Source organism: Vigna angularis, chromosome 7 (genome assembly GCF_016808095.1).
Source record: "Vigna angularis cultivar LongXiaoDou No.4 chromosome 7, ASM1680809v1, whole genome shotgun sequence".
Classification (NCBI taxonomy): domain Eukaryota; kingdom Viridiplantae; phylum Streptophyta; class Magnoliopsida; order Fabales; family Fabaceae; genus Vigna; species Vigna angularis.
The window spans coordinates 2,417,367-2,489,455 of record NC_068976.1 but is presented as its reverse complement, the minus strand read 5'-3'; the positions used below and the strand labels follow the sequence as shown (position 1 = coordinate 2,489,455).

At 33.8% G+C, this 72,089-nt stretch overlaps 3 protein-coding genes across 4 annotated transcripts; 2 read left to right on the top strand and 1 right to left on the bottom strand.

Annotated features, from left to right (window-relative positions):
• The first annotated feature begins 16,034 nt into the window (after window positions 1-16,034).
• LOC108336179 (bet1-like protein At4g14600) lies at window positions 16,035-20,120 on the top strand. Its single transcript, XM_017572513.2, has 4 exons — window positions 16,035-16,324; window positions 16,400-16,517; window positions 18,680-18,736; window positions 19,661-20,120. Exons 1-4 carry the CDS (start codon window positions 16,263-16,265, stop codon window positions 19,820-19,822), a joined length of 399 nt encoding a protein of 132 aa, XP_017428002.1. The 5' UTR covers window positions 16,035-16,262; the 3' UTR covers window positions 19,823-20,120.
• Window positions 20,121-23,154: 3,034 nt separating this feature from the next.
• LOC108336381 (serine/threonine-protein kinase PEPKR2) lies at window positions 23,155-26,798 on the bottom strand. Of its 2 annotated transcripts, XM_017572814.2 has the most exons (4): window positions 26,703-26,798; window positions 25,821-26,564; window positions 24,300-24,596; window positions 23,155-23,799 (listed from the first exon to the last, which is right to left on the bottom strand). In XM_017572814.2, the coding sequence occupies exons 2-4, from the start codon at window positions 26,515-26,517 to the stop codon at window positions 23,447-23,449; spliced, it is 1,347 nt and encodes a 448-aa protein (XP_017428303.1). In that variant the 5' UTR covers window positions 26,518-26,564; window positions 26,703-26,798; the 3' UTR covers window positions 23,155-23,446. The 2 variants fall into 2 exon arrangements, with proteins under 2 accessions (XP_017428303.1, XP_052736869.1); XM_052880909.1 differs by lacking the exon at window positions 26,703-26,798 and having other exon boundaries at window positions 25,821-26,696.
• Window positions 26,799-38,450: 11,652 nt separating this feature from the next.
• On the top strand, window positions 38,451-45,993 carry LOC108336191 (phosphoribosylaminoimidazole-succinocarboxamide synthase, chloroplastic). The gene is made up of 12 exons (XM_017572532.2): window positions 38,451-38,950; window positions 39,034-39,135; window positions 39,949-40,078; window positions 40,864-40,956; window positions 41,032-41,120; window positions 41,590-41,670; window positions 44,190-44,279; window positions 44,377-44,466; window positions 44,712-44,762; window positions 44,844-44,890; window positions 45,556-45,613; window positions 45,688-45,993. The coding sequence occupies exons 1-12, from the start codon at window positions 38,633-38,635 to the stop codon at window positions 45,745-45,747; spliced, it is 1,209 nt and encodes a 402-aa protein (XP_017428021.1). The 5' UTR covers window positions 38,451-38,632; the 3' UTR covers window positions 45,748-45,993.
• Window positions 45,994-72,089: the final 26,096 nt, after the last annotated feature.

The following is a 72,089-nucleotide window of genomic DNA, read 5'->3' as shown; positions in this document are numbered from 1 at the left end:
ATTAATAAAAAATAATATTATCACCAAATTTAATGTTAAAATTACATTATTTTCTCTCTCAATAATAAGTAAATTATAATTACATAAATTTTAAAATAGTGTATTACTTAAAGTATTTTAGTCATGAAGAATAAGAGTAACAAAAATGGTGAAATACATTAGGGTTATTGATTCCTAATCTGACGTAAGGAATAAAAAATGAAGTAATGGGTGATGTGATGCTGACCTATATTTAAACAAAAAGAAAATGATTGATTCCTAATCTTCTGGCGTGTACATGGTATCATGCGTGAATCTTATTGCTGTCTTTTCTTATTATCAGATAAACTCATTTTTACATTTAATAAAGAAAAATATTCATGAAGATTAAAAAGTTGCATTAACATATAATATATAGTTAGAAAGAAAAAAAAATTGTTATAGAATGTAATAAGAAAAAAGATATCACAGTACTATATTTTCGAACCAATTACATTTAATTTTGTTTTATAATTTTTTTGTAAAGAACTAAATAATCTATTTTTTTATATTTTGTTTAAATTATATTACAATTTAGAATAATATTTATTAATATAATTGATAAAAATTTCATTATTTTATTATGTTATTTTTAATTAAAAATAAAATATTTTTTTGGAAAATTTAATTAAGTGAACAACTTATAATCTATAATAATATTTTTCTTTAAAACTAGTGTTAACTATTATTTAAATATATTTACAATAATAGTAATAAAAATATGTTTTAAGTCACAAAATTAGAATTCATTAATTTATATATTTTTGTTTTCAAACTTTAAAAAAATGTATATAGCATTTTAACTCAATAATATTAATTTTTTTCTTTGTTAAATTGTATTTTAGATTGTATTTGAATTATTTATATTGTTTGACACTTTAAGTTCAAATGACAACATAAAACATCTTTTTAATACTTAATAAAAAAATTATTTTTGTTAGATTAAAATGATATTCATTTTTAAAGTTCGAGAACCAAAATGCATCAAACATTAAAACAGATAAACATTTCAATTTCGCGTCCAAATTTAGAGATTAAAAATATAGTTACCCTAATAATAAATATCACTCTTTTAAATCATCATGTGATTCATGATAAATGGTCGTTACATGTAATTTTCGAAATTTTCAATATTTTTATAAGTAGGAGGTAATTGATAGTGTAATAAATTGTAATAACATTAATAGTTGGTTGGTATATGATTAAAAAAATTGGGTTTAATTAATAATTTGGTTTCCATATTAAAGGTTTTTATTCATGGCCTTTATATTTTTTCTTTTACTCAACTAAGTTTATAGTTTTAAAAAAAAAAACTCAATTGAGTCTTTATTTTTTTTTAAAAAAAAGACTCAATATCACTTGTTCCCTTAAATTAACATTAACATTGTTTGAAAGTGATATGTCACAAAATTTGAGTCTCTTACGTATCAAAATTTAGGTCATCTTTTACTTAAAAAGATATCTAGTGTCAAAATAAGAGATTTCAAACTAGAAATTGATTCAAATTTTGACATGTGGTAGACACTCCCAAACCATATTAATGTGAATTTAACGAAATATATCACATTCATTCACTATTTCAAATATGTCAAAACGGGTCACCTAATCTTAATCTAGTTTCGCCTAACTTGACCTACAATGAGTTGTTCATTTAGTGAGTCAAACTAACGTGACTTACTTATTAGTGAGCTCAAAAAATTTGAGACCAATCCACCTACACAGGTTGATTGGTTTAACAGGTTAGTTCACTTAATTAAAAAGGATTACAACACTTTTTTCAATCTAATTTTTTTTAATATGTAACAAAAATTCAAAAAATTCAAGCCTACTTTAAAAAATTGTTTTTTTTTTCTCTTTAGACAATAAATAAAGGATTCATCCAAAAACTAAATCATAATCTTAAATAAAATATAAATAATCTCAAAAGTCAATCCAACATATTTAAAAACCTATTATTTTTTATATCTGGATCAGTGAATTAATCAACAAATTTAACTTTAGTTAACTAGCAATTTAGTGGACTGAATCAATTTTTTGTCCATATTAAAATTTGTAAGTTTTCTTTAACCTAATCCAACTCAAACTCATAATGAGTTAGACGACTCATACGTTTTAACCTATTTTAAGAATTCTAATATATATATATATATATATATATATATATATATATATATATATTTATTTATATTTATATTTATATTTAAGAAAGATGTAGAACGTGTTAAATTAAACTAATAAATCTATATTGATATTATTTGGGAGTTTGTATTAAACTGGTGCATCTGCAATTTTAAATGTATAGAGATTACTTTAATATTATTTCTATCAAATTGATAATTAATCACATGTATAGATAGATTAAATACACATTTAACCTTTTCTATATAAACTACTGCATATGGATATTGAAGTAATATTAAACAGTTCATTTCATCCTCTCAAATAAACAAACTTTATCTTTCAGTTCTACAGTTAAAAGTATTTTTGTATTCCTTTTATATATTACTATTAATCTTTTTATTCTATACAATTTTTAAAATGTATAAACTAAGAGTAATAAAAAATAGTATAACGACTAACAGGTATTAAAAATATATATGTAGAGAACAAAATGACGATTTTTAATGAGCCTAAAAAATATAAGGTTTATACAACTAGTCAAAATAATTAAACCTAATAATAATAATAAAATATATGTATAATTGTATGGTTTTGTTCTCTTATGAGAAAATGAAATCTGACTTGAAATCCATATTACAAACATAATTTTAACTTTTTTAAGTATTATTTAATTATAGTTATATTAATATTAACCTATGTTTCAAATGTTTTAAATTTAATTAGAGTTGAGGTAAATTCAAAGCATAACAAATTCAAGTACTATCTTGCATGTCAATTTATGATCATTCTATGTGGTTTTTTCTTTGTCATGTTTAGTGTAACAAGCTGACAGATTCATGGGTATGTGGCTATTATGTCATGTCGTTGATTAAAACTATTATTCGAGTAGGAATTAAAGATGATTGGACTAAGGTAACAATATATACCTTTCACATATTGTAAATGACATTAAATTTTAAAGATTAGTATGCAAACATAATGAAGTTATGTTATTTTTGCAATGCTACAAAAATCTATCACCTATAACGGATGACATAATAAAGAAGATACAACAGAAGTGGTTAGCGTATCTTCTACAACGGTGGAGGTAGGACCCATAATAGCAAGCAATTGTATTTTTTTTTCAAGACTTTGATTAGGTTAGTTTTAATAGTTTTAGTTTTGATAGCTTTAGTTGTAGTGTTAGTTTTAATTAGTTCATAATTTTAATTTTGAAAATGTGTTGTAAACATTCAAAATAAAAAGTTATGTTGGACTTTTTGTTTTTTTCAGGTATGGGAAAATTTTATAAACAAAAAAATTATTAAAACAGGCTGGCTACAATTGATGTTTATTGGTACACTAACAAATGTCAATTAATGTTAAACAATACCATAGCCAACATCAATTGACATTTGTTAATGCACTAATATACATTACTTATTGCCTATTTCTAGTACATACAAAATTCATATCATTTTAAATCATAGTTCAACATTGATACCTATAATTAACAAAGTAGTTCAACTTAAAACAAGTATAATTAACTTCCCTCACATGTAAGATTGCTCAAACATCTCTAAAGCTGCAAGCTACCTTCAACCACACAAAATGCTCAATATATACATAGGAACATCACAAGAACAATCATATTATATCATAATGATCATTGATCAACATAAAATCATATAGATGACTTAAATAGCACATACACATAGGTAAAAGCTCGCACACAAAGAGAAAGAAACAAACAAGTTGAGGAAAAAAAGCATAAAAGCAACTTACTCTAACGTAGAAACTGATTAAATGAACTTGAAAAACTCCCCACGAGAATTACTCCAATGGTCTCGGATAGTCAAAAAGATGAATATATGGTGAGAACACATAGAGAGAAGTCAGAGGGTTCTAGAAAAGTAGTTTCTAAAGAGATAATGCGTTTTTATAGTAATGAAACTCAATTATAAAATTTTTATTTGTACTTAAGTGTTTTAATATTAAAATAATAGAGTCTCAAGTATTTTATAGACACTATCAATTCTAAAATACCATTTTCTAGATCCTCACTTTTTATGTCCTTATAAATTATTGGTTACAACTTTTTTTCAATTTATATTTTTATATTTCATATGTAGGAATATATAATGTATAAAATACTTTTGCTTTTAGTCCTTTAAATTTTATGAGATTTAATTTCATCTTTGTACTAAAATTTTAACCATTTTCATCCCAAACTTTATTAATAAATGAATTTAGTCATCACAACCAAAAAAATTAAAGATTTTCTAATGTGGCAAACGACATTGTCACTTGTCATCACGTGTTGAAATGAACACACATGTGTCAACATGTGAACATACACGTGTGTCAACTCTATTTATCACATCAACAAAATGTTATTGTTGTTGATTGATGAAAACCAAATTCATTCATTAATGAAGTTTAAAGATAAAAATAACTCAAAACAAAAATCCAATTTTATATATAATTAAAAAATTAAAAACATATTTAATTATATATAACTATATATATATATATATATATATATATATATATATATATATATATATATATATATATATATATATATATATATATATAACTAAATAACTAACCAACTAATTTAACTCTTAATTCACTAATTCATTCCATGATGAAACTAATGAAAGCTTATAAATATTAATCTAGAAATATTATAGAGAAAATAAAGTTGTTTATTCATTATTATAAATGAATAAAATATACATAATTAAACTATTATAAAAGTAAACTCAAATCTAAAATAATTTCATATATCTTGTATAATTATTTAGATGAGTTAAACTAAACAATATTATAATTTGAGTCAACTATCAACCTAAACTATTATAAATTTTATTAACTTGTTTGAGCTATTACATTGGGTTTTAAAATATATATTTGGATAATACTATAAATAACAATTATGTTTAACATTAATTTAATTTTTTAAAATAAATTTTATTAAATTGTTTGAGTTATTACATTGTATTTTAAAACATATATTTCGATAATATTATATTGTGTGTTTAATGCAAATAATATAGAATGTATTTATAGCATAAAACAAAATCAATTATAATAAAAATACTTAATAATTAAGAATCAATTATCCTAATTTTCTAGATTATGTAACTCTTAATCTTTAGAAATCTATAACATCTGATTATATTTTAACACTCTCCCTCAAACTGGAGTATATATGTCACATGTACCAAGCTTGTTACAAATGTACTCAAACTAAGGACCTATAAGGGACTTTGTGAACATGTCAGCCAACTAATTGCTAGAGTTGACAAAATCAATCGTGATTTTTCAAAAGAACTGTTTTGTTCTAATAAAATGATAATCAATTTCAATGTGTTTAGTTCTTTAATGGAAAACCAGATTTAATATAATTTGAAGTGTAGCTTGATTGTTATAAATAAGCATTGTTTCATGGATGTCTCCTACTTTTAGCTATAGAAGTAGTTGCCTTAGCCACGTAAGCTCACAAGTGGTTGTTGTCATAACACGATGTTCTACTTTTTCACTTACTCTAGCAACTATATTTTGCTTCTTGCTTATCTAAGAGATAAGGTTTCTTCTGATAAGAACACAATACCCAAAAGTGGATCTTCATACAATAATCCTTGTTTTGGAGCTTTTTCTTATGTATCAAAGGATTCGTGTCACAACATCCCAATGACTATCACAAGGAGCATTTAGAAATTAGCTTATCACACTAAGTGCAAAAGTGATGTTGGGTCTGGTGATAAGATATCTTTTCGGGTCATTCAATGACTTCCCCTGACCCAAAAGAAGCTTGATATTGGGATCCATAGAAGTATCAAAAGGATGACAATCAAGCCTAGTAAATGCCTAGTATATTGGATCCATACTTACATTGATTACTGACAATTTCAGAAGCATATTGAGCAACTTCAATGCCTGAGATATATTTTAGAGGGCCAAGATCTTTAGTATTAAATTGCTTTGAAAAATGCTCTATGAGTTGTCGATTCCAAATCTTGTTGTCACCGATGATGACAATGTCATCAACATAAACAAACATGTAAATGCACTTGCTAAAAGAGGAGTGAAAAGAGAAGACAAAATTAATAGCCACAACCTAGTTTTTCCAAACTGGATCAAGACAAAACTGAAATGACCAAATCAAGCTTGAGGAGATTGCTTCAAACCATAGAGAGACCGTTGAAGCTTACAAACAAGACAAAAATCAATGGAAGTAAGAAAACCAGGAGGTTGATCCATCTAAACTTTTTGCAATTCACCATATAAGAATGCATTTTTAATATTTAGTTGATGAAGAGGCCAACGATGAATGGTAGCCATGGCTAGAAAGGTACGAGAATAAGTTATTTTGGCCATAGGGGAAAGGTGTCATCATAATCGATCCAAAAAATGTGTATATTCTTTAACGACCAAGCGAGCTTTTAACTGATGAATATGACCATAAAGTCCAATTTTCATTGTATAAACCCAACAATAGTCAACAATCTGCTTGCAAGGAAGTAAAGGAACAAGGTCCTAAATGTCATTGGAATGTAAGGTTGCCATCTCCTTTACCATTGCCTGACGCCAGCCAAGATCAATCGTGGCTTCAGTTGTAGTCTTAGGAATAGACACAAAAGCCAAAGGAGAAATAAGATGAAGAAAAACAATCATAAGTAATGCCAAAAGCATAAAGACAGTTAGGATTCACTAGTACATAAATAGCGTATAACGTCACGCGTTTAACGTTTAACCAATAAAAATCCAACATTAAAAATGACCGGTGGTAGTTTTGTAAATGAAAGAACTATTTAGACCAATGGCACGTTAGCGGAAGAAAGTGCGATAGTATTCTTTGACACCTAGCTGATTCACCACAATAGAAGAAACATTTCTAGAAATTGGTGCAAATCCAAGAAACTTAAGACTCACACTTACAATTGATGGTATGAATCCTTATGGGAACTTAAGTAGCAAACACAGTTCATGGCTACTTATGTTGATGATATACAATCTTTCTCCTTTATTGTGCATGAAGAGAAAATAGGTGATGTTTTCCATGATGATATCAGGTCCTAGACAACTTGGAAATGACATTGATGTGTATTTTGAAACCTTTAATCGATGATTTGAAAATGTTGTGAGAAGAAGGTGTTGACGTGGTCGATCCTGATGTTCAAGAAACTTTTCGTTTGCATGCAATGTTGTTTTACACTATAAATGATTTCCTACATATGGAAACTTGAGTGTTTACAGTGTTAAAGGTCATTTTGTATGTCCCATTTTGTGAAGAAACGTTCGACCACGTGTAATACGACCACGTGTAATCCGACGTCTATTTGTGTCCGACCTAATCTCTAACGTCAAATTAACGTCTCCCAATATGACGTTGGGGTGGGGTCTGATGTAAAAAGCCCAAAATAACGGATGTTAAAATCCTTTTTTGCATTGGTGATTATGAGAGGAACAAATACCTTTGAGTATTCCAATAGGAAGTTGAGGTGCATGAGGCATGGGCGGAGGGACGGTTAGAGAAAAAGATGATGCTTGAGGATTAAACGAGTGAGTCACAATTGGAGTTTGAACTCGTCTATGGTCTCAAAGTAAATGATGTTGAGGAGAAGCAATCACCTAAGCCAAAACAGGCGAGACTTTTAAAGGTTTGATTGTAAGATTGACATTCAATATAGTGAAAGTGTAAAAGGGGGTAGTCTAAAAAAAGGTTACATCAACAAAAACTATATAACATCAAAGTTGAGAAAAAAAACAACGACAACCCTTCTGAAGGCGTGAGTAACCAAGGAAAGTACATTTTAGTGATTTGGTAGAAAGTTTATCTTTACTTGAAGTAAGGTCATGGATAAAGCATGTGCAATCGAAGACACGAAGAGGAATGAAGTAAAGATCTTGTGCTAGATATAAGAGAGTGAGGAACCTTATTATTAAGGTCGGAGGAAGGCCTGTAGTTGATTAATTAACATGTTGTTAGAATGACATCTCCCTAGAAGCGAAAAAGAATATTATGGTGAAGAAGAAAGGTACAGAAAATTTCAACCAAGTGTTGATTCTTTCTTTTAGTGACACCATTTTGTTGAGGTGTGTGAGACTAAGATGTTTGATGGAGTATACCCTATGAATTAGAAAAGACTGAAATTGGAAACACGATGCATAAAATTTTAATAAACGTACTGATAACGATTGATTTCACCGTTATCTGTGATGCAATTTTGATAGTAAATTAACCCTTTTTGACTTTGAAGCTTGCTTAAATTATTGTTTTTAGTTAAATTGTGTGAATAAGAGAATTGAGGTTATACTTAATGATTTTTATCATTAATCCCCTTTATTTTGTTTTGGAAGAAGAGCAAAAGTATCAAGGAAGTGGAACTCAAGAGGGACAGCAAAAGCACCAAAGAAGAAGGCTGAAGAAGGCACAGGGTGCCTGGTTGCCCTTTTTTGGGGCCCTCAGCGCAGGTAGGCTCGCATGGACGCTTGGGCGCCATCTTCAGGGGCACTGAGGGCCAAAGATCTCGTAAGCACGCTGTATCACGCCTCTTTACCCCCATTTGGGGCGTTGAGCACCGCTCTTCTTGCAATGTCGCCTACTTGCCCCTATCTAGGGCGTTGAGCGCCAGCTACATGTCTCACAGCTCGCTTGGTTTCCCCACTTAGGGTGCTGAGCGTTGGCGACATTGGCCCATGATCCATGTTTCATCTATTTAAAGGCTTTTTCACATTAGGGTTGGTATCTTTTGGTGGCTGAAGCAGAGAAACACTATTTTCGACCCTTTGGAGGAAGATTGGGCATGTGGAAGCTTTCCTTCTCACTTTCTAGGGTTTCCATTCATTCATTCTTCCATTGTACACCAAGGTTCATGACAATGGAGAACTAAACTCACTTGTTGTTGGGGATGATGTAACCTCTAAACTTTCATGTATTTGAACATGTTTTAAATATTTTATGCTTCTTTCATTGAATGATAATGATTTTCTCCTATTCGTAATGCTTGTCTTGTTTTGGCCATTCATGACTTGATGTTTGATTTGTTTGAGTATTGGGAAATATTTTATGAATCATGATCTGGAGGATTTCACCCAAAGGGAATATTGCCTAAGGATAGAGATAGGACGTTTGGTTGTCTTAAGCTTCATTTCTTAATGCGGAATTGGTTATTAAGGATTCAAGGGATTAAGGTCTAATAATTAAGGCTAGGCTTTTTATGCCGAGGGATCGAGTTCTAAGTAATTTCGTAAGTGACATTAATATTCCAATAAAGAAGATGAGTTCTAATATGCATGAAAGTGATGTAGGTGAAATCTAACCCCAACAACATCATCATCTCATATCATCTTAAATCATTCATTCATTCTTGTTTTAGCATCAATTGATCAATTTTACATTCAAGTTTTTATGTTTACCTTTATTGCATTTTACTTTTAATCATTGAAATTGTTCTTTAGTCTTAATTAGTTAAGGTATTACACGATTGTTTAGTAACACGAGTCTCTTGGGAATCGAAAAAATATCAAAACAATTTGTCATTAAGAATAACCAAATACATGCGGAGAAATAGTCAAGGAAAGTAATGAAGAAATAAAAACCTAAAATAGAATAGACACGATTAGGACCCTAAATATTAGAGTGAGCTAAGGCAAAATGTGATAAAGCACTTTTATTAACTCGAGTACCATATGTATGATGAATGCCTTTTCCTAACTGTCAAGACTAGAATTGAAAAGATAAATTGAGACATATTAGGAAGCATAAGACACATTTTGGTAGGACTAGGATGACCTAAGCATTGATGTTCAAGAGCTTGAGATGTCGTGGGGATACAAGCAATCGATTATAACATATAATATAGGGTTAAATATGTTTTTGGATTTAGTCCCTTTTTCAAAATTTTGGACCAATTTAGTCCCCATCTTTATAACTTATGAATTTAGTCCTTTTAACCATTTTTTTTAAGTTTATTTGATGTTTTAAACGTGTTTCTTAATTAACATTGAAGTGAAAATGTGTCATACAATTCAAACAACTCAAATCTTATCATGAAACACTTTGAAAAATTAAATAAACCAAACAAAATTTAGTTAAAAGGACTAAATCTACACATTTCTAAAGTTGGGAGACTGGCCAAATTTTTAAAGATGAACTAATTCCAATTTTCACTAAAAGTGAAGGGACCAAAAACATATTTAACCCTATAGTATAATCCTTGAGACTCATGTCCTGCTCCAATCGTCTGTTCAGTATGTGCCGATCCTGAACAAGAACAAAATTATTAGCAAAAAGGACCGAGTGATTTGTGTATTGAATGAGCTTACTTATGTAAATTAAATTAAAAGGTGACCCGAGAATATAAAGTATAGAATATAGGGTAAGATTAAAAGAAGGTTGTGTTTGACCAATGCCATGAACTTTTATTTGAAAGCCATTTGCCATGGTAACAAAGGGTGAAGAATCCAAATGAGTCAGTTGAGAGAAGAGGGACTTGTTACCAAACATATGGCCAAAGACTGAGAAATGAAGGCTACATGATTACCAGACTGAGTAATGGCGACAACAGGTTGTGTGGGTTGGATGGATGCCTTGTGTTGTAGGTGTTAAATATAGTGAAAACTATGTATGAAATTGATATGCCTTGTGTTGAACACACACATCGAGTATTCTATTTATAATAGAAGAAATATGGGCTAAGCCCAAAATACAAATAAGGAATAATAACAAACTAACTAAAGATAAAGATAATATATCTAACACTCTCCCTTAACCTGATGCATATAAATTGTATGTACCAAGTTTGTTACTAATATAATTGATAAAGACATAGTGAAATATATGTTTCTGCATTCGAGTGACCCCAAATTATTAATTATTTACGAAGACGACACAAAAGATGAAATACGAACCCAAAAGACTCCTCATGAGCAACAAATTTGAGGAGTTGTTCCATATAAATCTCTTCTTGCAAGTTGTCGTTGAAGAATGCATTGTTGACATTCAATGGATAAATAGGCCATTGTTAAAGCGCCACCACGACTATAAATAAACTAACAAAAGGCATCTTTACCACTATAGAAAAAAAAAACATATATGATGGGTCAAATGCACTAGTGACATAAGTGAGGTAAGAAGAGATAATAGCAGAAGAAGCCTTGGATGAATAAGAGAGAGAAATCCTAAAAACTATGGAGAATAATATTGGACAACAGTGGACAACCACGAAACTTCAATTAAGATGACTTTGACAAAGGAGATTACCATCAATAGTGGGCAACGACTAACAGTGATTGAAAACGACAAACTAAGACAAACTAGGTTGCCATCAATAATATATGGTGGCTTGTAGTGACATACAATGATAGACTACAAGGACTAGATTGCCATCAGTAATGGATGAGACATGTAGTGGTAGACAATGATAGACTGCAGGGACTAGATTGAACCTTATAGAAATAAACTCCCCCTCACAGTGAATGGCGAAAATGACGGCACGCCGATGACAGACAATGAAGGTGGAAGATTTGACTCTTCAAAAGAATTATCTCCTTTATTCATCAAAGCACCTAGAAACAGACTCCTAGTCATGGGGAATGGTAGTGGACAATGGTAGAAGATAGTAGACAATAGTGAAAACGACACTATAGAGAACTACAAAATTCTTAGCGCAACCATTGACTGCATGGTGGTCGCCTAGTCGAGACGATTAAAACCATGTTGTTGTCGGACAAAATTGGAACTCCAATGGAAGTAGCGGTGCCGACAACAACGATAGACGACATTGTCACCGACAGCAGCTAGTGTAGTGGCAAAGGTGATAAAATTTTATTTTCTCATAAAAACCTTAGGCTCTAGATACCATGTTGAATATAGTAAAAATTATGTATGAGATTAATCTCCCTTATGTTGAATACACACATAGGGTACATTATTTATAATAGTAGAAATATGAGCTATGCCTAAAATATAAATAAGGAATAATAACAAACTAACTAAAGATAACATATAAAGACAAGATAAAGGTAATATATCTAACACAAGGAACTCATTATAGGCATCAATAGAAATTGAAATCTCATATGATGGTTTTGGAGAAATAACTTGAGAAATATGAGTTGTCTTATGCTATTGCCATTTTTTTGGATGACATTTTGCCTCAATATTCTATACCGTTGACAAAAATTACAACAAGGGTGTTGACAGTGATATCCACCATGATTCCCACTTCATCCACCCTAATAGGAAGATTGGGTGTAAAAGGCAGATGAATCAATGGGAGGTGCATGTGATTGACGAAACCTGTGAGGAGTAGAAAGGGAAAGTAATTGTTTAGTGATAATGTTATAAGATGGAACAATTGTGCCATATAAGATTTGATTGTGAATAGATTCAAACTCAGGAGGAAGTCTAATAAGTGCAAGGACCATAAAAAACTTGCCCCGTTGTTCAACATGTTTGTCTGCATCATTAATGAAAGACGTAAATGACTTAAAATCAACAATTAAGCGATCGAGCTTATCGAGATATATCTGTATATCATGACTCTCCAATTTTACCGTGATAAGATTAGAAATAACATTATAAAGGCAATGAACATCATTGAAGTATACTCTCTTGATTTTGTTCCACTCATCATAACAAGTAGTAAAAGCATGGTATTGAGGCTACAATTTGACATCAATAGAGAACTAGAGAATGCTACACAAGGAGGCATCAATATGCATCAATTATGCTTGATCATGGCATGAAATGTCTTTCGCTTATTTGGTCAAGTGGTCGACATGAACTTTATCCTAAAATCATAGCTGGACAACAGCAACCCATGAGCTATAGTTGGTCATCCTAGTCAGTTTTTCACATGGAATCAACGAAACAATGGTAAAAGTAACAATAAAGGAGGTACTAAAGTGTGACCTTTCGAAAGTCATGGAAAAAGTACCCGAAATGGGCTAAAAAAATAAAGGAGGTACTGAAATTGTTTTCTATCTTTGTACACGATTGAATTAATTTATTTACTCAAGCAGAAGAACATAATAATGTTGTGTTCGTTTCGTGACAATTTACTCTTTAGGAGAATTTGCAGTGGGAGAATTCGTGGTGACGAACTCGCAATTAAATGTTCGCTTTCAAGTATTTGAAAGCTATGGAGAACGATGATTTACAGATTTGATTATTTTTTAAATTTTTGAGGTTTGAAGGAATTTAGGTTGAAATGTTTTTTTTTTGTCTTGATTGGGTTGATACAACTTACAGGTAGGCTTGCCATAGTCGTAAGCATAAACATGAGAATGAAGACAAAAGAGAAAATGATTTTCTTTAGGTTTAATAGCCAATTTTGTCCCCAGTTTCGTTGACAAATCGCAATTTAATCCCTCATTTTAAAAGTGTTTGAAATGGATCCTCATTTTTAAAATTTTGAGTCAAATTAGTCCCTTCCGTTAAATATAACCAAACAGAGTTAATGGGGTGATGATGTGGCAGCTGTTAGTAGTTACGTGTTATATGTGAGTCTTGACGTGTTCCTTAATTACAGAAATTTTGCTTGCCTTTGTGTGAATCTCGATTCAAAGAAGACAATCCTTCTCTCCCTCTTCCCCAATACCCCAACTTTCCCTTCTTCTATAAGAAAAGCTCTCTTCTCTAAATCCATCACCTTCTAGAGACTTCCATCATCATCACGGTTGCCGCCGCCGCCATCATCATCATCATTTCCGCCGCCGCCATCATCATCCAATTCCCTTCAACCCATCGAAGACCTTCCTCCGAAGCTCCAAGAAATCGTCCACCTTTTCCAATCCGTTTGTGAACCCAAGGCCAGATACGAATAACTCCTCTTCTATGGCAAAAACCTCAAACCCCTTGAGCCCCACTTCAAAACCAACGACAACAAGGTCCAAGGTTGCGTCTCCTAGGTCTGGGTCTGAGCCTACCTCGACCCCAACCGCAACGTCATCTACGAAGTTGACTGCGACTTTGTCCTCACCAAAGGCCTCGCCGCATTGCTCATTCAGGGCCTCTCGGGTTGACACGTTAGTGAAATCATTCAGGTCACGCCGGATTTCGTCACGCTGTTGGGTTGCCATAGAGCCTGACCCCCTCGAGGAACAACCGGTTTTTGAACATGCTTAAATTGATGCAGAAAAAGGCGCTTATGTTGTACGTGGAAGCTGAAAGGGGTGGTGAGTTCACTGAATTGAAGTCACCCGAGTCGAATTCTGATAGCATTGTTGAAAATCCTTCAAAGGGTGGAGAAAGTTCTGAACTTGGTGAGGGTGATGTTGGTTTGGATTCTATGTTGTCCTTGGCTGAATGGAGGCATTAGGGTGCTTCTGCGTCGCGGCTTGCGCAAGGTGGTGCTCCTGTGAAGATGCTTCACGGTGGCGTGGACTGTGGCTGAATCGGGAGAAGCGAATCGTTGGGGCGATCCCTGGGATTTTGGTGGGGGATTTGTTCCTTTTCATAATGGAGTTGTGTGTGCTTGGGTTACACGGTCAGATGCAGGCTGGCATTGATTATCTTCTGCAAGTATGAGCTCCAGTGGGGGTGAGGGTTATTCGTGGGATGAGGTATGAGGGGAGTGCTTCTACTTCTGGTAAGGTCTATGTGTATGATGGAGTGTATAAGATTACTAAGTGCTGGTTTCAAAAGGGGAAATCTGGTTTTGGGGTTTACAAGTTTAGGCTTTCCAGGATTGAGGGGCAGGCTGAGATGGGAAGTGTTATTTTGAAGGAAGCTAGGAATATTAGGAGGGGTGAAATGGAATCGAATATTGTTTGTTTTCTTTCTGCTGATATGTCCAGCTAGAAGGAGAATGTTCCTGTTCGCCTTTTTAACAACATAAATGATGATCGAGCTCCCCTAAACTATAAGTATCTTGCCAGGACAAGTTTTCCACAGTTTGTGTTTCATCAGAGTGGGAGTGTTACTGGTTGTGACTGTGTGAATAGTTGTGGTGATGGATGCTTTTGTGCTATAAAAAATGGGGGTGATTTTCCTTACACTTTGTAGGGACATCTTGTGAAAGGGAAGCCTTTGATTTTTGAATGTGGCCCTTTTTGTTCTTGTCCTTCTTTGTGTCGTAATCGTGTTTAGCAGAAGGGACTGAAGTATAGGTTGGAAGTGTTTAGGTCCCTGCAGACATCTTGGGGTGTTCTTAATAAAACCCTATATTTTCTCTAATTAACGAACAAGTCAGTATATTTTGACACGTAATCAGCCAGATCATCACTCCATTAACTCTGTTTGGTTATATTTAACGGAAGGGACTAATTTAACTCTAAATTTTAAAAGTGAGAACTCATTTCAAACACTTTTATAAAGAGGGACTAAATTAAGATTTGTCAACGAAACTGAAGACAAAATTGTGTATTAACCATTTCTTTAAGAATAACTGATTCCATAGTTTAGAGTATATGATGATGGAATTTTACTAAAATTTATCCCATTTCAGGAATGTAATCAATTATAAAAAATAAAATAACCAATTTCTCGATTTATTATTTCAAATATTTTTTGTCAAAAATACATTATTCATAAATATCATTTTATATTACTATTATCATTAATAAAGTTTTATAACCTTTTCATTTTCTATCTATTAAAATATTTCTTTTAATTTATCATATCAATCAAATTCATTAAAAACTTTCATCAATTTTATTTTTAAATTTTCTTTCAATTATTTTCAAAATCTCTTTAAAAAGTAATAATACTTTATTTTCAATTTTTTTTGAATTCATATGTTTATTTTCCTTCAAATCATTCTACTCAAATGAACAAAGCATACCAAAGATGAAGATCTTCTGATTTCAATCAATTTTTTAAAAAATTTACTTTCGAAAATTACCTTAAAACAAAATTACCATCATATTTTATTTTTCTGAAGACCTTAAAATAAAAACATGGGTGGGAATGGGTTACTCTGGAAGGAGAGATGAACCCAGTTGCCTGGCACAATCCTATTTCTTTCCTTCTTCCTTCCATTTTCTTCTCCACTAAGATTTCTCCCTCATTAATTCTTCAACAGCTTAACTCCTCGACCTAATTTTTCAGTCTGTGCAACTCATTCCCCTTTAAACATTCAAACAATCAAAACCCACCAACCCAATTGGGTTTCTTTTGATTTCCCACAATGGCCGCCAATTCCCACAGAGTGGGTTCTTCCTACGGCGGCGCCGCCTCTTACAGATCAAGGTATGTGTGTATTCTTATGTGTGTCTTCGAATTCATCATATCTGTGCAGTTAATTGTATGTGATGGATATTGCAGAGATGGGCTTAGCACTCGACCGGTTGGTGCCTCTGAGGAGATCCAATTACGAATTGATCCCATGGACTTGGACGAGGAAATCACCGGTCTTCATCGCCAAGTTAGAAGGTTGAAACATGTATGTATCTCCCACCATTTTTTAATTTCTTATTTTATTTATTCATTTTGCCCCTGTTATTTCTTTGGTTTTGTTGGGCATGTGTGAAATTTCGAAATTGAACAATTTAGAAATTCGTTTAGACCTGATCGATCAGAATCAGGGAGTGGATTGAACTGGACTGGACTGGACGCATTTGAAGAAATGGAATTTGATATGATTCATTGTTTTTTAGGGAAATTGAACTCTGTTCTATTTAAACAAGTAGATGTTGATTGAAGACTTGAAGGTGTTACATGCTAATGAAAACTTAGCAGAGAGCAAGGTTTTGAAAAATGGTCCGTTGCTGCAATTTTAACTTTAATGTCAAGGTTTGAGGTATTTGGGGTGGTCACAATTGCAGCTGCATCGGTCACATTTTTCAGTATTTTCCTGCAGCATCGCAGGTCCTGATAAAATTGAATATTTGACAACCACTGCAGTTTAAAACTTGGTAGAGAGCACCTGGATTGGTCATGTTTAAAAGTCAAGATTTGAGATTAAATAAGAATAGCAAAATTTTGGGTAGGGGACAACCTTTTTTCAGCATAAATTAACCGGACGATGAGCTACAGCTAATAGTGATTTCTCTTGTTCTATGATTCTTTGTTTTTTGTCAAGTTGTAGGTAATCCCCTATTGGCTAAAATGTGGTTCTTGTATCATGGGGGTCACCATTTCACTAGTTTTCCTTGCTCTTTGGTCGTGCATCAGCTCCATACCTTGGATTTTTTTTTTATTCTCTAAATGAGAAATTTACCTTTTTTAAAAAAAAAATCATTCTCTGTGCTACTTTAATTTTTCTGAATTTTATGATAATGATAATAGGTTGTGAACTAAGTTTTGATATGCAACTGTGGTCGCGATCACAATCTTGCCTCAGTCTTTGAAATATCAAAAAATTACTAATAAATGCAGCTGATGTGGGGGAAACCTAAAAAATTATGATGTAATTGCGGTCGTAGACCATCTTTTAAAGCCTTAGTTGTGGAAACAACCTGGTGTTGTTAGATAGCCACTATATGGTGCTTTTGTGTTGCAGTTTTCCTTGATATACGATTGCCATTCTGTTTGCCTATTGCAGCCTTTGTAGGTGTTGTGGTTGTGGCATGCATCCTGTATCCTCTTGTCATCTTCAGCAAGTCTCTGGCTAATTGAACATTTTGGTTAATATTGTGTCAATTTTATGCATTTTATTTTATTTACATACAACATAAATTTTTATACATGTATAATTATATCATATATTTTGACCCATAATGCAACTTCTGCTAGTTGTCCATAATGCTATCCACTAAATAATATAACCAATGGTGGATCTTCACTAATAATTTTGGAGGGACCAAAATAATATTTTCAAACTAAGTGTAGGTTTAATGTGTAATGTCCGTGCAAAGCCACTAGAGTCATTCTCCACACATTGCAAGGTAGGTAGCATGGCCAGGCTTCTTTTCCTCCCACAAGCATAATGCACCACTCTCACCTTGCACGTGAGTAAAAGAAATGAAAAAATGCCCTTCTTAATCACTAACAATATTGACCCAAGTCTTTGCTCTTGAAGGAAGAAGTGTTGGAAGTTGTGCGGCAGAGTTGGGGGACCTGAAACTACCCAGTCCCTATTAAGAGCTGCCCTTTAAAATAACATATTGGTTTTCCACTATTTTCTGCAGTCATTATCACTTATACAAGTGATGGCTTTAGATTACACCTTATGACATGAATCGTGGAATGGGGAATAGAAATATCTGCATTTTTTAGGTACTTAATTCTTGATAAGGAATGTGCATCTTCTTGGCCCCCAATAGGAATTGTCAATGAAGAGAGCCATGTAAATATGCTTGTGGTGTGTATTCTTCCTGGCTTTTTCTCCCCATTCACATAACAATATTTACTAGAATATTTTATAATTGATGCATGTATGCTGTTTCCAATGATAAAACATTAAGTTCAGTTTCCAACTACAAGTTAACGGTGTTCTATCATTGCAGATTGACTCGTTGAATACTTCAACCATATCCTGCTAATTATTCCTTTTATGGATCTAGTTGGATGAAACTATATCATATTTCAAAACTCTGTCTTCTATATTTTTTTCTTTTCCGTTTCTTCTTCCTTTGTACTTACCCTACAATATTTCTGGTGCAGGTTGCTGAGGAGATAGGAACGGAAGTGAAGTATCAGAAAAATTTTCTTGAAGAATTGGTACACAATTTCATGGATAATTTTCTTAGTTTGTTTCTACTAGTATCTGACGTGTGAGTTGCAAAGGGCATGTTTTGGTTCTGAGGTGACACTTGGAACTATATATACCCAATTTTACTGGTTAATTTCATTAAATCAATGCTAATTTTATTATTTGATTATATTTATAATTTAAAAGTTAATCTTTCTATATTCTTCATTCCATACGAAATAAATGTGGAAAAAAATAAAAAATAAAGCCATCAATGTTAAAGAAAATAAGGTAATTCATTGGAATTTAAAATCAGAATTCTAAAGTATGAAATAAATAGTGATACAAAATTAAATCACATGACAAGGCCTAACATCTGCATCTAAATTCTTAGCATATAGAATCCTTCTGATAGCAGTTTGGAAGGGCCATATATATACTACTAATATGTCTAATAGCATATTACTAATACCAGTTCTATCATTCTACGTTGATAATACTTGCTTAATTAGTTGGGATCTCCTTCCAGATTGTGGCACATGCTGAGGCACTAATCTATGTCCCCTGAATTTAATTTCGCAGCAAGAGAAAAATTAATACAATTCACCAAATTAATGGTGCCGGCATCTGGAAAAATGAATTATTTATTAAAATTTTGTCTTTAGATTTTAAAATCTTAATGCTAACTGAGAGAAAACGTTCTTCAATCAGGAAACTATGGTCAGCTTGTTGTAATGGGAAGAACTTTAGAAGTTAAAGGAAAGGAAACTGTGTCATCATGCTTCCATCCATAGTTTTTTGAACATGTACTGTTTTTAACAGGGTTCACTGGAAAATCTTCTGGCTTGCTTTTGTTGCTTGTTGATTCATAGTAATTAGTGTTTTATCTCCTCTTTAACAGGAAAATGTCCGACTGTCTTGTTAATATTTTAGCTTTATCTTTTCCAATGCAGCAAATGACAATGATAAAGGCTCAAGCGGGAGTGAAGAACAACTTAAGAAGATTGAACAAGAGCATCATCCAAAGTGGTTCAAACCATATCATTCATGTCATTCTTTTCGCGTTAGTCTGTTTCTTTGTTGTGTACCTTTGGTCCAAAATGTTCAGAAAGTGAGTTACGGACCAGCTTCCATGTTAAAAAATCCAGCTAAAAGGGCTTAATCCATCAAAACACATTATTACGTATTTTGGTGCAGAGAAACGGCTCCATAACCCTTTGGAGTTTTCTATTGAAATGTTGACTTTGAGATGAGTTTCTGGGATATATGACGTAGTTAAAGCAGTAATTGTATTTAAAAAATGATGAATGATTTAAGTTATTAATAGTTTGCGTTGTTATTTTTCTCTATGAATGCTGTGATAAATTAAGAACCTATGGAGGTTGCAACCATGATTTATGTTTGATGGAATCATAGTTCCAAAGTCCCAAATTACTGGTTTGTTAATGAAATTAAAATCCGTGAGAAGCGACAGCAGAACCAGTTTTTATGGAATGAGACGGTAAATTGTTGTTACTCTTACTTCATTAATTAATTTTAATCTTTATAATTATAAAATTGTTGATTAAAATTTTATATCCAGCAATTTTAATATCTATTTTGTAGGAATCTATTCAATCAATTTCTTGTAACAAGATGCCGAATATATTACTATTTAAAAGAATGTTTACCTTGAACATATATCATCAATTAACTTTTCCATTCTTTCAAGTTGTTTTTCTATCTAATTTTATTATATTTGTTTTTATTTTATTACTTTTATAAACAAATATTAGTATTTATGGTCTTGTGATACTTCTCAAATAAAATCATTTGGACGGTTTAAAAAAACTACCTTTTGCTTCTATACCAAATTTTTCTTCTAACCTACCATCTTTCATATATTTTGATTAAATAAGTTAAATCAAGAAAATAAATATTCGCGAATCCTTACTCAAGGAAGTGAGTTAAATGAATATTTCTAGTTCTTATTAACGTGTTTTTTCACTTAAAACCAAGCTACTGTACTTTATTACATTATGGAATCGAGGAAAAGATGTTGATGCCTTTCATTTGAAAACCTACCATTTGAAGGAGGAAGAAGAACGACAAGAGTAAAAGGTGAGAAGGTACAAATGATTTTTATATTATGAGAAGAGAAAGATGTTAATATGTGAAACAATTGGCACACGCAATGTTAACTGAAAAATGATTATATTTAAATTGTTATGAAGTCTAAAAATATATACTCTTTTTTAAATCTCGTGTAAGATATTTGGGAATTAAATCTTACTTCAAAACAGCATAATCATTGGAGATTGTACTATACATAGGAGTTCACATATACACATATTCATATAAATATTATATTTGTCTAAATATATCTTGGTCACTTAAGTTGGTACGTAGTCAGTCCAAACGTATTTGACATACCAACCATACTTTTAACATTAATAAATCATTATTAAGTTAAGAAGAAAGAGTCAAAGCGAGATTTACACGTAATTAGATCACGTGGTCTAGGCTCGTCCATATAAAAGTCCATAAATAATATTATAAATAACATATTCTAGAGGTACATTAATTACCACATTTCCTACTATATAACACATTTGGTTGAATTGAACATTGGAGTGTCTTGTGTATGCATAACCCCAATTTGACTTGAGGAGGATGAGTACCTAGGCGTCCCGGTCTCAGAGTGTGAAATTAGAGCTAGTAGTGCTTGGAGTTGAAGTCTTTGCAAAGTATATTTGGCTTTGTAAGAATAATAGGCGCCCACTGTAGGCCAACATATATTTTGTGAAGGAGGAGGGTAGAGATTGAAGAGGAAACCAGCAAGGTGAAGGACAAGGAAATCCTCGATAACATGGATTCAGTGCAAAAGATTGCATTTCGTCTTCACATTGTCAATGAAGCTGAAGGGGGAAATGGTTACACTACTATCCCCAAAATTGGAGGAACAACAAACATTTTTTTAGCAATAAGAGGAAGTCGTTGATACCCCTTTGTTGACAACATCATGGATATTTCACTCCCTAAAGAGTGGAAGGTTCTTACTTTGTATCAAAATGATGGTAGCACCGATTCAGATGAGCATGTTGTTGTGTACATTACCCAAGTCACTTTGTTCTCAATTGATGATATCGTTATGTGCAGGGTGAAGTACCTGAAAAACTCTAGAAGGAGAGGTTGAATAGTGTTAATAAAAAACTTTTCGCAACCCTTTCGATATAGCACATTATCGAGCGCTAAAATTTTCTTTTAAAAATTTAAACGCTTAACTTGATAAATATGAATAAACAATAATGGTTTTTGACGTGTTATTTAGAATATATTCTATAATGTTTTGTAAGAATTTCCTTTATGAAAAATGAACATTTTAACTTGGAAGATTCTTGTGTTTAAAGGTAAGCACAATTGGAGGTTTTTGTAAGAGAATTGTTTAGATAAGAGAAGAGATAATTACATAAGTGTTTTTATACAGGTTCGTTCCAACTAAGCTACGTTGTTTAGATAAGAGAAGAGATAATTACACAAGTGTTTTTATACTGGTTTGCTCCAACTAAGCTACGTCTAGCGTTTTCTCCATTATAATCTTCACACGATTACAAATAAGTATTAGCATTATGGATTCCATTATAATCTTCACACGATTACAAATAAGTATTAGCATTATTCCTCATCTCTGAGTATTAACATCACTCCAGATACTCAACAACCCCCACTTCTGGTACTCAAGAGCCTTACTAAGATTCCTTAATTCAAACTGAGTTCAGTTCTATTTTCTAAATTTTTACATAAGTTGCTTAAATCAATATATTTAATTTATTAAGTAAACAATTAAAGTATATTAAATACTCAATAAAAATAATCATAAAAAACATGAAACTTATTTAAGTCAAGAAAACACAATCCTAAATTATTGTCTGAGTTAAATTTGTCTTTTTCTTTTGACATCGAGGAGAACAAGATATCACTGCTTTTCCTGTTTTCCCCTGGTCCTTTCCATCTTTCTCAGTATTGCTTATGGGACCTCTTTAATGCATCCCGTCAAACGAAATGGAGAGAAAAATAGAAACCAGCCAAATATGGAGTAATAACACCACCTCCGCACAAGGTCCTAACTGTCCGAATATGTTACCACTTTTAATGGTCCCTTTTGCATCCCATGTTAAATTTTACTGCATGCTTTCATCATGAGAAGAGTGCAGTTATCAAGTCATGCCACAGATTTTTTTTTTTTGAGGGTATTCACTAAATTACTTCAATGAAATTCTATCCTGTTAGAGTTTTAATTCTTTAAAATGAAGGCTACACCTTAAAATTTAAAGTACTAAGTAAAATTTATTGGAATACAAACAGTTCAATAATAGGTTCTGATTTAAATCTTCCTGAAGAAAACAATTTTGAAGTTTTCACTAAGTAAGAATTAATAACATATTGCATCCGATTAAAACCCCTTCTCTTGCAAGAGTAAAATCATGCAGCCACACATTAACATTATATGTACTAGTTCTGTACAACTGGGGTTACAAAAGTAGGTTATATGGACAAAGGAACAAAAGAAGATTAATGTAACTAGATTTTTCACTAAAAAATAAGGCAGAAACTGGTACCCAGCGGTCAACCTTATATGGGATGTTAGCATGAAATCCACTTTTGCCAACTGTAGAATTTGTTGGGCTAAGTTTATTATAAACCGCAGCTAAAGCAGTCGATATTGTGGTGTAAGCGGTCGGTGTCATTCTGTCAGTAGGTCAGAATGCTTTACAGAGGTTAGTCTTCAAGTTAGATGAACCTTGTGAATCAAATGGACCAGTGGGACCCCACAGCTTGGTCCTCTTAGCTTCGGATATCGTCACATGTGAAACCGCAGTGGTAAGGGCATCAATCCACTCACAGTCATCATCATATTCTGAATTGCCACTTTCAGAGGATGAAAACGAGCTTGAACCATTTAGGGAACAATCATCCATCCTGTTTCCTCCAAACCCAGATTCAGGTGCAGTAACAAACTTGTGGCAAGTAGCAGCATTTTGGGGTTTCAATTTTGATTTAACGGGCAGCGTGTTCAATGTTTGCGCCGTATAGAACAATATCCATGGATGACCTGGAAATGAACCACCGAGTGTTAATTTAACATGCACACAACGAGTGCGAAAGACTGAACCAATACATCAGTCCATAAAAGTACAGCTTTAATTTTTTGTTATTAAAAGTAAAAGCAATTGGGGAAAAGAGACTTTATCCACATACAAGGGAAGTATGTAATAAAAACGACAGAATCATGTAAAACTAGTAGTAGGTTTTCACTGTTATCCCCAACAAGAAAAAAAAAATTAACTGACCCACTCAAGCATTTGCAAAATGTATATGTCAAGGGATCAGCTCAGTTTGTCAAAACAAGGTAAACCACTCTCATTAATAAGAATCTACGAGAGAGCCAAACATAGTTTCAATAAAACCAGGAAATACTATCTATGTTAATTATTACAAGACTAAATTAACAACTACAAAAGATCAAATTGACTAAAATCTTTGGTATGTTCATAGTCGTAGGAAAAAGATAAAGCAGGCAAGCTCTCAATAATATATCTATCATAAACTTACTCAGTACTTCATCGGCTGTTATCCTTGCTGAAACATCCCTAGTCAACATTCTCCCAACAAGATCTCGAGCAGGTTTAGATATCGATTCCCACACCCCCGTTTGGAAATCTAGTTTGAAATTTTTTATTTCCTCAAAAACTGCATCCTGTGAGTCGCCTTTAAATGGAAGAAAACCAACCAACAAAGCATGCAGGAGCACCCCAGAACTCCATATATCCACCTTCTCAGAATATCTACCCAACAACACTTCTGGTGCAACATATGCAGGGCTCCCAGCCACACCTTTCAAATTCTGACCTGCAATACAAATTTTCAAACAATTAGGCAAGGTATCAATGACGTTGTGTGTTTGAACACGAATCCAATAAACGCTGTATAAATTACAATTCATGTTATATTTCCCCACCCAAACTAAAATTACTATAAATAACTTAAATTTTTCACGTCCGTGGATTTGAGACTCCAAATGTCAAACTAAATATGTGATTTATCATTAGTGTTTGACTCTACAACTTCTTGCATTTGATTTTAGTGTCGCAACAGAAGCAACACTTTGTGGGGATGATTTCTCTCCAGCGATGTATAAATTTTGTAAATAAAATATTAAAACAAAAAGTGAAAATTTTATACAGTCAATGGTGACATCATCACACTTAAGAATATCATCTTTTTAACATGAGAGGATCCATTCCAAAATTCAATTACTCTTGTAACTAACAACAATACCAGTCAAATGAACACCATCACCAACTGTTTCAGTAAAAATGTAGTTAGAATTTCTTCACACTTTCATCACATAGTCAAAAATACTTGCATACACGCCTAGAAATTTTACTAACAGACTAACCAGGGTAGAATTTTCCACTATCAAACAAGTTTAAGACAACATTAATTATTTTCAATTTACTTCAACAAGGACAGTCAATTAAACACAAGACTTTAAATTTTGGTCACAGTCACAGCTACGGTTTTTATCACAATCCTATATAGCAGAAAATAGATGAAAATTTCAGCTCATGCTACTGCGATTGCCGTTGCAAAGGACTTTGTAAAAATCTTGAAACAGAGATCTCACATGAAATAGTGAAATGATCAAAATATGTAAATAAAGAAGACAATCCTCATCTCAATTATAGGTGACCACAAGATTCAATTACTACAATGTCAAGAATCACCACGAAACCCCTAACTAAGAATGCAACAATAATTGCCGCGGTCGATGCTAGCAATTTCCAAAAAAGTTAAGGATTGAAAGAAATTGCAATCTGCAACAACCACATTTGTCACAAAACTCCAATCTGCAACCAAAACCAGAGTCTCAGCCTCAACTCTGCGCAATTTCCCATAATTTCAAGATCACGATAAATTCGTAATCGTTAGCCGCAATTACGGTTGCGGCGACATTTATCCTGCGATGTCAACTATCACAACCTATTGACTAAAGCTCCCATCCTAAGGCCTTGATTGAACCTAATATGACCAAACCGATCACCCAAACATCTATATCAAGTATCAACTTACCCTCACAAATTCGGATGGCGAGGCCAAAATCAGCGAGCTTTATCATCCCAGTTCCAGTAATGAGAACATTCTCAGGCTTAATATCCCTATGGACCACGCCCATATCATGACAATACTTAACCACCATCATTACCTCCTTCAGTATCCAAGCGGCAACGTGTTCCGAACACGGCCCCTCCCTCATCTTATCAACCAACCTTCCCCCGGAGCACAGCTCCATCACAAGGTGCCAACACTCCGCATCCTCATACACCGCTTTAAGAGTTACAACCCCAGGGTGCCCCGACACGTGCTGCATTATCTCCACCTCGCGGTGCACCGTCTCCTCCCCCTTCCTGAGCGTCTTGCACGCGTACTCCACGCCCCCCGCACGTGCGCGGCAAATCGTCACCGACCCAAACTTCCCCTGCCCGATCGTGCTCCCTCCGATCACGTAATCGTCCTCGATCCTCACGCTCCTCCCCATCCGCGTGGCATCGTCAATGCACCCTATCTTCCGCTTCAATCCCCGCGCCGCAGTCAAAAGTGACGACGCGCCGCGAGTGGGAACCGTGGCCACGCCGTCTTCCCTGCACCGTTTGTTAAACCTCGAACCACGCTCCAGCGAGTAATGCGACCTCGAAACCTCCGGCCAGTTCGACCGCTCACTGGCCTCGCTTTCTTTTCGTTTCTTTTTCATTTCATTCGGTGATCGCATTCGCGGATAGTGCACGATCCTGTCTCTCGTCAAAAAAACACTGGTATCTGAAGAAAAATAAAGATTATCAGATGAGTTGCTGTGAGAGAACCAGAAATCGAGGGTGAAACCCTAAAATTAAGGGATCAGAGATTGGGGTAAATGAGTGAAGAAGCGAAGCAGTGAGTGAGTTCGGTTAGGATTACCGTACGGCACGCGAGAAAAGAGAACCACGACGGTGCTTGTTTGTTATCGAGTCAAAGAGTCTTCTCACTATGACACTCTCGATCTATCATTTTGCTTAGATGGGTTATATATAGACTAGGATATTCTGGCGTGAAACATACCACGATAAGAATATAGGAGGGCCTCGTTTTGATCGTTGATTGTTTTGTTGGCCCAAGTGAGGGCTTGGATATGCGGACAAGATTGAGGTTACGTGACGTGGCGTTTCCCTTTAGTTTATTTTAACAGATGGGCCCCATCTGCTTGTTCAACTGGGCCCTCTGCTGCTGATTTAATGACCCAAATCAAGCCCAGTCAACTTCAATAGACCCGTTTTAATAAATGAGAAGTTGTATTGGTCCCTATGACATGCAATTTGGGTTCGTCGGAATTTGCCTCTTCTGATTCCAACACATGACATCCTTAACGGCAAAAGGCGTTTCCTCGTCTACATTAAAGTTATAATTACGTTTTCTTAATGGTTCAAATCCAAATTGATTTTTTTAGATTTAGTTTTTAATTAGTATTTAAAAATGAATAAAAGTTTGTTGGAACGTAGAAAAAGTTGTACTAGTTTATAAATGTTTGTTCCGCATAAAATCTTGTTTTTATTATGAGTACGATTACTTCAATTATTACATTGATCTGATTGTATTCGAAAAATAATAATATTTTAAAGATCTTTATATGTGGCATTTTTCAGTTTTTATTACGATTCGGTTAAGATATACGCGAAAATATCTACGGAAACAATAAGCCTCCCAACTTTTTACATAGGGAAGCTTTTTCTTATATTTTGAAGGAATACCAAAACTGATCTCTTCCATTTAAATGTTTAGAAAATAAGAAAAAAATTCTTTTTCTTTAAGATTCTTCTAATAATTTATTTTTTTCTTTGAGTTAGTGTGTTAATTTCTATTTAGAGATAGAGATAATGCACTTTATTTTTCACACAGTAAAACTCTATTTGTGTCCATTGAGTACTTTTTTTCTTTTATTGGAGTTGCGATTTAATATTTTGTTTACCTTAGAACTCGCACCTTAATTATTGATTCATTTCTATTTACATGGAATAATTAAAAGTGGAGATAATCAATATGGTTTTTCTTCCACTTTAAACAGAAAAAAGTTAATACATAAAATATTTTATTAGATTATTCAAAATCTATAAGAAAACTTAATAAGTGTGACTTAATTGATAAGGCATTGATTCACTGCATTAGGAAGCGACAAAGACCTTAAAAGTATCAATAAGTCCTTAATCAAATATTAATCTCATAATGGAGATAATTTAATGCCCCGTTTCCTAATTATGATATCGTAAAATAAAATACTAGTTTTTAATGCTAATAAATTAACTTTCTCTCTAATATAAAAAACAAAATTGAAATTAAAGATGAACATTTACTATTTGCTGCCAGAATAAAACGATAAGTCAAAAGTTAATTTATAACCCTTAGTATCAGTTAGTGATTAGTTAATGTAAATAACTGCAAATAAGTTAAGTTACCAATCAATATATACGTAAAGATAACTATTAAGATATAACTATATTTTTATCTCTAAAATTTGTTTATTTTTTTAGTCTCTTAATAACTTGTTTTGGATTTTAGTTTTTATAAAAAAAATTTATTAAGAAGTTAAGTTTATAATATCAATTAATGAAAAAAAATTTACTTGAATCCACTTACCATAATAAGTGACACTTTTGTATATTATGACATATTTTGAAAAAGTTATTGTAATAGGTTAATATAGTAGCAAAATTAAAATTATATTTAAAACATATCATGATTAGTCTAAAAAACTGTTATAATAAGTTAGATGCGATTAAATGTAATAAAATTCAAAATAAACCACATGTCATAAAATTTAAATCCCTCGTTTCTTCCTCTCTTCAAGTTCTCTTCATTTTGGTTTTTAGTTTCAATTTTTTATCTTCATCTCAGCTTTCTTTATTTTGGTTTTCAGTTTTAAATTTTATCTCTGTTCCTTGCTTTCAGCTTCAATTTTGCATCCCCGGCCTTCTTTCAATTTCGCACCTCCCTCCTCGCTTTCACTTTCATTTTGTCTGCAATTCACTTTCTGAGTTTCCTTTAGGTTTTTAGTTTCAATTTTTTATCGTCGTTTCGGTGCCTTGTGGTTGGTTTCTAATTACCCTTATGTTAGGATTGTTGTGTGTTTGTTTTAGTAGAATAACGCAAACTCAGAAGCTTTGCGATGTTGACTGTGATTTCAACCCTTTGGAATTGGATACCCCTAATTAGTGTGCTCTTCATCTTGAGGTTAGATTAGGTTACCTATTCTCATTCGTGGTTGTTTCCAATTCCCAACGGCTTCCTCTCTATTCACTTTCAATTTTCAATACTAAATAATACACTACAACACATTGTATCTGACTTTCCTTCTTTCGAAATTCAAGGTTCTTTTCTTTTACTCCTTTCTCTCTACTCATTTCATCTCAATGAATACTGGGAAATGAAATCAAGGGATTTAAGTAGTGGGGTTGCAAAAGGGATTTGCAGGATCTAGGCAGGTGCGGTTTGCGTTATGGTTGCTTGCGTTAGTGAGAAGTGAATAAAATACTGAATTTTTATGTGTTCGATAGGATTAGAGGGAGGAGGGCATCCACACACGGAGAGGACGGTGGTGCTCGCGGTGAGTGGGGTGGCGGTTCTGGAGTTCTTGATTGTTTGCATGCTATTTCTGATGTCGATGTTAAAGAGGAGAGGTGGGAGGCATTAGAATCACCATATCTTAGTTTTTAGTTAATTATCTCACCAAATAAACGCGTTATTTTAGTTACGTGTGTTTCACGGGGTATAGTATAGCTAGTATCTTACATTTTAGATGCATTTTTGTAACTACCAGTTACATTATTTTAATAATAATTTACTTGTAATAGTTGTAAAGCTGACTTCATTTTTCTTTTCTATTGTCAGATAATCATTTTCTTTCTAAAAAATAACTTATGAAAAAAAACAATGCAAGCGGTTATTATCAAAGTTTTGAAATTAATTGATTACTACAAAAATTCTTCAAATTATCGATAAAATTTTATCGTAAAAATATATTTGTTGGTGAAATTGAATTACTATTAGAATTTATTGACGGATTTGAAATTTTTCCTGACCAACAAAATTTTTAATAATAAAAAATTTATCAATAATACATATTTTATTTATTGATGAATTTTATTGACAGATAAACTCGTCGATAATGTAATTATCGACAAAAAAATCCATTAATAATCCATCGTTAATTGCTGACGAAAAAATTTGTCTGTAAATAACATGACTTGATTCATCTTCTTCCCCGTTCTCCTTCAATTTCTTTTCTTTTTCTTTTACCAAGGTGGAGATGCTTGTTCTTTTTTCTCGAACCAAAAACCCAACATTTTGAGTCCTACTCATGCAAGGGACAGTCTTCCTCTTCTCAATTGAAGGTTCGATTCAGTACAGGACCCTCCTCTTCTCCCATTCTCTTGTCTTTTCTGGCTCTCTATGCGAAGAGGGGAGGCGTCACTCCTTCTTCCCTTTGTTATGGGTGGTTCACAAGGAAGACAGGTTAAGTTCTTGGGCGTCCTTGTAGTGATGGGGATTGCGAAGTCTTCTCCTTCGAAGCAACATGTGATGCTGGATGCAGGTTCAAATCTAGCAGTGCATGAGTGCGAAGCGTCACAACGACTGGCGAAACAATGACGCATTGCAATGGGTTACCGGGGACGGTGCTTGTAGTGGTGCATCGCATTTCGGGATGAATTGCATTGCATATTTCTGTTGGTTATTAATTTATAGGAGAAGAAGGAAGTTGCTACCTTGCGCATAATGAAAAGACGTGCGAGAGAGAATAAATAACCCTGTCTCGCAGACAAAGAGAAAAACGTTTTACCGATGGATTTACCGACATATTTTTTGTCATAATGTATATTTCATTTATCAACAGATTTTTCATTGATAAGTAACAAAATACGTGGTAAAATTTCCGCTCTTTTTACTGATGAATCATCAACGAAAAAATTCGTCGATAAATGAAATATGCATTACTGACGGATTTTACCAACGACAAAATTCGTCGATAAGTGAAAATATAGGAGACAAAATTCTTCTCTTTTTATAGATGGGTAATAGATAAAAAAATTCGTTGATAAATAAAATATTACCTACAGATTTTCGTCAGTAATTACCGATGGTTAAAAAAAATTTGTTAGTAAAATTTACCAACAACACTTTTATCGACAGATATTTGATTGTCGGTAAGTCGTCAATAACTTTAATTTACGAATGAATTTTATGTATTACTGACAAATTTTAGTTGTCGATAATATCAATTATTTTTGTATTCTGATTTTATATGTATTGTATAATTTATGATTCAATCTCATTATGCAAAATGTGTTAGCCTGATTTGGTCTAGTTCGAGTATTGTATGAATTATATGTTATATTATTACTGATATAACGTTTAAGATGTTATCATCATAAAAATCAGTAAACTTAATGTACATAACAGAATCTAATTAGATAATAATAGAAACGATTTTATAAATGATTTATTGATGTGGAAATAAGTTTTTTATGTAATGTTTGCCTCATGGTTTAGGTTGAAATTTCCCCGCCTGGCCATTGGTGCTTTGTCCTCATCAGCACAATCCTTTGATAACATCACGTTACAAAATGGTTATTATTCTATTATCACAAGGGATTATCGAGTAATTCATCATTATTTGATACTTTTGTCATATATTTATTTTACTTACTTTTCCTGAAATGCTTATTTTTTATGAAGAAATGATATGCAGGAAGCTAGTGAGACATGTTACAAAACTATACTACAATCTTGGAGTGAAATTCACATAGTAGTTTCTCACCCAAATGGTTTGGTCGCTCTCAACAAGAGATTCAACACTTTCTAGTGTGAACATTATCTTCTCTCTCCCTTTTGTTTCTAATAAATGTGATGGACCTTTAGAAAGATTCGTTAAATAGAAAGAAATTATGCAATAAATCTTTATCCCCACTTTATGATTTTATTACAAAGAGATGAGATAACACCTGTTCTTTTTCATTTTTTTTTCTCAACACAAACTTGAGTTCTTGCTTGTTTCACGACCTTCTTACCAAAATTCACAACAATGGCCTTTGTAACACCTCGATTTGGGTGTCCTTATTTATTCGTAGAACATTCATTTACTTTTCCAAACTTTGAAATTTCAATTTCTTCGATGAAAACTATTTTTATTACATTATAAATATTGAAAATCGAGTACACATCTTAAAATAACATTGATTTAAAATTACAATCCTTAAGAAAATTCCCAAATATTTTTCCCAGAATATTTCTCATCTCTACGTATGTCTAGCTTCCTCTTAAATATCATTTGCTTTCATATAACAACACGAGTTATACGATCATCGCACAAACACAAAAAAGCAAGGATGAGTTAACCAAAACACAAAAGAGAAAATAACAAAACAAACTCACCCACACAACTTAAAATCATTCATTTCAACATACATCATCAAATTTCATATACATTACCATATAGTTGCCATCAATTTAATTTCGTTGTTATGTCTTTCATTTCCCATATCATATCGTTACTTTGGTTTCTCCTAGAGTCACTCTATTTAAGCCCAGAGCCTTACTAGGGAAACCCACAAACAATTGTGGCTTATAGATACAACAATACATCCATAACATACAAAAATCATCTGCATCAACCTAAATCATCCAACTTATCAATAATTCACAACTCAATCAGTACACATACTCATCATATAGATATATCCATCACATGAAAACACAAAATCTATGACTCTCACATGTAATTATTTAATCATTCAGTTGTTCATCAATCAAACACACTCATATTCAATGTTTCCAACATCAATTGAAACTCATTCCTTCTCAAGCTTATCATGCAAACATTATAATGATCTCATTCATTCATATTCATACTCATAATTGTTTAGGCATATATAAATAACCATTCAGTTTAGCAAAGATGAAAGGTCATACACATTTTATAATTAAAATTTCTAAACGCTTAGGAATATGTTACACTAGTGCAAAAACAATGTATAACGTCACACGTTCAACGTCCAACCATTGAATAACCAACGTTAAAAATGACCGATGACATTTCTGTAAATAAATGTAATTATTAGACGTCGTTTAGAATTGTAATTTGACGTCAATTTGTTATATTGGGTAAATTTTGCGAAAATGCTTGGCCCAATGTAGGCTAACTGAGCGCACTCTAATGAAGAAAAAACATAGTTAGAAATTTTGTAAACCATTTACAAATTTGGAGCAAAGTAAAAAAAATTGTAGTAGTAATTTATTTAGGACTGTTATTACATATTGTGCTTATATACATATAATTAAACTAACAATTATTAAAATATACAAATATAAGACATGGCATAAGACAAACACTAAGACATGGCATAAAACATGTGATAATTTAAGGAAAAGTCTAATCTAACTTTTTTAACTCCTTTTCTCAAACTAATGGTGACATAGTCATCTCAAGTTTGTCTCTCAAAATGTTGAATCTTGTATGTGTGAGAGGTTTGGTTAAACAAACTTCAATTTGATTTGTATTATGGGTACATAGGTTATTGTGACTTGATTATGAAGCACTTGATAATATATGTAGTGAAAATCTATCTTAATATGTTTTGGATTGAGCATGAATTACTAGATTGGATGTCAGTTTCTTGGCACGTAAATTATCACACCACAAAACTAGTTTCCTAAGCATAAAATGTTTCAGCTTACTTAGAATTGATTTGATTTAGGCTACTTTTATGGCTTGGTCAACCAAAGCTTTGTATTTTGACTTAGTACTTGATCGTGACACCATTTTTTTTCTTGATGCTCACAAGATTATTGTCTCTCCAAGAAACACACATTGTCATGTCATGGATTTCCTATCATCTATCCTAGTGGCCCAATCTGCATAAGAGAATCCAACAATATCAAGATTAATTGAGGGTTTGATATGAAGACATAAATTTGTTGTGTCATGGAGATATCTCAATATTCTTTTTATTCCTTACCGATGATCTATGGTTAGGGAACTATTAAATTAGTCGAGTTTATTAACGAAAAAAGTTATGTCTGGTCGAGTTTTGGTTAGATATTGTAATGTACTTATAACTTGTCTGTATATAGTAGGTTTAGCAATAGGTTCTCCTTCAGTAGTGAATTGTTTCCTTATTAACATTGGCGTGGGATAAGATGAAGTTTTTTCCATATTAAACTTCTTGAGTAGGTTTCTAATGTACTTTGTTTGGTTTTGGTATATCCTACCAGTATCTCTACGTACTTAAATTCCCAATAAGTAGTGTAGAGGACCTAAATCTTTAAGAGAGAAAACAATGTTTAGTTGAGTAATGAAAGTATCCAAGGACTTGTTGTTGTTCCCTATTATTGTTATGTCATCAACATATATGAGAAGAAGTATGATATGGTCAGTTCCATTAAGGACAAACAATGATGAATCACTTTTGGTGTTTTGAAAACCCCATTTTAATAGTGTCCTTCAACCTGCCATACGAAGCCCTTGGAGCTTGCTTTAGACTGTAGATTTCCTTATTTAACTTGCATGTGATCAAGCTTAGTTGAATCTATATACCCTTTAAGTTGATGTATAAACACACTTTCTTTAAGATTACCATTCAAGAATGCATTATTTATGTTTAGTTGCCTAACTTCCCAATTTAAATGTATTGCAATGGATAGAAAAATTCTTATAGTGTTGGATTTGATCACTAGACTGAAGGTCTCATCATAGTCCAAACTTGTAGTTTGTTGAAAATATTTGGTAACTGATCTTTCTTTTCTTCTCTAAATTGATCCATCAGCCTTGTATTTAGTTTTAAAGACCCACTTTGAGTCTTTGATGTTATTTTCCCCTGAAAAGAAGAGAAACAAGAATATACAAATATTTAAAGAAGAGAAGGAAGGATTAGTAATTAATCTTCCATAAAAGAAATGTGCTTTGTAATCCTTTTTCCTCTTGAATTCTCCTTTACATGGCTCTAGTTAGAGCTTCTATATGATCTCTAGACGGTTCTCCATCATTTGAGATGTCCATGCTCAAGTGCTTGTGCCAACTTCAGAAATCCAATTCGTGAGGGAGGCCTTAGGCACATTTATTGTTTGGCTTAAAACATTGATCATGTCATACTTTGGCCCACCAAAGGTACTATATTGTTATTTTTAGTATTTTTATGTAACATTTTATAAATAAATGATATATACCTATGAAAATATTTATTCCAGTTCTTTCGTCCTTAGAGGTAGGCCACGTGTCAACCTATTATCTATGAAGATGATGACATGGTAGAAGTAGATGATGATCCTCTAGGAAAGCTCGTGACGAAATTAAACAGGATGAATAGAGAATTGATAGAGATAGAGTCAGAGTTAAGAGTATTTGGCCTCTAGTGTCATGTGCTGTTGTACATTACTCTAAATGTGCACTAGAAGTCATTGGGAGAGACATAATGTTGAATATTTGAATCATACAACTATGATGCATGTAATATTTTTCATTGTCTTTCATATTTAAATCTAGGAATTGTTACTTTTTAATATATTTTTTTACTTTCTTGTTAATTATAGGTACATGGACAAAGTCATTGTGACCAAGGTTGGACTTCCATGTGTGGATTTATTGAACCTCAAACCATTTAACCTCTTGGAAACACACTTGAGCACAAACAAACTTATTTGCAAACATGGATGTGCTATTGAATGTAATATTTTATTAAGGTTTACTTAATTAATCGACAACCTATTTGTAGTTCATAGTAGGACCCATTGACAGCTAAGATAATGAACAATTGTATGGTTTTGTTTCCTGCTCAGGAAGATGAAACTTGAGTTGAAATCGATGTTACAAATGTATGCGTTACAGTTTTTCATATAACCTACTTAGTTATATTAATACTAATCTATGTTTCAAATGTTTCAAATTTAATTTAGAATTGTGGTAAGCCTAAAACACAACAAATTCAAATACTATATTCAAAGGTTGGAACTCATTTATCTTAAAGTTATTAATTTTCACATGTCAATTTATGACTTTGATATGTGATTATTTTCTTTGTCATATAACAAGCAGCCAGATGCATATGCATCTGACTATTATGTCATGTCTTGAATAAAAATCATCATTGGAGCAAGAATTAGAGATGATTGGACTGATGTAATAATATATACCTTTCATATATTACAAATCACATCAAACTTTAAACATCAGTATGCACACATAATGATGTTGTGTTATTTTTGCAGCGCTTCAAGAATCCATTACCTATAACAGATGACACAATGAAGAAGATAAGACAAGAGTGAACAATGTATCTATTGGAACAACGGAGTTAGGACCCACAATAGCAATTGTATTTTGCTTGAAAACTATCTAGAACAAGTTTTTTATTATTTTATTTTAGTTTTGTTTTAATAGTTTTAGTTTTGGTAGATTTAGTGTTATTAGTTACATTTTTTTAACAATTTTAGTTTTGAAATATAATCTATGTAGGAAAATTTTTTAACTGTTCTAAAGTGTTTTCTATTTTTCAGGTTTGGATAAATTATAAATATAAAAAATTATTCTAAAAGAAGACAACATTTGATGTCTGTTAGTGCATGAACAGACGTCAAATGTTGTTCATTTTTTGTTAAAAGTGACACAAATTGGATATCAATTTATTGTGATATCCATTATTAAGGGATGTCGAACTTCCTTATGACTCACATGTTTGGACGTCTATTTTTAATATCAACACCAATTTGATATCTTCGACTAAAAAGTCAAAATTTCTTCTGACATTAAATGTGAAAAATAACATAAGTCAAAAGGTTTTTTTATAATAATTTTGATATTTTTATCCAAAAGTGACTTAGTTTACTCATGTAAATAAAAAGTAATAACAAAAATATTTGTGGCAAATATATTATGGTGAAAACATTCCATAGTTGAAGAACTAAATGTAACGAAGTAAATGAGTATAAATAAACTTTTGTCTGCATTTTTATTATATGCATAGATTGTTTTATTCCAGTTTAAACTCTTTATGAAAATGTTTTATTAAAGTGTTAATTTGATTAGCCCCTATCACACTTTAATCTCTTTATGAAAATGTTTTATTAAAGTGTTAATCAGTTTAATCTCTTTATGAAAATGTTTTATTAAAGTGTTAATTTGATTAGCCCATATCACACTTTTAAACTATCTAGTAAAAGTTGTTTATTTTCCAAAGCTTTTGTGCAAAGTTTTGACACTGTAATATTATCTTTTGTGAAAACTTGTGTAAACTTCTTGTAGAGCTAATTTGTCATTTCAATGCAAACTCTAAGTTTAGGTTGAGAAAAAACAACATTAATCTTTCGTAAACGCATCCTTTTGTAAACCTACTGTGACTTAGACCCGAAAAAAATATTTGTGCCTGAAAAAACTTTTTAAAGAATAGACATGCAATTAATTTCAAAAAACAAGAAAATAGTAAGATAAAAATAATATTTAAACAACACTTGTATTAATAGAATCTGACTAGTTTACTAGTTTAGTCAATAGTTAGAAGAAAAATTAAATCTTTCTTTTAATGCAAAAAATGCATATGCAAATTTAATTTTACATTCGTTAAATTTAGATTATGATATCAAATAAAAATAAAATTATTCATGTGCGCAATATATATATATATATATATATATATATATATATATATATATATATATATATATATATATATATATATATATATATATATATATATATATATATATATATATATATGAGACGATAAACACATAACTAACTAATGGCTTTTCTAATTAAGAAAACTAATTACTTTTCTATGCATAATTTGAATCTAATGTAAATGATTTCATCTTGTCCTTTATGCAACATATTGTTACTGTAATAACGTATTGCTGACAACCATTTTTTTATATTGCAAAAACATATATAATTAAATGAAGGTAAGAGACTAAAAATTTTCATTATAAAGATGAAACAAAACCATTCCTTATTGAAATACTATTCAAACGTATGTAACATGTAGAAAGTTGGAAAATGAAAACCTGCAAAAACATGAAAAAAAAAATTACTGCTAAACTTTCTTTGATGTTATACGAAAATTTACAAAGTGGGATAATTGATTATAAAATATTCCTTTACTTAATTATATTTTGTTTATATGTTAATTATAATATAATTTTAATTATTTTAATACTTATTTATTAATATATTATGTTATAATAAATGAATAATTAAAATAAAAATATTCAAATAATTAATAATATAAATTAAATAAATTAAATATTTTATATAAAGAAATTTATTTTAATATATTATTATTTTAATATATAGCCTTTTATTTAATAGGATTAATGATAATTTTTCAATTTAATTTAAAATTTATGTTTAGTTTAATTTATATTTTAAAATTATTTACATATCACACTATTTTGAAACAAATATATTTATAAACTAATTTTTAAAAATATAAAAAAATTATCTTATTACATCAATCCCAATACAAACTTTCTATTTACCGAATCACCCATACTAATATTATGACTCAATATTTTATTTTGCCTTGTTTCCTAGGAAAAGAAAACACGTATATGACATATCCTTTTATTGTTTTTTAATATTGTTCTATTATTCTCATGTTACTTTGATTTGCATGTTTTAATTTTTAATTTCTGTCATAATTTTTGCCGTCCATTTTAGTTGCCTTTAGATATATTATATTACTATATTGCATATTTATTTCACCGTTCAATTCCATCAGAAGTCTCAAGTTGTTTTTTGGCCCTTCGCAAAACGCAACGCAACGCAACGGTAGTCAACACAGTAAGAGAAGCAGCTTCAGTTTCAGTAAACAATGGGCGATTTTACGGTTGCGTTAAACCCTCCCAAAACCTTCGGCCCCGAGATTCTACCACCCATCAGTCGCACTTCCGCGGCGGCGCGTGGGCGCGTAACCAAAATCTCTTTCAAACCGCACGGATTTCGAGCAATCCGCGCCTCGGTGATGCCGAGTGAAGGCCAGCAACACTCGTCTCTGGGAGACTCTCTCGTGAACAGTCCGCACAGAAACGACGTCGTTGATGTTATCAGAAGGAGCGCAATCTCTAACTGCCTCTCCGAAACTAATCTTCACAACACCGTTCCTGGTCTCCTGTCCAAAACCCGCGGCAAAGTGTGCCATCTTTGAAACCGTTATTTATTTATTCTCTGTTATGTGTCGTTTGGATTGAGAAATCGTTTGATATGTGTTTGAAGGTTCGAGATATTTACGACGCCGGGGATTACCTCGTTTTGGTGACCACTGATCGGCAGAGTGCGTTTGATAGGATTCTTGCTTCCATTCCTTTCAAAGGCCAGGTGTGTGGTTAATTCGGGTTTTGAATAGTGAAGAATTCTTTTCTGGTAGGTATTAGGATACTTCAATGATTAGATAAACGCTATTGAATTTTATTATGTCTGCAATCACTCGTGGTAAATTTGAAAACATTAGAACTTTTGAGTTTACTTTTTCGAAAACTTGTCAGCACTATAAGCTCATTTTAAATTGTTTGTTCTTTTGAACATATTGCTGTTTTCTAAAATTTTATCTTAGCATTTGAAGAAAACAATATAAGGGGATGAGAAAACATTTACCTAATTCTGTTTGTTAATTTCTAGAACACCTGTTTCTGAAATAGTTTTCTTAAAACTTATAGATTTTGGATGAAAAGGGAATCAGACAAACTGTATTTCTCTCTCTCAATTTTAGAAATGTGTATCGTGTGTTGTGTTATAGGCATGCCATGTTTTGAATTTTTAAGTTTGCCATATTGCTGCCATGTATGTGTCATATATAACTAACTGTATAAAGTATTCATGTCCAGTGTCATATTGTGTTGTATCCATGATTTTTAGCAGATAATGTAGAAGAAAGCACAGTTTTCATTTTGAGAGGAATAACCATTATCTGAGCAGGGTATTTGTATTTGTGTTTCTTTTTTGTTTTTGCTCTTAACATAACACTTTGTGGACTTAAGGGAAAGGAGATGATCTGGATCCTTAAACTAATTGTTTTGATGTAGAAGTTGTAGATGAATAAGAGGATGTGTGGAAAATTATTTTAGTTGGTGGAATGGTGGTTACTGAACACTTAGCATTTAATAACCTGATAATTTTCCCTCCCAATTGCAGGTTTTGAATGAGACAAGTTTGTGGTGGTTTGAAAGAACTAAGCAGATAGTTCCTAATGCAGTAGTATCGGCTCCGGATAAAAATGTTACAATAGCTAAGAAATGCTCAGTTTTCCCTGTTGAGTTTGTTGGTGAGTAACTTGCTAATCCAAACAATTTTTGTTGGCTTATTGAAGGATTTCGTTAATCACCTTTAGTTTGTGACTCTATAACATGAAAGAGTGTTATGATGTAATTGAAGTTTTTCTTTTTCCATTTTATTTTGTCATACCATATAATGTGATTTCTTATGTAAGAGTAAATGAGAGAGGTTTTTATTGGAGCAAGTGGGGGATCAGAGCTATCTTATGATATGTCTGAACTTAAATACTGAATTCTCACATAGTAGAATTTCTTATTGGAAATGCAAAGACTATTCTGAGAAGTGGTGAAAATAACAAAGATGGTTGGGCTTTTCAGGTTAATTATTACTTCACATCTTATTAAATGCTTTGATAGGTACTGATTGTTGATTAATTGGCATTTTACACTGGAGTAACTTAAACAGATGTTTTTTCTGCTAGGGAGATATTTTTTAATGTAGGATGTAGCAGAGGAGTTCTTTTGCTATAAAAGGTAACTTGGGAAAATAATAGATACTGTGGATATATCCTTGGCAGCATTTTGTTTAATTATTTTGAAATTTGGAAGAGAATCCATAAAGTTTACTTGAGTAATTGGGATACAATGATTGCTGTTCCCGGTTCATGAGTATCTAAATTTATTTTGGGTTTTTTCTGAAGATCCACATATTGTGTTGTGCCTTTGAAATTTAATTTTATTGTGTTTGTGATGTGTTGTAAACTATTTAAATCTTTTAAAAATGGAAGGTTTGGATTCTAACAACCATCTGTTGACACATGTTACTGGCTTGTAGCAAGAGGATTTGTAACTGGAAGTACTGATACATCTCTATGGACAGTCTACAATAAGGGTGCTCGGAACTATTGTGGAAATGTCCTCCCAGATGGTGGGATATCTCATTTGTGTCTCATTCTTAAAATATGTTTGTCCGTATATTTAATAGGACATTAACACATGACAGGAATGGTAAAAAATCAGAAGTTGTCTGAAAATATACTCACTCCAACAACCAAAGCTGCAGATCATGATGTTCCTGTCACTCCAGAGGAGGTATGATGCCTAGTTTTATTTCTTGCATCCAGCTTCTTCAGTATGGTTGAAGTTACAGCGAATGATGATCATGTTATAATATTGACTTGCATTATCAATTAGTTCCTACTCCCCTTATAAAAGAGGATGCTTGTGTTAAATCATCAATGGTGTTTCTTTTCAGTTTGCTTTACATTGCAGCTTTTATGTTATTATTTCTGTGAAAATATCATCCAAGATCAGTGACGAAATGAGCAAAATTATGATTGTAGATTTTCTTGTTAAAGGTGGAGTAGTGGACTAACTTGGTACGTTGGTAAAAGGAAGCATGAATAAAAGCCTAGGGTATCCTCATGATTATTAATAGAATATTCTTGTTCTTGGTGTTACTAAGGTGTGATGATGGAGTTCCACCAAAATGATTATCTTTTGATAACAGTGCTTTTTATCTCAAATTCTTACTTTCTTTTATGATGCATTTCCCTTGCAGATTATAGAAAAGGGACTGATGACTCAATCTGATTATGAAGAAGTGAGTGAAAAAGCATTATCCTTGTTTGAATATGGACAGGTAAATAACCTACGTTGCTAAGTCATTTTTGAATTTGGGAAATACAGGACACAATGAAGTGCCTTTTCACTGTAGCCACTAAAATCACACTTGTAAACTATGACGTATTTTTTCTTTTGCACAACAGAAGGAATAACTTCTAAATAATGTGGTAATAGATATAACTAACATTATATTTTATTTGGGTTACATTGGATAGATGATCTGTCAGCAACTCATTTTCAAACTGAAAAAGGGAGAAAAAAGACAAAAGTATTATGGTTTAAATTTTTTACGATGTTTGTTCTATAGTTAGGGCATACTTTTAGGAATCAGTGTGTAATGTAAAATATTACGTACCTGAGTAGGAAACCTAACCAGAACAACCTCTCACACACTCACAACACGAAACAGAACAATCAACGAATGATAATGGACGAATGAATCTCTTTTATTGATGGTAATATCTGAATAAACAAAAACAAACAATAATTGGGAGCATAACCTCCTTCAGTCACTTGGGAGCATAACCTCTCTCACAGGAGCATAGCCGCCTATCAATAAACTCAATAATCAAAAGCATGCCCTAAACAATAGCATCTAGCTTTATTTATATTAAATATTTCCCTAGAATATAATTCTATTTACTATAATTAACTTATATTAAATATTTCCCTAGAATATAATTCTATTTACTATAATTAACTTATATTAAATATTTCCCTAGAATATAATTCTATTTACTATAATTAACTTATACTGAATATTTTCCTAGGATACAATTCTATTTACTATAGTTAACTTATACTGGATATTTCCCTAGGATATAGCTCTATTTACTATAATTAACTTATACTGAATATTTTCCTAGGATATGACCTTATTTACTATAATTATTTCCCAGCCCAACCTAACTGTTGTCCCAGTTAGGATAGTCACTCTTCAATTGATCGGCTCCAGCTCTTCACTGCCTTCCGTTCGGCTTGCTTTCCCCTGTCTCCTACCGTTCGGCTTCAACTCTTCACCACCTTCCACCGTTTGGCTTGCTTCCCCCTGTCTCCTACTGTTCGGCTCCAGCTCTTCACCGTCTTCTACTGTTTGGCTTGCTTCCCTTTGCCTCCTACCGTTCGGCTCTCCTGCCTCATATCGTTCGGCTCCCCTTCCTTCTATCCTATCACCCAGTATCCTATCATAAAAATTGTTCTTCTCTGGAAGAGAGTTCCATGATACTTAATGATGTACATATACTCATCTCTTTCTTTCAAGTTAGTTACACCTTTGATTATGATATTAGGTGGTTCAAATACCAAGATGTCTTTGCTTATTCTGTAGACATTTATTTCTATATTGTTTTTCATATATTTGGTTCTTTCAGTTAACCCATATTTAGTGGAATAGTTAGTTAGTAAGGGAGTTGGGAGCTGAAGTAATTAGAAAAGATGGCATGTTGCCCATAAATAAAGAAAAAGGTTGAGAGGCAGAGACATTCTGTGCATTGTAAAGGAAGAGTCCAGCCCTCTCAAAAGTCCGTGGCCAGAATCATTTATACTCTTTTCTATTAATAGCAACCTTGCATTCTATAATTCTGATCCACTGTATTAATGTTATATATTTTACATGAGAGAACCTTAATTTTGAAATGTTTTTTTTTTTATTTTTTTTTTATTTTTGCTTTTTAGAAGTAAAAAGGTAAAAGGAGAGTCCCATTATCGTAGTGCTTTCTTAAGCCTTTTTAGATCTTTAGGAAGCACACAGGGTATGGGATGCATCATTCTTGAAATTATAGAATATATTGTATACACTAGTCAGCAGTATGTTGAATAATTAGCTTGGTCTGAAGTTCTCTCATTTTTGTCTTTGCCATGCATAGTAGAGAAGAAATTGAAGTTAGGAACAGATCATCATTCCTTAATTATAAAATAGATGGCTAGGTCCTCAAACTTTGTATAAGAAGGGAAATGTGTCTCTGTAAACGTTTATTAAAAAGACATTACTCAACTTGTATTCATCATCTTATGTAGGATCTTTGCTGAAGGCAAGTTATCAATTCAAAATTTGCATAAGTAAGAGCAACTTGCTCCAAACTTTATGTTATCATGATGTCAAACCACTTGTAAATACATTACTCAATCACTGAAGTCGTGATCACAAATCCAACAATACTAATATCAATTCAGTCATTTTCATCAGCAAAATATCTAAGAAATGCGGCTTTAGTGATCAGTTTGTTGTAACTTCAAGAACTGTAGTCCACTCAAACACCTTACTTGCATTTCTCTAATCTCATCTCTTCCATACAAATTTCATTTTTCCACAGTAATTGATGGAGATTTATGTGTAAATCATCACTGACTAGTGACCTAATTTTGATTATAAGATCTATTCATCAAAAGGGCCCAGTGTTCTCCCCCTAGGAATATTGGTGATTGATCCATTGATTGGTTGCTTGATCCTTTGTGCACAATCTATATTTTTACCGCTGTTAAATTATTTTTCCCTTTGCTTCGTATCACTTTTCCATTTGATTATTGACTTTGCAGCAAGTGGCTTCAGAGCATGGCCTCATATTGGTAGATACTAAGTATGAGTTTGGGAAGGCAAATGATGGTTCAATTATGTTGATCGATGAGGTACAACGATATCCGGACGGATAATGCTTATTGAACTCGTACATGCACTCATATATTAAGTATACAGATGTGATAAAATTCTTTTTCCAAATCCCAGGTCCATACTCCTGATTCAAGTAGATATTGGATTGCCAGTTCTTACCTGGAGCGCTTTCAAAATGGTCTTGAGCCTGAAAATATTGACAAGGTATTTGATGTGTATCAAACTTTAGTTTTTCCTCATGAAGTGAGTTGTTTTTCTTTCTAGAGTATATAGATTTAATGCATGTTTGGTTTAGATTATTCTTAGGAAAATATTTGCTTAATTTCAAGCTCACTCAAATAAAAATAAGCTGAACCAAACATGTGCTAAGTGGATGTATTACCTTTTGCTTTTTTTTATGAAATATAGATAGTCAGCAATTCCCTAATATTTAACAATCTGATTTTTAGGAGTTCTTGAGGCTGTGGTTTAAAAGTCACTGCAACCCGTATGAAGATGAGGTATTTACATTTTATAGTGCTAATGGTTTAACTTGTAAGTTGTAAAGATTGCATCACACCACACTGGTGAATTTTATTTAGGTCCTTCCCGATGCTCCCGAAGATCTTGTTTGTGAGTTATCCTGGCGGTATGTCTTCTGGCGCTAATTCCTTTTACACTTGATATACTTTGCATTGAGCTTACTTCTAGAAATGAACCTGAAGCAGTTATGCTCTGATTTTTCTTTGTAAGACGGTGACAGAAATTCTAGTGTCAGATTTATAATGTACAAATTTGAATGGAAGAATTGTACTTGTATTGTCCTCTTCTTTTCTTTCCCCCCCCCCCCCCCCCCCCCCCCCCCCCCCCCCTTAAATTAAAGAAATTCAATTTGGTGGATAAGGGACGCTCAATAATGAAGAAATGAATAAAACCACAACGGAAAAAAGTTCTTCATTTCCTTCATTTAAAAGCTGGCAAAGCTCTTCCATGCCAAAAACTCTAGTAGTTGCTCCTATGGATACTTGCTTTAAGCTGATGCTTTTATGTTATTTATTTCAGTTATATGAAAGGTTTTTTTTTCATTCTAAAAGGAAAACATTACATTCTTTAAGAAATTTTCTAACTGTTCCTTGCTAGTATGCATTAAAATGAATACAGTGATCATCAGTTTTCAGTGTCCCATTTTCATGACATGTATATGCTATTCATACATATGTGTGTGTGTATTGCTGTAAATCAACTTGTGTTTGATTTCGATACATTATTTATGTTTCATTCATTTAAATGATCATCATACTATTCTGCTGACAGATACATTTTCTTGTACGAGACTATAACAAACTCAAAGTTTGAGATGCCATTGACCGAGGTAATTCATAAATATGTATTTTTTAAACTATATTATTTAATGCAATCGACACTAATACACTTTTCTTCCTGCAGGAGCCTATACATGACCGAATTTCTCGAAATGTTGCATCTGCACTGTCATCTTTAAAGTAGCAGGAGGATTTTGGGGCCACATTGTAGCTCGTGTTGTAATCTCTTACTGTAATACATATTAAAACTAATGGAGAACTTCTCCAAACAATTTTTTATTTTTCTAAAGTAACTTAAAACAGAAAGAGAGACCAATTTTCAATGCTCTTCGATTACTTTCTAGATTGTCATGACGACAGTGGTCGGAAATTTGACACACTTGTTTTTCTAAAACAAAAAACGAATAAAGAGCTGTTTCTGAAACCAGAACCCAATGTGTTATTCTTTGTCTTGTATATTCCTCGTGACAACACTATAGGAAGTAAATTTCCTCTTCTTTTCTACCGTTGTTTAGCATTCATTCTACCTTCGGAAGGCAGGGCATGTTACTTGTGCGATTGTATCAGTGTGTCTGTGTGTCTTGTTATACTGTCTTATGTGTTACAATCCTGGCAATTTCAGTTACTGCCTTGTAATTTTCATATTTATGCTAAATAAGTTTTAAACTTTGACTGTAACTAATAGGTTTCTGGATTGGAAACCTATCTATCTAATGTGCATTCACTCACACTAAACAACCAGAAAAGAAAGTATAAACTGTATATATAGTAATTATTCACTCAACAATCTCCGAAAGAGCCAAATATTCTCCCCTCCACAATATCTAATGTGCATTCACTCACACTAAACAACCAGAAAAGAAAGTATAAACTGTATATATAGTAATTATTCACTCAACAATCTCCGAAAGAGCCAAATATTCTCCCCTCCACAAGATAAACTTTGATCCTGTCTTTACAATAAAACAATAAAAAAGTGTCCAATATCAGAATACAATAGATCTTTTATAGGAGCTTTATTTCCCGCCCAAATACTAATACATTTCCTATCATTACCCACGCCTGATGTGCAACCTTGTTGATGAGTGCATATTTATGTTCACATTTATGTTTTAAAATTCAAATTTTTGATGAGATTCTTGTGCTTAAATGATTGAGTTTATCGGGTTTGGAAATTAAAGAGACTTAAAATGTGATTTTAGTTGCATAAATTATTTTGGATAGTCTAATGCTTGTTGATGCAGCTGAAATTAAAGTTTGAATTGCAATTCTGAAAAGAAAGAAAAGACTAAAGTGCAATTAGAAGAAAGTTCTGGACTTCTGTGCAATTTTGAATAAAAAAAATGGTTAAAATGTAATTTTGAGCAAGTTTATTTTAAAAGATAATTTGGAGAAACTATATCTTAAAATATTTTATTTGATATTGTTAAATAATTATCTTATTTAACTATATCAATAAAAATCAAAAGATAGTATTTGTCAAATCTTTTTGAATCTAAAAAAGATATTATCAAATATTCTCAAAAACTGATTAAATATGTTGAATATTTGAAAGATATTAGATATTAGATATAAGATAAAAGATCTTATCAACAGAAGATTCAGAGTTCAAGCCCAATCAAACCCATATAAAGAGAACCAGGGGAGGCGCAACTCATTCATTCTTAGGCTCCTCCACTTGGAAGCATTTATCCACCACTCCTCTCATTTTATTTCATCATGTCTTTTACTCCATTCATGGAGGGCTAAGCTTCTAGTGCTATTCCACTCTAATTTCATTATGGATTCTAAGATTAAGTTGAATTAATGCAATTGTTTCTTTTGATTATTGATTTGAGTTGCTCTCTTTGTATGTCTTTCATCTCTCAATCATATTAAAAGTAATGCTTTTTATCATAAGGTGTTTGAATCTACATGCATATTAATCATGAGTTCAAGGGTTTATAGGTTTGATTCAGAATCCACTTTGATTAAATTTAGGAACTTTCATATGATTAAACGAGTTTTTGCTATCAATTGAGAATATACTTTGATTGGTTGTAATAATTTCAACTATAATTAATTGAGAATTTACTTTGATTAATTAACTTTAATTTGATTAGGAGATTTAAGAATAGACATGATTAAACACAATAGAATTTGATTGAGAATGTACTTTGGTTGAATTCATTCTGAATAATCTATAAAGGTCTTGCAGTTGATTGAGAATCTACTTTGGTTACCTGCATGATCGCCCTCAAATTAATTACGAGTGTATTTTAATTAATTTGAAACTTGAACAATAATCAATTGAACAATTTTCTGTGGATAACCGATGCTGAATCTATCTTGGAAAAGCAGTGGAATTAGCTTATTTCATCATAATTGTTTCTAAGTTTCCTCTTTGTTCTTCAATCATTCTTCAAACATTAATTCCATTAGTATAATTTCTCACTTTCATTCTTGAGCATTGCATAACATTCATAAGATTCAAATATTGAAAAACAATTTCGTATTCGTTGGGAGACGACTCAGGGTTACTTTAACCCTATCTACTTTCTTGACTACTAACTTGGCAATACTGAAGTTGCCTTGAAAAGTATTATTAATTTGATAGCTTCAAGGACAACATATCAAATTTGGCGCTGTTGTCGGGGACTATAGTTAGTATTTTGAATATTTTGATTCTTATTTTTATTTTTATGTTTATGTTTATTTGTTTTTTTAACGCAAATATATTTAATTTAGTTTGAGTCATTTTGTAGCCTTTAGTTATTATTTTTAGCAAAATCTTTGTTCTTGTTTTAATTAAGAATTTATCTTGAGAAGTATTTGAGGCTAGTTTGAATATACTTTGGCTATGAAAGACTTGGTACTTAAGTTATCCATTGTGACGCACCTCTCTTTCTTGGGAGTGGACCCAAACAAAGTATCTCTTATCTCTTATTTGAAATCTTTCTCTAAAGCAAGAAAAAAAGAAAAAAAGAAGAACTCAAGAACAGAGAAAAAACTTCAAGCAGATTGCGTAGTGCATGACCAAAGCTAACCCAGGAGAATTTTATCAAATTATCCCGAAAGTTGAAAGGAATTTGTGTAAGCTACCGAGAAGTTTGACATTTAGGTGTTCTACTGAGGGGAACACTTTCTACATCTAAAGCCATACCACCTTCATTATCTCCAATCACAAATATACCATTTAATCCCTTACCTGATCCTAACCCAAACAGAATGGCACAAAGAACTATGAGACAGCTAGTCATCTCCCATAATACAGTTATCCGAAGTAACATTGAATACCATAATGACAAGTTGGAGTTGAGACCTAACCTGTTAAATGCCTTACCAAAGTTCAATGGGTTATCAAGGGAGAATCCACACAACCACTTGAGACAATTCCACATGTTGTGTGAAAATTTTAGATCTTCCAGGATCACAATAGAGAGCCTTAAAATGAGAGCTTTTCATTTTACTCTTCAAGGAGCATCTCAAGATTGGTGGTATTATCTCTCTGCACGAATTACAAATTGGGAAACTATAGAAAGACTCTTTCTTGAAAAGTATCAGCCATCCGTAGAGAAATCCAAGATATAAGACAGAGAGATAGAAAGAATCTTAGTGAATATTGGGAAAGATTCAAGAAACTATGTGCTTCATGCCTTCAACTCCAAATGGAAGATTTCATTTTAAGCTTTTATGAAGGATTAAGTCCAATAGATAGGTCATGGGCAGATGCTGCAAGCGGAGGATCTTTCTTAGACAGGTCACCAGAGGATGGTATAGATCTAATAGAACGGAATGCAATAGACAATCAACAATATGAAACAAGAGAAAATTCAGTGACTTTGTTGAAGGGAGTGCATGAAATTGAAAATGGTGCAGTTGATGGAAAGAAGATAGATGAAAGATTAAATAAGTTAGAGAGCAAACTCGATGAGATTTCAAGCTTGTTTAAAACCTCAATTCCACAAATTGCTAAGAAATCTAGTTTCAACTTATCACTACACTGATGAATGTCGTAGCTTGGTGGAAACTACTGTGGAAAACCCATCTCAAGTTTTTGCTGCAAACATGTTTGGAGGAAATAGGCCATACCAGAATTATCATAATTCATCCTCCAATAGGTATCAGCAGAACATGCAACCTTATGTTCCACCTCAACAAAGGCAACAACCTCAACCTGAAATGTCATTGCAAGATTTCATGAAGACAATACTTAAGCAAAATTCAGAAATCAAGAAATCAATTGTAGAGTTGACTTAGAGGGTGGATAAGTTAGAGGCTAAGGAATCAAATAAATTGCCTACACAAACAGTGATCAACCCGCGAAATGTAAGTGTTATTACTTTAAGAACGGGGAAGCAAGTACAAGGCTCTGAGGGAGCCTAAGAGGATGAAGATAAGGAAAAAGAAGACACACATATTGATGACAATGGAGGACCAAGTGAACCATCACCTTAGACTACCATTGATGAACCCAGGTTAGTATCCTCTAACTCTTCTTCTAAAAATTCTTCTTCATCTTATTCTCCACCTCCTCCATATCCAAATTGGTTGAAGTCGAGAAACAAAAAAAAATGGAGGAAATAGACCAAGAGATCTTAAATACTTTCAAAAAGGTGGAGATCAACATTCCCTTGCTAGATGTTGTTAAGCAAATCCCTAAATACACCAAGTTTTTAAAAGAACTTTGCACCAAATAGAAGGCGTTTTAGGGATGATGAGGTTGTGAATTTGGGAAGAAATGTGTCCAGGTTTATTAAGAAGCATATTGAAATACCGTGAAAATGAAAGGATCCAGGTGTGTTTTCTGTTCCTTGTGTTATTAGAAATTCAAAGTTTAACAATGCCATGCTAGATTTAGGGGCTTCCATAAATGTCATGGCTTTATCAGTTTTTACTTCTCTATCTTTGGGACCTCTTAAGACTACTGGTGTAGTCATTCAATTGGCCAACCGTAGCACAGTTAACCTTGTAAGTGTGCTTGAGGACGTGCTTGTCCGAGTAGACAAGTTAATTTTTCCTGTAGATTTTTTTATCTTGGACATGAAGGATGATGAAGGAATCAGTCCAACAACTATTATCTTAGGAAGACCCTTCATGATGACAACACGAACCAAGATAGATATGCATGCAAGATCATTGACAATGAAGATAGGAGATGAGAAAGTGCGCTTCAACGTGTTGGAAGCTGGGAAGCACTCGATTAAAAATCATTCTTTGTTTTGTATTGACTTATTAAGTGGTGTTGTAAACACTTTTTCTCCAACTTTGGATTATTCTTTTTCAAATATGTCGTGCCTAACTTTGGACGACGAAGAAAAAAGTAGGTGATATTGAGGACGTGGTGTCAATAAATGATACCTTTGTGGCATCCAAGTGTGATGTTGAGGTTGATGATATTACCTTAGGCAGTAAAATGTTGCCATATGTGGTACAATCACCCATTTTGGAGTTGAAACCCTTACCATCTCATTTGAAATATGCTTATCTTGAGAAGGATGGGAAACTCCCTGTTATTATATTTGCATTGCTTACTGATGAGCAGGAAAAACAACTATTACAGGTTATCAAAGATCACAAGAAAGCAATAGGCTGGACTTTAGCAGATATTCCTTGTATTAACCCTTATTTTTGCATGCATAGAATACTTTTGGAGGAGGATGCTAAAACAGTGAGACAACCTCAAAGAAGACTGAATCCTCAACTAATGGATGTTGTAAAGAAAGAGGGCACCAAGTTGCTACAAACAGGTATTATATACCCCAATTCTGACAACACTTGGATGAGCCCTGTACATGTGGTTCCCAAGAAATATGGAATCACAATGGTCCAGAACGAGAAAGACAAGTTGAATCCTATTCAGGACAGAAGTGAGGCACATAATTTAGTAGTTGACCATCTTAGTAGGATGGAAAAGGGAAAAAATAACATTCCAATGCAGGATGACTTTTTCGATGAAGTCGTACTAGCATTCCTTCCACCATGAAGGAGGTAAGTACCCTCATACTTTTTCTTTGCATTTTATATATAAGGCACAAATTGAGAACAATGGATAGTTTAAGTGTGGGGGTGTAAGAAACAATTAACTTTGTTCCCTATTTTGTTTTTTTTAAATAAATATTTGCAATGAATTTGAGAGTTTGAATCAATAACTGGGATAATATTGAATTCAAGAGAAAAAAATGAGTTATGTTGATATGAGTGGATTGCTTCTATGATTTGCTGATTGAGTTGACTCAAGAATTTCTTGATTAAATCTTTTGTGAAAGAAATTTGAACCATGTGAGTTTCGGGCTTAATGTTAAGGATGGACCACCATGTGCCATACCTATTTTTCTTGAGTGATTTGCACATGTTTTGTTGATACTTTAATATTTAGCTTAATTCTGTGTTGTGCAACTGAGGTGAATATGCATGATTTGATATGATTGAGACATTTCTTGTTTTAGCTACTTTGCCAAATAAACTTGTCCTAACATTAATCTATTGGAAAATCCTTTGAGCCTTAAAACTAGTTTCCTTGTTTTCAGTCATTGTCAAATGAGAAAAGAAGAAAAATCGTATGAAAGAAGGAGTAATGGATTGTGTTAGAAGTAAGTGGTGAATAAGTAAAAAGGAAGATGAAAGTCAGAGTTTTGAAAAAAAAGGGAAAAAGAAAAGAAAAAAAGAGAAAGGAAAACAAATCTTCATTAAAAGAGCAACAAATAATAAAGTTGTTTTTGAAATCAAGTGTCATTACTCTTTTTATATCAATTTCAAAAACTCAGCAATTCCCAAAAAAAAATTCCTACCTTTGTCTTAGCCTCAACATAACCTTTAAAAAGCCCTCATGATCAATAATTGCATGTTTTCTGAAGTATGTGAATGTTATAATTTTGCTAATTATCAAGGGTGTCTACTTACATGGGTACTTTGAACGTAAACACAAGCCAAAAACACTTGAGAGAATTGGAGAGAAATAGATACATTTTGACTTGAGTGTTATCTTTCATATTTGATTTTCTTAGGAATTCAAAAAGGTCAACTCATGTGTGAAGAATAGAGTCATTTCATTTGCATGTCCATGACAGAGTGATCTCTAGATGATTGATCTATGTCCGGTGTTGTTCATTCTTTTGATCCAAATGCAAATATGGAATAAAATGACCTAGAACAAAGTCTTGAAATTAGTCAATTTTGCCTAGGAGTGCAAAAGGATAAGTGTGGGGGTGTGATGAGATGCTCACATTTATGTTTTAAAATTCAAATTTTGTATGAGATTCTTGTGCTTAAATGATTGATTTAAAGTGAATTTGTGACGATTGAGTTTATCGGGTTTGGGAATTAAAGAGACTTAAATTGTGATTTTAGTTGCATAAATTATTTTGGATAGTTTAATGTTTATTGATGCAGCTGGAATTAAAGTTTGAATTGCAATTCTAAAAAGAAAGAAACGGCTAAAGTGCAATTAGAGGAAATTTTCGGACTTCTGTGCAATTTTGAATAAAATAAAACGGGTTGAAATGTAATTTGGGCAAGTTTATTTTAAAAGATAATTTGGAGAAACTATATCTTAAGATATTTTATTTGATATTGTTAAATAATTACCTTATTTAACTATACCAATAAAAATATAAGATAATATTTTCCAAATCTTTTTGAATCTAAAAAAGATATTATAAAATATTCTCAAAAACTGATTAAATATGTTGAATATTTGAAAGATATTAGATATTAGATATAAGATCTTATCAACAGAAGATTCAGACTCTAAGCCCAATCAAGCCTATATAAAGAGAACCAGGGGAGGCACAACTCATTGATTCTTAGGCTCCTCCACTTGGAAGCATTCATTCACTACAGCTCTCATTTTATTTCATCATGTCTTTTACTCCATTCATGGAGGGCTAAGCTTCTAGTGCTATTCGATTCTAATTTCATTATGGATTCTGAGATTAAGTTGAATTAATGCAATTGTTTCTTTTGATTATTGATTTGAGTTGCTCTCTTTCTGTGTCTTTCATCTCTCAATCATATTAAAAGTAATGATTTTTGCATCATAAGGTGTTTGAATCTACATGCATATTAATCATATGAGTTCAAGGGTTTATAGGTTTGATTGAGATAATACTTTGATTAAATTTAGGAACCTTCATGTGATTAAACGAGTTTTTGCTATCAATTGAGAATGTACTTTGATTGGTGGTAATAATTTCAACCATAATTAATTGAGAATTTACTTTGATTAATTATCTTTTAATTTAACTAGGAGATTTAGGAATAGACATGATTAAACACAATAGAATTTGATTGAGAATTTACTTTGGTTGAATTCATTGTGAATAATCTAGAAAGGTCTTGTATTTGATTGAGAATCTACTTTGGTTAATTGCATGATCGCCCTCAAATTAATTAAGAATGTATTTTAATTAATTTGAAACTTGAACAATAATCAATTGAACAATTATTTGTGGATAACCGATGATGAATCTATCTTTGAAAAGTAGTTGAATTAGCTTATTTCATCATAATTGTTTCTAAGTTTCCTCTTTGTTCGTCAATCATTCTTCAAACATTAAATCCATTAGCATAGTTTCTCACTTTCATTCTTGAGCATTGCATAGCATTCATAAGTTTGAAATAATGAAAAGCAATGCCGTATTCGTTGGGTGACGAATCAGGGTTACTTTAACACTATCTACTTTCTGCAATACTAATTTGGCAATACTAAAGTTGCCTTGAAAAGTAGTATTAATTTCATAGCTTCAACGACAACGTATCATTTGTCCTCAAGGTTGAAGTCTGAGAATTGTTCCTGGATAGTTAGCACATCTCCCTTGTTGCTCCTTCCCTTTCCCCTTCTGCCATTCCACCAATATCTACGGTATGACCTCCTGATCATGCTGTTTCTTCCTCCTGTCAAGGATCTTGAGTGGCCAGAACATTGGGCCATCAACTTGTAGTTCCTCTAGCAGATCCTTCTCAACTTGTCTTGTGCCCACTACTAGCTTCAATTGTGACACATGGAAGACAGGATGAATTCTTGTTGTCTCGGGTAATAGCAGTTTAAAAGCAACTTTTCCAATCTGTTGTATTACTTTAAAAGGCCCAAAGTATCTTGCTGATAACTTGGGATGCAGCCTAGTTGGCATGGAAGCTTGTCTATGACGCCTAATATTTAGGTACACCCAGTCATTGACCTTAACTTCTGTTGGTTTCCTCTTCCTGTTAGCATACTTAGCCATCAATTCATGTGGTCTTTTGCAAGTGAAATTTGAGTTGTTTAAGCGCCTCATCCCGTGCCTGAAGCTCCTAAGCCATAGCCTCGACGACAGTTTCCCAAGAATGAAACGAGTAAGAGCAGGAGGGGCTCGTCCATAAACGGTTTCAAATGGGATATATTTAGCTGCACCTTGAAAGCTAGTATTGTACCAATATTCAGCCCAAGGAAGAACTGTATTCCAACTCTTAGGTTGTTCTGAACAGAAACACCTCAAATACCCTTTCAATATTCTGTTCAAAACCTTAATTTGTCCATCAGACTCTGTGTGGTATGCAGTACCCATTTGTAGTTGTGTGCCATGCAATTTGAACAATTCTTTCCAGAATAAGCTAAAAAATAAAGGGTCTCTATCACTGACCACCGATACTGGCACCCCATGTAATCTGACTACTTCTTTAACAAAAATTTCTACTATGGTTTTAGTAGTGTAGGGATGCTTTAAGGGAGCAAAGTGGCCATACTTGCTTAGACGATCTACCACTACCAAAATCGCATCATGGCCTTGTGATTTTGGTAGTTTGACTATGAAGTCCATGCTGACTTCTTCCCAAATAGCTTTTTCGTATTGACAAAGGCTGTAACAATTCTTGAGGAGAAGATGTCAGGTATTCGTGTTGCTGGCATACCAAGCAGCTGGCTACGAAATTAGTGACAACCTTTTTCATCCTTATCCAATACAATGATTGGGCCACCCTACGATAAGTCTTATATACCCCCGAGTGCCCTCCAGTATTTGTAGTATGGAACTCAACTAAGAGTTTAGGAATCCATACTGAGCTTGCAGATAACACCAACCTTCCTTTCTAGTGCAGTCGGTCGTTCTCCATTGTAAAAGCAGGATGGGAATTATAATCTGGTCTTACTTCTTCTATTATCTTCTTGAGCACTTCATCCTCCTCAACCTCCCTTAGCACCTCTCGAAAATCCTGCCAATATGGTCTGGCTATAATTCTTAATTCAACCTCCTCTTTCCGCTCTTTGTATTCTCCTCTCCTTAACAATGCATCAGCCACCCTATTAGTCACCCAAGATCTATAAACTATGTCAAAATCATACCCCAACAGTTTTGCCAACCAGTTTTGTTGATTGTGGGTAGTTATCCGCTGTTCAAGCAAATACCAGAGGCTCCTCTGATTTGTATGCACCACAAAATTTTGACCCAACAAGTAGGGTCTCCAGTACTGGATGGCCATCACCAAATCCATGAGCTCCTTTACATAAATGGATTTATTTAGGGATCCCTCTGACAATGCCTTGCTAAAGAAAGCAATAGGCTTGTTGTTTTGAGTTAGAACAACACTCACTTCACCCCTTGATGCATCACACTCAATGTGAAACTACTGCTTGAAATCTGGTAACACTAAAACCGGTGCAGTAGTAATGGCATCCTTCAATCTTGCCATAGCTTCTACTGCCTATGCAGACCAGGTAAACCGCCCCTTCTTCAACAATGTTGTTAAGGGTCTGGAAATCTTCCCATAATCCCTCACAAACCTCTTGTAATAGCCTATGAGACCCAAAAAACCCCTTAAAGCTTTAAGGGTCCTGGGCTCTGGCCATTCCTCCACTGCCCCCACTTTCTGATCTTCTTCCTCCCAAATTCACACTTCCTTCAATTTGCCACCCACTGGTGCTGTCTTGGCGTATTCAATACTTTCCCAAGATGTTTCAAATGCTCCTCCCACTCCTGACTGTATATCAGGCTATCATCAAAAAATACAAGCACAAACCTCCTTAAGTATGTTCTCAGTAGATCATTCATGATACTTTGGAATGTAGCTGGTGCATTGGTGAGGCCAAAAGGCATAACAAGGAACTCATAATGTCCTTGATGTGTCCTAAAGGCCGTTTTTTAGATATCCTCTTTCCTAATCCGAATCTAGTGATACCCAGCCTTCAAATCCACTTTGGAGAAGTATTTTGCCTCGCTCAATTCATCCAATAATTCCTCTATGATTGGTATCGGGAATTTGTCTGAAATGGTGGCACGGTTCAAGGCCCTGTGATGGAAGACCATCAAGGAATCACATTGGACCTCTTACTAGAGCCATGGCAAGGAAGATTCAAGAAGAAGAAGGATCACCTAGCACTTTACTTCTATGGAAGGTTACTTATGAAAATCCTTCTTCTCTTGTCTAAAAACTAAATGTTTTGTAGGATACAATAAAAGTAAGAGCCATGGTCAACTAATCAGATTTGGGAAAAGCATTCTTCAAGGGATCAGCACCAGGGCCGCTCCAACGCCCTCAGACAGGAGGGGTGATAGGCTGTCGTTGAAGCTATCAAATTAATACTAATTTTTAAGGCAACTTCAGTATTGCCAAGTAATATTCAAGAAAGTAGATAGGGTTAAAGTAACCTTGAGTCGTCTCCCAACGGATACGAAATTGCCTTTTAATATTTGAATCTTATGAATGCAATGCAATGTTCAAGAATAAAAATGATGTTTGGAGAAGGTTTAAAGAACAAATAAGAAACTTAAAAACGATTATAATGAAATAGGCTAATTCCACTGCGTTTCCAAGATAGATTCATCATCGGTTATTCACATAATTGTTCAATTGATTATTATTTAAGTTTCAAATTAATTAATACATTCTTAATTAATTTGAGGGCGATCATGCACTTAACTAAAGTAAATTCTCAATCAAATGCAAAGCATTTCTAGATTATTCACAATGAATTCAACCAAAGTACATTCTCAATCAAATCCTATTGTGTTTAATCATGTCTATTCTTAAATCGCCTAACCAAATTAAAAACTAATCAATCAAAGTAAATTCTCAATTGATTATAGTTGAAATTGTTACTACCAATCAAAGTACATTCTCAATTGATAGTAAAAATCATTTAATCATATGAAAGTTCCTAAATTAAATCAAAGTAGATTCTCAATTAAGCCTTGAAACCCTAGAACTCATATAATCAATATGCATGTAGATTCAAACACATTATGATGCAAAAATCTTTGCTTTTAATTTGATAGAGAGATGAAAGACATAGAGAGAGAACAACTTAAATCAATAATCAAAATAAACAATTGCATTAACTCAACCTAACCTCAGAATCCATAATGGAATTACAGCAAAATAGCCCTAGATGCTTAGCTCTCCATGAATGGAGTTGAATACAAGATGAAATAAGAGAGAGAAGTGGGGAATGAATGAATGAAGTCAAGTCCCTTTTTCTGCCTCCCCTGGGTCTCTTTATATAGGGCTTGATTGGGCTTGGACTCTGAATATTCAGTTGATAGAATATTTTATCTTATATCTTTTAAATAACTAAAAGATTTAGATAATTATAACATTATTTGGAAGATATTTTCTGTGGATATTCCCAAATTAAATTAATTCAACAACTGAATTTTATCTTTTAGCTTTTCTGAATTTCCAAAATTACACATAAGCCTTGAAATTTCCTCTATCTGCGCTTTAGCCCCAACTGAATTTCCCAAAATTGCAACAGAACCCCTGTTTGACCAACCTTGACCAGATTCAAATCTGTTGACCAGTTTTGACTAAGGAAGAACGCGACCAATGAGAGGTTGCCACGTGGCAACCCTCTTTCTCACCCAATTAGTGTTTCAAATTGGGAAAGGGCTTCTACAGGTTGCAATTTCTAGATGGCTCTTTTCGCGATTTGGGTGGTAAGTGTGGTTGGCTGTGGTAACGCATCTGGCTCGCACAATAGGGATTTCGCTGTTGGCGGCGAGGCTTGGTTGATGGAGAAGTCGTTGTTGCGCATTAATGGACGTTGGCCCTGAGCATGGCTGGCGAAGTTGGATTTCGCGGCGACTTTTGGCATTCGTGATTTTGGTTACAGGTGGTGCGCAAGAAGCGTGGTTGATGCACTGTGATGGCTCTCGCTAGTTGTGTTTCGAAGGCGGTAATGTCTTTGCATAGGAGGAGGCTCGTGGTTGACGGTGAAGAACTCGCGTCTGGTCTCGCGATGCTGGCGGCTTCGCGGCGGCATGGAGGATGGTTGTCCGGCGATATGATGATGAAAAGAGTAATGAAGGCGCTTGCGGCAGCTCTTTGGTGGCTGCCATGGTGGACGGTGACTATGTTGGTGACGAGGGTGGTTGCGCGATGGTTCAGGCGACGGCGACGCATGGCCTGGCAGAAGCATAAGTACGGCTAGGGTTTGCCTGGATTAGGGTTTCTGTAAGGTTGAAGAAGATGGTGACGTGGCTGGAGTAGTGATGTGGCAAAACCTAATTGGCTCACTGATTAGTGCAAGGATGAGTGTGTGACATCATCTGGACTGTTTGATATGTTTGTGATGGATTGCCACGTGGCGTAATTTGGTGAAGTCTAACTAGTTAGTGGTAGGAGGGGTATGGGTAGGAAAATTTAGGGGTGTAGGAGAAAAGACTTAGTGTTTGGGCATGGTTGTTGGCCTGTTTCAGAAATAGGAGTGTATGTAGGGATTTTAGGAGGTGCAAGGGTAAAGTCTGTCTGTTTGGCCCATCTGTACATTATTTTCCAAATAAAACCTGATTTTGGGCCTTGAATTGCCATTTGGACCAATAGAACTTATAATTTCAGCTACACAAATAAACGTAAGAATTTCCAAGAATAATTTATGCAATTAAAATTACTTTTTAAGTCCCTTTTAATTCCAAACACAATATATCAAATCATCACAAATTCTCTTTAAATCAATCATTCAAGCACATGAATTTCATCAAAAATTTAATTTTAAAGCATAAATGTGGGCATAAATATGCACTCATCAGGGGGCTCCAGCTCAGATGCACCAAATGGACTTCTTGGCTCACGTTCCCTCCAACGCCCTTAGACAGGGGGGATCCACGCCAACGAAGCAGCCTAAAGCACGTTTTGGCAGCACTGTCCATGTGATCCAGCATGCTTCCCGTGACCCAGCTGACTTAGCCTCCAAGCTCGTCTTTTATTTTGAATTTTGGAGGGAATTTAGCTCAGAATTGAGGCCCTTCTTCACCTATAAATAAGAGGGCCCCCCCTTTGTATTTTCTCACTTTTAAGCTTAGTGAAATGCTGCAGAAATTGTTTTCCAGTCCTATTGCTCTTGAGTCACCCCTTCTCTTCACTTTCTCTACCCTTTCCTCTAGCTTCCTTCCATAGTAGGAAGGTCTTCTGAGCTGAGAGGTCTCTACACACACTCCTTCCATTAAAAACACACCAAAACACCATTTATCTACTTCCATTCCGCTGCACTTTCTTGGCTTGCTGTTTGGAGTTGCAACTTGCAAGTTCCAGGCCTGACAAGCTTCCATCAAGTGGTATCATGAGCTGTGGTCGTCCACACATCCATAGCTAAGTTGTTCCTTTCATTTTCTACTCCATTCTCATTCCACATGTGCTGTTCTGTTGTCATCCTTTACCAGTCCATTGTTTCAGTCATTTTATTTCTGTTTTGTGCTTAATTTGTATTTCTGGTCACTGATTTCTTGTTTCCATTGTGTGTTGATGTTTATTCTTCATTTTAAACGGTGAATGTTGTTTGTTTGAGTCATTTCCAGCTTAATTTCTTCAAATCTGTGTTGTCTTGGTCATGTTGAAGTGAATATTGCAGTTTTAATTTTTGTCACTGTTTTAGTATTCTTCTCTGCTAGTTTATTTCATTTTGCTTGAGTGCAAGTACTGGATAAGATGTATATCTACCAATAAAGGCAATGAATGTAAGACCCATAGAAAAATAAAAATAATTTATATATGTTGTGGTTTTGAATAATTAATTATGGTGTGAAAAATGTATAGTGAAAGTTGTTAGACCCAAATTAATTGTGATAAGATGTGTTATTTCATTTTGTTGCATAATTAATAAAAATTTATTGTTATATGATAATAATATGATGTTAAAATATTGAATATATGATTTTAATATTTTATTTTAATCTATTGTATAGCTAGGGTATATATATCAATATTTTGTCAAGTTAGAATATACATCTAGTATATGAGTTTTCTATAGTAAAAATACTCATTATTTTGAGTAATGAAAATATACCATATTAATTTTCTCTCTTCCATAATGAGACTTTATCTTCTTTTTTTCACACACTCATGATTCATTTCTTTTCACCTAGCAACTTTGAAATGTTGACTCCACTCAAAACTTCTACCCAATGAAACCAAATAGGACAAACTTACAAAAGTAGAAATGATGGTGTGGTAATCATTAAGCTTAGACTAAGGGGGAGTGGTTTCTTTGTGGTAGGAACCATCAAACACTAAGGTAGGCTGCTGATTTTCAAGGTTAAATACATGGTTTCTTACCTTAATAAAACAAAAGAACACAAACTAAAACTTAGGAGAGATTGTTGTTGGAAGTAAGCAAAGGAGGAAGCTTGAGATTTAAAGCACCAAGAGTTGGAAAATCTTCATTGGAAAAGAGGTAGGGGAGCTAATCCTTTCTTGTTATGATCATGAATATGAGTATGAATGTGTTGAAATTTGGTAATGGTAGTTATCTATTGACTTGTGTAAAATTTGGGTTTCATGATTATAATTTCTTATTTTCGAGTTACTGTGGTGAAAAATTTCTATTAATTGTTTTCACCGTTGGATTTAGCTAAACGTTTAGTATGTGAATCCTAAGACCTATTACTACACTTTGACCGTTCGGATTTGAAAATATAAGTCTGTAGTTGGAGAAATAAATCCTTCATGTTTGAGTAAATTAATTACCCCTGTAGTTCTGTTACTGAGTTGTCTCGGTAAAATATATATTCTGACCTATTTGACCGTTAGATCAACATCACAATTTGATATATGATCCCTAAGACATATTACTACAATATGACCGATCGGATCTGTAATTAAACGTCTATGTTTAGAGAAAGAAATTTCGAAAGTTTGAAACAATCGGATGAACACTGTATTGCTGTTCTTAAGCTATCATGGTAAAAATTTCATATATATTTCATCTACCGTTTGATTGAGCCCAAACTTTAGTATGTAGTTCATAAGACATATTAAGGGATCTTGACCGTTCCGATTTGGAATTAGTTGTCTGTGCTTAGAGGAATTCATTCCGCATTTTGAGTTTAACCGTGAACCACTTAAATTTCTGTCTCTGAGTTACCTCGGTAAAACCTCCATATCTACCTATTTAACCGTTAGATTACCCTGAAATTTGAATATGTTGTTCCTAAACGATAGTGACATACTTGGACCGTTCAGATTTTAAATCGGAGTTACAGATTTAGAGATATTAATTTCGTATCTTCTCAGGGATCTTAATATTGCTTAATTTATGTTTTTGGATCATTTATACAAAAATTATGATTTTTGCCTCATTAACCGTTGGATTGGACTGAAAATTTTGCCATATGAGTTAAACATGCTGGTTATTAGTTTGATTGGTTCAGATCTGTAATTAATGATATGAGTGAAGAATAATCTTTTCACGAAATAGTAAATTTATTTGTATTGGGTAAAAACTTGGATAATTATATTCTTAAATTGTATGTGTAGTTGTATTTGGAGATTGGGGGATGAGTAATATAATATATTCTATATTATAAAATTTAATTATATTTAACATTCTGAGTTGTAATAATTATTTGAGTTAAATCATGAACTGTAAATAAGTTGATGGTAAATTTGGATGGGTAGTATAAGCATTATTGCCATAATTGTAAATCTGAATTTTTATTTATTTTCCTACGACTTTGGTAAGTCGAGAGGGGAAAGGTTTGAAGCCGGACACTACTTTGGTAAGTAGGTGGGAAAATGAGAGGTGAATTTAATATAAACCGTACTACTTTGGTAAGTAGGCTGAATATTACCTTGTTGTGCTACTTTGGTAAGTAGATAATATCACCTTATTGTGCTACTTTGTTAAGTAGACAATATCACCTCATTGTACTACTTTGGTAAGTAGACAATATTACCATGTTGTGCTACTTTGGTAAGTAGACGATATCACCTTATTGTGCTACTTTGGTAAGTAGACAATATCACTTTGTTGTACTACTTTGGTAAGTAGATAATAAAAATCACCTTGTTAGATTACTTTGGTAAGTAATCAGTATATCATGGTTATACTACTTTGGTAAGTAGACAGAAGGATTGTTGACTGTTGTGCTTTGGTAAGTAGGCAGATTAATAATATGTTGTATTAACTCTAGTAAATCGACTGATGATTTTGACTGGAGAAATATTATAAAGTATCAGTGTAATAGTTGTTTTTTTTTGAGTATGTTTGAGATGCATGTATTGGACTGATTGCCACACTTGTGATGTTAGTAAGATTGTGGATGAGGTATATTTCTTGAATCGATTAGCTCACCCTATTGTTTGTGTTTGTGTATGTGAATGCAATGATCGTATAATGTGTGATATTATACGGGAGCAGAAACTATTTCAGATGAATTAGCAGATGGTTCTGGACTTGCTTAGAAGATGAGAGATCTGTGGGGAAAAAGAGACATGGGGAATTTCTAAATAAATATGTTTGAAATTTCAAACTGTGTGGAATTTTAAATTTCAGAAGTTTATGAACTGTGTGAAATTTTATTTTAGAAGACTTGTGTTGTAATAAAGCACTTAATATTTTGTTGGTGTTGAAAATTGTTAAAGAAAAATTATATATGTATTTTTGTGGAAAATAAATTGTAACGCCTAAATCGGGGTGTTACAATGAAGACTTGGTGGTACAAGCTGAAGCACCAAAGAAGCAAATATGTTTTTATTTTAGTTTAAATTCTGCTACAGAATTTTATTTTCTGGTTTGAAGCTTTGAGATCTGTTCCAGCTGTTTTCCATTGAGTTTGAAACTTGCTACAACATTGTTTAGTGTTGTTGAATGTGTCTTAAGGTGTGGCAAACCAGAATAAGCAATGAAATGCAATATGAATAGCTTGGTTGCTCAAAATCCTTAGCAATTCACTGTTTCAGATTTTAATCCAAGCTTTTCACCGTGCTAAGTTTCTTTGAACTGTGTAATCTGAGTTTGGTCATGCTAAGCATCTCAATTCTAGCTTAGTTCAGTAGAGTTACATTTTCTTGAGTCAATTTGATCATTGTTCCAGCCTTTGTTTCTTTTAAAACTGATTTTGGTGGAAATTTGGTGCATTTTTTTTGCATAATTTGGTACAACAGAGGTGATGTTTCGAAATCTACTTTCTCTGTGTTGTTTAAGAGTTTGAGCAAGTTTAAATTGATGATTTAAAGTTGCTAGCACTGTTCATTTGGTCAAAACTCGGCCTATATGCAGATTTGCACTTTAAACCATCACTTTTTGGGTTAATTTGGAAGTGCACCAGTGAATTCACATTGCAATCTGTTTTCCAGCTATTTCAATGTTTAAACATCTTTAAAATGATGATACAAAGTTGGTTAAAGAGTCATTTGTGCTTTTGAATCACTTCCATATGAAATTGAGTCTTAAACCACCATTTCAGTCCACTTTTTATGGTGCAGAGAACATTTTCCCTGTTTGAGATTTTCTTTAATCAAATTCATTTCTGGATTGGTAAAAGCTGGTTCAATGTTTGAAAATGGAAATTAATGATCAAAAGAAGTATAATCAAGTGATAAAGGCTTATAGAACCTTACAATCTAGTTTAGAGCCCCTAAAACTCAAAATCTGAAATTCATTGGGGCATTTTATCAAACACCTTTGCAAAATATCAAACAGTTTAGTTTCTCCTTGATTTCAACCTGCATTTTGGTTTTTCTTGCTTTCTTAATCTGTTCTAGAGCTTTTATTAGGTTCCTTTTGTGTGCTTTCTTTCATTCCAGCCTTGTTCCATTTGAATTCCTCATTTTTTTGGCTTCCAAGTTTTCCAATTCAGAAAAACCATATGCTGAAAACTGGTGTAGAATTTTAAAACTGTGTGGTGTGTTTTCTGGTGAATTTTGGAGCAGTTGTGACTTCTGATTGAGGCAGAAACCTACACCTACTATGGTAGCCTTTTAGGGAGTGGTTAGGGGATTGAAATTGGATCAAGAAGGAGGACTTTACAGCGGTAAATTCTCCTTTGTCCAGCAGCTGCATTTTGCTGTTCCAACAGCATTTCTAACCAGAAAAAGCTCAACTTACACACTGTTTTTGAGTGGCACATTGTAGCAGCCAAAGCTTGAAGCTTACACTAGTTTTAGGCATTATTTTGAGCTTGTTTGAACCTTCATATCACAAAACCTTTGTAGTTTAAATTTCTTTTTGATTTTTGGCTAAGTGACTTGGGAAAATGCTCTTGAAGCAATTCCAAGATCACATTTGAACATTGTAATAGTGTAATTTCATTTTCTTAGTGTGAAAGTGTGTCAAGGGGCTCCAAGTGTCACTTGCACTTTCACTTAGGGTCGTCTAGCATTTACATTTTGCATCTTTATTGCTTTCTTTAAATTGCTTGTTTGATCTTTTTGTTTTAAGTCTCCGTGGTATATAGGATTGCATAGCATATAGCTAAACCTTCTTTTGGTTCTTAGGAGCATTTCATTACCATTTGAAAATATTTTGAAGAATTTCTACTTAGAAGCTAAGGTAAAGGATAACTATAAGGAAACTCTGGCTAGGAAGAACTTGGTTTCTAAGCTTGTCCAATTGTGACTCACCTCTTCTTCTTGGGAGCTACTTGGAAACATTTTTTACCTCTAGAATCTCTTTAGAAATCCTTCACCAAAAACAAAGAAAGATTGTGAAAACCTTGTCACTCATTACTTATGCAGGTTTTTGAAAACCTTGTGAAAATCATTTCTATATACTTGACAAGGATGAGTCAATCTAGTGTCCAAGGAAGTGTGAGACCTAAAAGTGAGAGCTTACAACTAAGAGAGGAATTTGAGCAAAAGTTCCAACAAAGGGACAAAGAGATTAGTGAGCTCAAGGATATGATTGGTCAACTTTTGATCAATCAAGACAAGGGTAAAAGGAAAGAAGGGTTTACACATAGAAAAAGAGAATACCTTGGAGATACATCCTCTACACCTAGTGAACCTGAGCATTATAGTAGTCATCACAACGATGACCACTATCAAATACCTCCTAGGAGAAATCATAGAGTGAGAGAGCATCACCCAAGGGAGCCCAAGATTGATCTTCCTCCTTTCCATGGAAAGGATGATGTGGAAGAATACTTAGAATGGGAGATGAAAATTGAGCAATTGTTTGAGTGCCACCAAATAGATGATGAAAGGAGAGTAACTACGGCCTCTTTAACCTTTCAAGGCTATGCCTTATATTGGTGGGCAACCTTGGTCAAAGATCTAAGATTGAAAAACTTACCTTCCATTAGGTATTGGAATGAGTTAAGGTCTGCCTTAAGAAGAAGGCATGTGCCAGCTTACTATGATAGGGAGTTAATGGACAAGCTTCATAAACTCCAACAAAGAAACATGAGTGTTGAGGAATATAGGCAAAAGATGGAGTTACTCATGTTAAGAGCTGGGATAAGAGAGGAACCAAGGATAACAATTGCTAGGTTCCAAAGTGGACTTAATTATGACATAAGAGATAAGGTAGAACTCTTACCTTACAATGATCCAATGAATTGGTCCAGCTTTGTGTGAGGGTGGAACAACAACTCAAGTGGAAAAACTCCACTAGGAAGGACTACCATACTAGCTCTAGCCATAAGAGAGAATACAAGAGGGAGGGTAGTTTATCTAAGCCAAGGTATGATGGGTCTAGGGAGAGAGAGAGAAAAATAAAAGGTTAAAGAACCTTCAAAAGACCATAAAAGTAAGGAGACTAAGTTCTTTAGATGTGGGGAAAAAGGGCACTATGCATCTGAGTGTCGCAATAGAAGGTCAACTTACATTCTTGAGCATGAAAGTGAAAGTAAGGGTTCTTCATATAAGGAGTCTAGAACATCCACTTCTGAAGAAGAAGAAGCATTACCTTGTGATGGTGACTTACTCATGGTAAGAAGACTCCTTGAAAATAAACATGTTGAGCTAGAACAGTCACAAAGAGAGAATCTATTCCACACAAGGTATAAAGTTTTTGAAAAGGCATGTTCAATAATTGTGGATAGTGGATCTTGTTGTAACTGTTGCAGTTCAAGAATGGTAGAGAAGCTAGACTTAACTACTACTACTCATCCTAAACCTTATAAACTTCAATGGATCAAAGAGGATGAAGGAATAATAGTCAAAGAACAAGTAAGTGTACCCATTTCCATTAGAAAATATGAAGACCAAATTGTTTGTGATGTAGTACCAATGGAAGCTGGGCACATATTACTTGAAAGGCCTTGGTAATTTGATAAGCAAGCTCTACATGATGGAGTAACCAACAAAATCACCATTTAACACAAGGGCAAGAAGATTGTTTTGTGTCCTCTTACACCTTCACAAGTAAGAGAGGACCAAATAATTCTTAAGAAGAAGTTAGATGGAGAAAAGAAAAAGGGAAAAAGGAAGGAGAAAAAAGAGAAGGATATGAGTTTGGCAAATAGTGCCTCAACCAAAGAAGTTGTCCAATCCCAAACTTTGAAAAGTTCTAAGAAAATTTTGCTTGGACAGCCTCATTTTCTTCTCTATTGCAAAGAGGCACTTGTTTCAGTAAATTATGAACTTGGTTCTCTACCAAAGGGGTTGCAAAAACTTTTGAAAGAATTTGATTAAAGAGGTACCAATTGGCTTACCACCTATGAGGGGAATAAAACATCAAATAGATTTGGTGCCTGGGGCAAGCCTTCCTAATAGACCAGCCTATAGGACCAACCCCATGGAAACAAAAGAGATAAAGAAACAAGTTACTGAATTATTGAACAAAGGGTGGATCCAGAAAAGCCTAAGTCCTTGTGTTGTGCCTGTGTTGTTGGTCCCTAAGAAGGATGGATCTTGGAGAATGTGTACAGATTGTAGGGCCATCAACAACATAACTGTTAAATATAGGCACCCCATTCCCAGATTAGATGACATGTTAGATGAATTACTTGGAGCAAACATTTTCACCAAAATTGATCTCAAAAGCGGATATCATCAAATAAGAATCAAAGAAGGTGATGAATGGAAGACTGCTTTCAAGACCAAGTTTGGTTTGTATGAATGGTTAGTCATGCCCTTTGGCTTAACCAATGCTCCTAGTACATTCATGAGATTAATGAACCATGTCCTTAGGGAATGCATAGGAAGGTTTGTAGTGGTCTACTTTGATGATATCTTAATCTATAGTCAAGGTTTTCAAGAGCATCTTAGCCATGTCAGAAAGGTCTTGCTTCTTCTTAGAGAACATCATCTCTTTGCCAACTTTGATAAATGTACTTTTTGTCAAGAAAGTGTGATATTCCTTGGATTCAAAGTTGGAAAAGAAGGTGTACATGTTGATCCTGAGAAGATCAAGGCCATACAAGAATGGCCAAGCCCTAAGACAGTAGGAGAGGTGAGAAGTTTCCATGGATTAGCCAGTTTTTATAGAAGATTTGTAAAAGACTTCTCTACTATAGCTGCTCCTTTGAATGAACTAGTCAAGAAGAATGTTTCTTTTATTTGGGGTGATAAGCAAGTTTTATCTTTTGAGACCTTGAAACATAAGTTAACTCATGCACCTATTCTAGTCTTTCCTGATTTTTCCAAAGCCTTTGAACTAGAATGTGATGCATCTGGGGTAGGGATAGGAGCTGTTTTAATTCAAGAAGGTCATCCCGTAGCTTACTTCAGTGAAAAACTTAGGGGACCTACTCTAAACTATCCTACCTATGATAAAGAGTTGTATACCCTCATTAGAGCTTTAAAGACTTGGGAGCACTATTTGGTAAATAGAGAATTTATTATACATACTGACCATGAATCTCTCAAGTATCTTAAAGGGCAGGGAAAGTTAAACAAGAGACATGCCAAGTGGGTGGAATACCTGGAGTAATTTTCCTATGTCATCAAACACAAAAAGGGGAGTACTAATGTTGTTGCGGATGCTTTATCTAGAAGACATGCATTATTAGTAACCCTAGGTTCACAAATATTAGGATTTGATGATATAAGAGAACTATATGAAAATGATGAAACATTTGCATCCACTTATTCATCATGTCTTAAGAAGCCTTTTGATGGATTCTATCTTTTTGAGGGGTATCTTTTTAATAAAGGAAAACTTTGTATACCCCAAGGATCCATTAGAAAACTTCTTATCAAAGATAGTCATGGAGGAGGATTCATGGGCCATCATGGAGTTGATAAAAGTCTAAGCATTTTAAAAAGTAAATTCTATTGGCCACACATGAGAGTAGATGTTCAAAGGCATTGTTCTAAATGCATAGCTTGTTTACAAGCTAAGTCAAAAATTATGCCTCATGGACTCTATACTCCTCTTCCCATAGCTAATACCCCTTGGGAGGACATAAGCATGGATTTTGTTCTAGGACTGCCAAGAACTCAAAAGGGGTATGATTCTATATTTGTGGTAGTAGATCGTTTTAGTAAAATGGCACATTTTATACCCTGCCACAAAGTAGATGATGCTATCTATATCTCTAGACTCTTCTTTAAAGAAATAGTGAGATTGCATGGCTTACCCAAAACCATAGTGTTTGATAGAGATGTTAAGTTCCTAAGCCATTTTTGGAAAACTTTATGGGAAAAGCTAGGAACTAAACTTCTATTTTCTACCACATGTCACCCACAAACTGATGGGCAAACTGAAGTAGTAAATAGATCTCTATCTACTTTGTTAAGGGTAATATTAAGAGGAAATAAAAAAAGTTGGGATGATCATCTACCTCATATTGAATTTGGTTATAATAGAGTAGTTCACAAGACTACTAGTCTTTCTCCTTTTGAGGTTGTTTATGGTTTTAACCCTATTACACCTCTTGATTTACTTCCTCTTCCAGAATCATCTTCTTTTCTTCATAAAGAAGGAGTATCTAAAGCGGAATTTATCAAGAAGTTACATGAGAAGGTTAAAAACCAAATTGAAAAACAAACCTAAAAATATACAGAATATAACAACAAAGGGAGAAAGAAAATAGTCTTTGAAGAAGGAGACTTAGTTTGGCTTCATTTGAGAAAGGAAAGATTTCCCTCTCAACGAAAGTCCAAACTTAGTCCAAGAGGAGATGGTCCTTTCAAAGTGGTCAAAAAGATAAATGATAATGCATACATATTAGACCTTCCTGAAAGTTATGGTGTCAGTCCTACTTTTAACGTCTGCGACTTAATTCCTTTCACGGGAGATGATCAATAGGATGAAGCAGATCTGAGAACAGATCCTTTTCAAGAGGAAGGGTCTGATGGAAGACCATCAAGGAATCACATTGGACCTCTTACTAGAGCCATGGCAAGGAAGATTGAAGAAGAAGAAGGATCACATAACACTTTACTTCTATGGAAGGTTACTTATGAAAACCATTCTTCTCTTGTCTAAAAACTAATATTTATAAATAATGTTTTGTAGGATACAATAAAAGTAAGAGCCATGGTCAACCAATCAGATTTAGGAAAAACATTCTTCAGGGGATCAGCACCAGGGCCGCTCCAGCATCCTCAAACAGGGGGGGCTCTAGCTCAGATGCACCAAAAGGACTTCCTGGCTCACGTGCGCTCCAGCGCTCTTAGACAGGGGGGGCTCCAGCGCCAGCGAAGCAGCCTAAAGCACGTTTTGGCAGCACTGTCCATGTGACCTAACATGCTTCCCGTGACCCAGCTGACTTGGCCTTCAAGCTCGTCTTTTATTTTGAATTTTGGAGGGAATTTAGCTCAGAATTGTGGCCCTTCTTCACCTATAAATAAGAGGGTCTTCCCTTTGTATTTTCTCACTTTTGAACTTAGTGAAATGCTGCAGAAATTGTTTTCCAGCCCTATTGCTCTTGAGTCACTTCTTCTCTTCACTTTCTCTACCCTTTCCTCTAGCTTCCTTCCATAGTAGGAAGGCCTTCTGAGCTAAGAGGTCTCTACACACACTCCTTCCATTAAAAACACACCAAAACACCATTTATCTACTTCCATTCCACTGCTCTTTCCTGGCTTGTTGTTTGGAGTTGCAACCTGCGAGTTCCAAGCCTAACAAGCTTCCATCACCCTGTAATCAATACAGAAGCGCCAACTGCCATCTTTTTTCTTGACCAAAATCACGGGACTTGAATAAAGGCTAGTGCTTGGTCGTGTGATCCCCGCTTTCAACATCTCAGCTACCTAATTTTCGATCTCCTCCTATATCACATGAGGAAATCTATAAAGGCGGACGTTAACTGGATCAGTCCCTTCTTTGAGCAGGATTCGGTGGACTACATTTCGAACTAGTGGAAGGCTCCTGGGCTCATTAAAAACCTCTTTGAAATCTTACAAGACTCGTTGCAATTCTTTTGTCTGGATCCCTGTTAAGTCTGGATTGGTCTCTGTTGTCTCATTTTATCTCTACCTTTCCCAAAGTCCATACCAAAGTCATCGCTTCCACCGCTTTCATTTTCATTAAACCTTTCGTTGCCACTATTTTTCGTGCCAAAGTGGGGTCCCTTTGATCATTACCTCCTTCTCTCCCTGCTTATAAACCATTTTTAATTCGCCTCAATTAATAGTTACTTCCCCCAACTTGGCCAACCATTCCATCCCTAAAATTAAGTCTACTCCTCCTAGTTCAAATAAATAAAATTGTTTTATCACCTCCATTTCACCTATATTTACTGGAACCTTCCTGTAACATCCTGTAGTTTGTTTCTTCCTCCCATTTCTAAACTTACTTTAAACGGTGGGGTATCTTCCACTAGTAAACCCAACTCTTTCACCAGTCTGTTGCTATAAAATTGTGCTAGCGCCACTGTCAATGAGGACGAGCACCCTCTTACCCGGACCCACCCTTGTAGCTTCATGGTTTTCTGTTGAGTAAGACCGCCAGCGGAAAACGACGACAACTCCATGCATTTTTGCTCAGCCTCTCCCCCATCTTCTTCATCTTCGTCTTCGTTGGTTTCGTCTTCCCCCATGATCACCACTCGCAAGCTTCTTTCTGTGCAACAATGTCCAGGACTATAAGGGTCCCCACAACGGAAGCACAACCCCTTTTCCCTCCTCCTGACGTACTTAGGGTAAGGCAAATTCCTCATTCCTCTTCCATGACCGTTGCTGACGGTGCTACTTCCATCTTGGGACACTGTCGTTCCCTGAGGAACTTCCCTTCGTGCCGTCGCAGTATTCTCTGTTACTCTTGATCGTCCCGGACCTGAATTAAACGGTTTCGATCTCGCTACGGTGCCGGTCCCACCTTGAGACACCCCCACAACTGGCTACCCTTGATTCTGGTTCCTCCCACCGTCTGCGCGCCTCGACTCGCCTCATCCACGTCTCGTGCAATCTCCATCGTTGTTAATAAATCCCAAGGATTATGCGAACGAATCTGACTTCGAACTTCCCCTT

Coding starts and splice junctions, on each gene's coding strand:
- LOC108336179 (XM_017572513.2), top strand. CDS start 16,263: ATGGCCGCCAATTCCCACAGAGTGGGTTCTTCCTACGGCGGCGCCGCC. Junction 16,518..18,679: donor AAGTTAGAAGGTTGAAACAT/GTATGTATCTCC, acceptor TTTCTGGTGCAG/GTTGCTGAGGAGATAGGAAC. Junction 18,737..19,660: donor AAAATTTTCTTGAAGAATTG/GTACACAATTTC, acceptor TTTCCAATGCAG/CAAATGACAATGATAAAGGC.
- LOC108336381 (XM_017572814.2), bottom strand. CDS start 26,517: ATGCGATCACCGAATGAAATGAAAAAGAAACGAAAAGAAAGCGAGGCC. Junction 24,597..25,820: donor CGCCATCCGAATTTGTGAGG/GTAAGTTGATAC, acceptor TTTGTATTGCAG/GTCAGAATTTGAAAGGTGTG. Junction 23,800..24,299: donor AACAGCCGATGAAGTACTGA/GTAAGTTTATGA, acceptor GTTCATTTCCAG/GTCATCCATGGATATTGTTC.
- LOC108336191 (XM_017572532.2), top strand. CDS start 38,633: ATGGGCGATTTTACGGTTGCGTTAAACCCTCCCAAAACCTTCGGCCCC. Junction 39,136..39,948: donor CCATTCCTTTCAAAGGCCAG/GTGTGTGGTTAA, acceptor TCCCAATTGCAG/GTTTTGAATGAGACAAGTTT. Junction 40,079..40,863: donor TTTCCCTGTTGAGTTTGTTG/GTGAGTAACTTG, acceptor ACTGGCTTGTAG/CAAGAGGATTTGTAACTGGA.